The sequence below is a fragment of the Poeciliopsis prolifica genome, unplaced genomic scaffold (genome assembly GCF_027474105.1).
Source record: "Poeciliopsis prolifica strain line A6 unplaced genomic scaffold, Auburn_PproV2 SCAFFOLD024, whole genome shotgun sequence".
In the NCBI taxonomy this organism is placed as follows: Eukaryota; Metazoa; Chordata; class Actinopteri; order Cyprinodontiformes; family Poeciliidae; genus Poeciliopsis; species Poeciliopsis prolifica.
The window spans coordinates 1104998-1165945 of NW_026562399.1; the positions used below are offsets into that span (position 1 = coordinate 1104998).

Below are 60948 nucleotides of genomic sequence, written 5' to 3' on the forward strand. Positions count from 1 at the left end.
AAGACAAATCTAACCAAAAGAAGAACACAAAATAATGAAACTAGAATCCAATCAAACAACCAAAACAACTCAGCAACCTAGGACCCTAATGAAGTTACTCCTCAGTGGTATCTCTTAACCGGTGCTTTAAATAAAACAGGTGGATCACAGTGGTCTGACAAAAAAAGAAAACAATCCATCTCATAAAGAAATAAGACATATACAAACAACCTGACAGATTCCATCTTTACTTTTGTTTTTCTTCTTTCTGAAGTTATTTTAGTGGCTTTAGTCCCAGACGCATGCTAGGAAGTAAACGCAACAACTCAGCACTGGCAACCGGCACTTTTGCCTTTTGACAGGCATTGTGAGTGATTGGATTGTCTGTATAAGCATGTCGGCGCCTGAGAACAACGAAACAGAGACCCTGAAGCTAATTAAAGACGGGTGCCGTCCTCCTCGTCTTCAACAGCTTCTGACAGGCAGGAGGCCGGCAGGCTCCGCGGAGGCTCCTGCAGCAACAAGGCAGAGACTGGAAGTGCCATTGCTACTTAGACTGTGCGTGACAGAAGCAGCTTTGCAGAAGGATGGACAAAACCCCCTAGAAAATGATGGATGTTGCTGTCTGAAAGTGGCTTTGATTGCTGGTGGCTCGAATCAAGAGAATCAGACAAAGAACCATCTCCTCAGAACGTCTCTTTTCAACCGTAGAGGACTGTAAGTGTCTTTGAATGGGAGAGACACAAACAGTCACCTCTAATGGCTCCATGTAGCACTAAGCACAAAGCCAGGAGAGCATGTAATGACTTCCCTCTTTGAATAAAACAAGATAATAAGAGTTACACATATAGAGAGACTATGTGTGAAATGTGACTTAGCTTCTGCAAGTCAAGCTGAAGACATCACACATTAACAAGCTTTTACTTTTTGTGAGTAAAAGCTCGCAAGAAGTGAGCTTTTACTCACTTTTACTTTTGTAGTTTTTCCTACATGTCCAGGAAAAAAGCATGTAGTATTTAGACTTCTACAGTCATATCCATGAAAACATGCTAAATTGAATGTGCTGGTCAGTGTTTCTCAATTATTGTCTGTCTTAAAACAATGTACAAGTTCAGTTTATTGACTGAGTTGTGATTCTCAAAAGTGCAAATGATTCACTAGGGATGTGCATATTTAGTCTTAACTGTAGCTGCATTTTCATTACAAATGTACACAAAACTTTGACAACTGTTGATATTCTGATAATGTTGAAAAAACACAATTTTTCCATTTTTCTGTTACATAAGAAATACAGTTAAAATCACACTTTTGTTCACGTGATTAACCATTAAAAAATGGTCATCATCCCCTTACCACTTCCTGTCATCTTCTGAGCCAGTAGTGATTTTGCGAAACATACTAATTTTGTTACGGCTGAAAAACCATCACATCTAAGTATCACTTTTATGCAAAATTTGCAGCAATTTTGCTTGTATTTCAGCTTGGTAGAAGAGAGGGAAAGTGCATTGTACTTTGTGAATAATAATATTCACAGAAATCCCAAATGTCATGTAGGCTTTGACAACTGCATGGCCTTTTTCTGAGAAATACAGTTACTTGCTTATGACGAAGCTTTATGGCCAGGCTAAGTTTTTTGTTTTTAATACAAGATTAACAAAGTTGTAATAATACAAGGATGAAGTCATAATTTTGAAACAAACTGCACTAAAATGAGAAATGCGGCCATAGTTGAGGTTAGTTATACAAATAAGAAATTACTTAATTTTATCACATCAACATCATCAAACATCTCCATCTCTCCGCTATGGAGGTAGATATGTGTCAAAATGTCCATGTTTGTATCCTGCTCCGTCAGCTTTGTTTACATCAGGCTACTTCCACTGGCTTGAACTGGAAGCCTGTTGATTCTTTTGAATACTACTGCCACCTAGATATCAGAGGCTTGTTTGTCACTCAAGAATGATTAAAGAAAATAATGAAGTTCTCATTTGCTTTACTGTTTGAGAAGAACTGGATTGGGTTTAGGACCCCACCATGGTATTGATGTGATACTGTGGAAAGTGGGGAGGAAAAATGTCCCTTAAACTAGAAGAATCCTGCAGCAGAACCTGGCTCAGCAAAAGCAGCCATCTGTCATGGCCGCCTGGGTGTTTGAGAAGACAGAGCAGAATGCGCAAAAAGAAACAGATGAGCTGATGTAGGATTATTTTTGATGTTCATGAAAGTAAAATAACAGCAAATAACACAGCAGAAGAAGAAAGTGAGAAAAAGTGGCTAATTTGTCCTCCAGTAGCTTAAATTTATGGCAGTATATTTACAGAGATAGCTCAGGATAACTGAATAGATGTTTATCTAATTTCTTTTCTTTTTCTTTCTTTTTTTTTTTTTTTTTTTTACCAGAGGCTGACTCTGGCACTGTTGGAGATCTCTTGCCCAAATTGTAGACGTCTTTGAATTGCTGCGTCCAGTGAACGAGGAAAGAACTGCGTTTTTATGCAGCTTTGTGTGTTGCAAATAAATGTGATTGAACTTTTGCTGTAAAACTGACTTCACCTGCACAAGCACTTGGTTCACGAGAGCAAATTGCTTGCAGTTGGTCCACATGAGAACAGGGGAGTTAGTGGTGCAGCTCAGACCCAAAACAAATGACCATTTGCACACACACACACACAGACGGAAATCCGAGGTCAAGTGTTGGAGTGCAACAGATCCATTATCAAGATTTTGTGTCCAGGTGTCTGGACACAAAACGCATTATAAGATTAAGGTGCGTTAAGATGCTGTGCTGACTAAGTGTGTGGTGCAGATGAGGTGCAAAGGCCTCTGGAGCTGCACAGAGCTCTCTTTGAGCTCTCAGATGAATCAATCCCTTGCCATCCAATTTAGAGTGCTGGGAAAGGGCGCATCGATCCTTAGCTCTGAGTTTCAACAGACGATGACAGTTTAAAAAAAACAACAAAAAAAAACAGGGAGGGTGGCAAAGAAAAGTTACAATCACTGCAACTTATTTCACGTTTACTAACACAAACTTGTAATTTGCCATATCTTTCTTGATTCTTTACTCATGACAAGCTCAAATGGAAAAATAGATAAAATCATTGTTTTAGAGAGGAGGGAATGCAAGATACATCAGATAAAATAAGCAGAAAAGATGTCATCAGATCTAAACAAGGAAAAAGGGAAATACGTTTCAAACTGAAAGTGCTGTTAGTCTCAGATAGGAGCTGTTTTCATATGTTCAGCACATTCATTAAACCTGAAGGTAACATGCTTGATTGTGGTATAAAAAAGCACTGCAACTTCATAATAATCCCCGTTTTAACATTTAAAATGAAAAAAATAAAAAATACATATACTGATTATATAATATTTCTCCTGGAAGTATTGAATTACTCTTTTTGATTTTCATAAGACACAGAAAGCCTTACTCCACTAATACTTAGCAATATTTCATAGGAACATGTTTTAGAGCGGGAAAGGCTTTCAATAACTTCTGCTGAAGAAATGAAAAAAACTGTTTTTTGCTTCCCAGTTGAAAACATCATGGATTTATTTCTGAAATTTCTCCAACTGTCCAAGTACAAACTGTTGTTAAGAATTGTTTTCTGTTGCTCATCTCCAAATCAAAGGTTTTGTGAGATGGAAATGTGGAGTAGAAGCTGACGAAAAGACAGATGAAGGAGGAGGATGAGGATGGCTTGAACCTTCTATTTGGAATGCTGCAAATACAGAGCCGAGCAAAGTCGGAGCAAAACACTCTGTGGCTATATAAATTCTTATAAACTTTTATCACTCTCAAGATTTGACATTAAAAAACACCTGAGAGTAAACACTCCCATATAACCAATATTAGCAAAGCTCTGTGTTTATAGGCCTGTAATGCTTGAATATCTTACACCAAGTGTATAACAAATATCAACCCTGGTGTCTTTAAGTTACCCATAATTCCACGGTAGTCTGTGAATTTTAAACAGAAAAGCTCGGAAATGTGAGTTGCGGAGTCAGACTAAACTTTTCCTGTTTTAAGGATCATCAAATGTACCTACAAGTGCTAAACCTCAAAATAATGGATATTTTCTATAACTCAAATCAATTTTGTTTGTACATCACATTTGAGCAACAAAGTATTTTTTTACACTATAAAAGCAGTACGATAAACAAGCAACAAATATTACATTTTGACAACACAAGAATCAAGCAAATATATATAAAAACATCATTCAATGTTCCAGTTATTATGAATAAAAGACAACTTTTAACTGGTGAGTTTATAGCCTTGAGTTAAAGGAACTCTGTGTTTCAGCATTTTGTAATTTTCTGGAAGTTTGTTCCTTATTTGTGGTGCATTTTATCTCATTGCTGCTTCTCCATTATATTTTTAGTACTTTCTTCAAATTCAGAAACTTAAAAACACCAAAAGACCACTAATTTGTGTATTAAAGATGCAACCAATAACATCTTTGTAGAAGAATTTTCAAAAACTAAAGGTTAATAATTTTTTAAGCTTTTTCTTTTAGTTCAATTCAATTTTGGAAATTTCTCAGAGGAAAGAAATAGATTAAGCTGTTCTTCAAGTTTCCTGAGTATATGGCCAAGCTATGGGGTCTAAAGTGTATCACTTTATTTGGTTGGCAGTATGACGTCACTGGCAACGGCTCCATTCTGTCAGAATGGCATTTCTCTTTTCCATACCCCTTGTTAACTTTCTTCTTCCTGTTGTCCTCGGCAGTTCATTCAATCTGCTTCCCACTTGGCCATGAAGGAAACTGCTCTCCCCTCTGAATAAATTACCTGGCCCCTTGCGCTTCTGCTTTAGCTCAGATTTTGTCCTATCTGCTCTTTTATATTTCTTTTGGTTGCAACATTTTCTGGTTCATCAAGCGATAATGACATCACCTTCCACCTAAGGAGGGGCCTGCTTGAGATAATTTAGAATGACAGTGAAATGTTTGCTCTCAGCAGTGGTTGTGCCACTGCTCTAAGGCCAATAATGACACCTAATGTGTTAGGAAATAATTACACTCTGGACTCAGAGTTGTTTAGCACCCTCAAACTGCGGTCTGAGGCAAAAATAACATGACAAAACCAATAGCATCACAGTTTCTCAGACCCAACGGCAACAGTAAAGGTTCTACCAGTTCTTGAATACTTGAGAAACTGTCTAAAATCAAACCACTGATGGGTCTAATTTTGTGAAAATTCCACCAATCAATTAACTGCACTTACATTTCCTAAACACGCCCAACACCATAATGAATCCATTGTGGTGTTGTTTTACTGTTGAAAAACAAAACGATTTCCTTTGCTGTAGGGAGCAAAAGCCAGTCAAGACAGTGAATAAAGGTCACCAGACAAAGACAGTGCCTCTGGATCCTATTCGACAGCAGTACTTGAAGGACTTGGATAGTCCATGTTGGGTTTGTAGGAGACTGGACAATATGTTGCACCATTATCCATTATGTGAGGGTTATAGATATCAAATTAGCGTACCCATTTAGGGTAAATTATCCCACGCTGTGTTGTTTTATTTCCAATATCTGAAGCCAGGTGCCATTCACCTCATGTTCTGCACAATATGCCAATCCATACTTGATGTTGTTTGTCTTTACTAATTTAGCTGATTGATGGAACTCTGTCAAGTGATGCAGCAACTTTTGTTTTTCACTGTCCATTCTGAATCTATAGCAGCTTCATAGCTACAGTACAAAACGCTTCTAATTTTTAAAGAATAATAATAGAAACGTACACTTTATTGTAAATTACTTTAACAGCTGGTATACAGATGGAAACGAGTATATTATTACATTTGGAAGGTATAGTATACCTTCCAAATTTGTAAGTGTGTGCTTGTTATGTGCTTCGGGCACATTATAATTATTTCTATTTATTTTTCTAAATTGTTTTGTGTATTGACTTTAGTTGAATGACTTTTTGTTTAATATATTTTGGAGTATGGACAATTCCTTTTTGTAATTGATTTGATTTTGTTAATTTGTAGTGCTGTTGGCCCGCCGGGTTTTGTGTGGAGATCTGCTCTTCTGCTCGCTCCACCACCACCGAGGATGTGTCCTGATGCGGCGCGTGAACATCTCCAGTCACTGTAGGCCGCAGCTGACGTCTCCAGCCTGCCATGCGATATTTTTGTTAGCCTTTGTTTGCTGTTTTCATTGTGATTTTGGCTTGGTGGGACCAGTTGTCCTTTTTTCGATTCTTTCTTTGCAGTAGATTCTTTTTCTTGTATTAGTACGGTACTAGTTGGGGCTTCGACGGTAATGTATAGGGCTGGCCATCCTGTTGTACAGTTTTGTTCTTTTTGATCGGCTCACCAGGTCCAGCTTTCTGTTAATACTTTTTGGGTTTTATTTTTTCCTCTCTCTTTTTATTGGGACACAGGGAACTGAGGGTATTTAACTCTCTCTCTTTCTTTCAACTGCTTTGAATTTTTGTGGAGAAAAAAAAAGTTCAAGAGTTTAAAAATAAAATAATTTGTTTGAACCCTCATTTTTGCCTGTGTCCTCAAATTCAGGACACAGTGCCCTTTTTGGATGTAACAGTGCCAAATTCATTTTGTGTGAGTAATGTTTTGCGTTATAATTCTTGATGATTGACACCAATTCCCAAAATTTTGAGCAACTACTAAATTTTACATGGACCAAGTTTCACCAATTGTTGAAGGGGTTCCATGTTAAGATTCACTTAGACATCAACCTAACTAGTGACACTAACAAGCCCATTTTGGAGTAGATATGTTATCCCTCCAGTGAACAATGTGTGCTTTCCTGGTGGGATGCGCCTGGAAAACCTTAAGCAAGGGGTATCCAGGTCATATGCTGACTAAGACGCCAGAATCATCTTACTACCCAAGAGACATCTTGGGTAGCTCATCTGATCCAAGTGTGTCTATGATGGTAGAGTTCCCTATCCTGTCCATATGTCAGAATAAAGAGAATCATCAAAGGAAGCTCTTTTCAAGTGCTTGTTGTTTATGCCTGTCTGAAGCATGCGATTTACAAAACCAAAGACGAAACTCTGAGAATATCAAAACAAACATCTTTAAGCTCCTCATAACTTTGTTATCTTCAGATCCATAAACCTCACAGGGTTTGAAAACTGAATTAAAAGTATTGTTTATGGACACATTCTTGGCTAACAACAACATTTACTAAGCCTTAAAGACGGAGAACATTCTGGGTCCTCTAATTAGTTCTCTTCCCTTCATCTCAACCCTAAAGATTGTCAATAGGACTGTGATGGTAATGGAAAAAGGTTGATTTTGTGAATCATTTTTGTGCCTTTAGAAGATGTCCACAGTTTTGCAGGTCATCATATATGAGATATTAGTGGTGATTAACTAACTCTTCAGGTTTGTTTGTTATGCAAGGACATCACAAAGAACATGCTTGCCTCTCCTACTGATGGCACCTAATGGTTATGGTGTCTTGGAATCTTCAAGATGCCAGTATTTATAAGTTTTCCCATCAATGACTTTTTTTTAAATTTGTCCTCACCCTCATCACTTCCCAGTCTTTAAATGGTCCATCAAACACATCTCAGAGGAGATGTGGGTGTTTTTCATCCTTCCAACACTCCCTTGAGCTTGTTGTCCTTGAATTTCATTGTGTCTTCCTGTCTTTGCCACAAACTGTTAAAAAGGTAAGGATCATTTATCTTTTTCAAGCAGGTGAAATACATAAATAGCTCAGCGTGGTTTTGCAACCTTCCCTTCTTCCACCTCCTCAAAAAGAAAACAAAAACACAAAACTTGCATGAAAACATTTCCAACCCAATTAGGGGCATAATTAATGAAACCCAGCACCAGTAGCGCCACGGCAATCGCCAGAGAGGGGACGGTGAAAAATGTGGCAATCACATTAATCAAGCAAAAGGCACAGACCAATTACTCACAAAGCATCTAGAGTGTGGCGTCGAGTGAGCAGGACAGGTGATAGTTATCATTAAATTAGAGGTTGTTTTATCATTTGGGACGATGACGGACTCACGGTGGGAGACAAAGCAGACCTTATGCTTCCCGGTTAAGACAAGAGGCCCTGAGATTTTAATTAATGAAAATGTGAGTGACTGCACCAGCTGGGCTTGTGTCCCAACCTTGTGTAGATCCAATAGTTTGGCAGGAACCTGGATGGGCTTCCACACAAGTTTTGGGAAAGTAGATGGTATATAGAAGGATAATTAGTGCTTATTTCATTGATTCCTTCAGCACTGATTAAGGGGGTAAAGTACCAGAAAAACTAATCAGATTCTCCACCTCTAATGTCAGTGGGACATTGTTCTGCTGTGCTGTTGGAAAATGCAGTAGAGTTAAAACACAAGAAGGAAAGTTAGACATTAGAGAAAGATGCATGTTTCGTTTTTGTGGGAAGGAAACTTTCACTTTTCCTACAGTGTTTTTTTTTTTTTTTTTTAATTTCCTACTATTTGCCTGAGCTTTCAGAACAAAATAAAAAACAAACTCATAGTGATAACCAAATGGTGCTTTTCTTTTTAAAAGAGGAATTACTTTCTGTGGACTGGGCTTTGATTACAGCCTGAGTGCTGATGTAGCCCAGAGTGAAAACAAAGGAGCTGGCCTGAGATCAGGGGAGTGGCAACGCTGTTGTGCATTTCAATTGTGTGAGAAGTCGAGAGGGATGCTGCTCATGGTGCAGACTGGTCTTAATTCATGCTGCAGGTCGACTGAAGGAAAAAGGCTCTGGTGGACTGCATGTGATGAAGCATGATGTCCTCCTGCTAATTGATACTCTGCAGCTCTTTGAGGGATAAACCATCAGCATGCCTCCTTACCTGCTTTTGCCAAGAAAAGCAGGTATATTTCTTAACTCCGGGTACATGTTGGTCAAATATAACTGCTTTTCACTGTTATGGTTCAGTTATGTATATAAAAAAAGCTTCATTTTCTTTACTGTAGAGTCAGATTTGATTTTGGATCCCTTATAATTCTACGTGAATTAGGTTTCAATAAAAATTAGCTCATGTTTTTTTTTTTGTTTTTTTTTTTGATTGATTTGCACTTAACATGAGTGTCAAATGGTTTGAATAATGGATTTCAAATTATTTATTCCTGGATTGAACTATAGTAACAATTGCTACCCTAAGATTATTGCTGATGCCTTCCATCTTGGAATTGTCATAACACAACTGTAAATGTTCTACATGTTTTCCTTTCCTTCTAGAAGTCAGCCATGTAGATAAATAATAAATAATTTATTCTTTGCTTTGGTCAGTCTGGACATTTCTGTTTTGGTTAGTTTGTTATTCATGTTTGAACATAATACAATTGGCACAGTGAATATTTTTATCTTTTTATTCTGTGCCACAAAGGTTTTTTTGTTTCACAGTTTGGGTTTGAATTTTGGTATCTGCTCAACACAGATACCAAAATTCAGGCACCATGTGTATTGCGTTTGATCTGGATTACTCCGCTATCTGTACCGTACACATGTGTTCTTCCATGCTGTCGGATTCGAATTTTATTACCACTTTTTATTCAACTCTTTGGCCCAACTCATGCACAGAAGACCCAGAAAACAATTATGTTGACTATATTGAGTGTCAGCTATATTTGGAAACAGGACCAGTTACTCTGTATATTATGTAGTGTATTTCTAAAGTTTACAGATGATTCTTGAAAAAGTTCAATCATTATTTTTGATGATTATGGCTAACAGATAACAAAATCCCAAAATTCAGTGTCTCAAAAATTAGATTTTGAAAAAGTTGGTAACACTTCATTTGACGGGTTGTGAATGAGACTGTCATGACACCGTCATTAACATAACGTCTGTCATGAACATGAGTAAGTCTTCATGAATATTTATGACTGTCATAAAGTGTCATTTGGTAAATCATGACACTTTTAATACAAAGTTGACATTTTTGAAAATTTATTTGTTATGGCAACTTGTTACTAGCCTAGAATTCATGATCTGACATAAATTTGTTATAAAGGTATTACTGATTAATACCTTTGTTATAAAGGTATTACTGATTATAAGCTACATAAACTTGTAGCTTTATGTTATTGAAGCTAAAGTTCCAGGGTTTAAGCTGTTTTTGGAAATTTGTTCCAGATTTGAGGCGCGTGAAAGTTGAACGCTGCTTCTCAATGTTTGTTGGGAAAGCAGAGCAGACCAGAACCAGAACCAGAACCAGAACCAGAACCAGAAGATCTGAGTGGGTTGGAAGGTTGATACAACAATAACAGATCTTTAATGTACTGTTGGTGCTAAGCCATTTAGTAATTTAAAAACCAACACTTTAAAGGCTATTAGAGGACTGACTTTGTAACTGTCTTCATGTGACTGAATGTTCAGGTCTTAATTCATCATTACACCTAGTTTTCAGATGTGATAACTGAAGCTGTGTGTTGATTCTAGTTGGTTCATTTTTAGGTCCAAAGATAAGCATCTTTTCAGTGCTTGAATGAGTTGAGAATAATTTTTGTAAAAAAAAAAAACTAAAAAGAACTTCTTTAGTAATACATTTGGCTTATAAATACATTTGCTGTATCATGAACTCTAACACAACACATTATATCGAACCTTGCAAAACACGGAGAGAGGTTGTTATGTAGGACAGTTGTCCAATGGAGAATTGATGAGAAATAATCAAACAAGATGACAAATACAAAGAAAAGTACACAGAGAATATAGTGAAGAGTCAATTCCATCTGAACAACAGGTGGAAACAATTCACACATGTGTAACGCAGATAGTAAGAAAACAACTAAAACCAGAACCAGGATAATTATGAAGTGTAAAAAAAAAAAAAAAAAAAAAAAAGAGAAAAGTAAAAAACAAGGAATGGAACAAACCCAGCATATTTAAATGTAATTTTAGGTATTTCTGGTTTTAACCTGCATGTTTTTTTATTTCTGATTCATGTGTGGAGAATATATTGAGGTTATCTCCCAGTTTGAGTCTGGAATTTCACCAAAGTCTGCAACACAGATACCGACCCCTACTTTGTTATCTGGACTGTACACATGTATTCTACCATGTGGACACACCGTTTATCTGGGAGATGTTTGGTGTAGCATGCACACAAGAGATGCAACATAATCCCGCTATGCTGACAGGCATATTGGCGAATGGGACTAATTCCTTTTCATTTCATTTTACGTCTCTTTTACAGCTGGGGAAGGGAACAAACACGTCATTAAATCAGCAATGCCTCAGTGTTACCAATATAATGAAGTTGTGTCTGATATCAGCATCATTCATTTAAAAAAATACATACTGCCATTCAGGATCCCAAGCTCCTTCAGTATTGAAATATTCGTCTAATTTTCTAATCCTAGAGGAAAATGGCTCTCTTCGGGAGCATTTTCAGATAATACCATTAAAAATAATAATTGATGGAGATGGATCTGGGCAAGGATAATAAGAGCTTTAAAAGCTTTCTGTCTTTTTACAATACAATTTCCAAATCAATATTTCATTAACTGGAGAGAGGTACAATGTTCCCTGTTAATAAGGAGGATTTGACTCAGTACAGACTTAAAGATTTGGAACTGGGAAATTTCAGGTCTCAAGATGAGACTTATGTTCAGTTTGAGATCCGACACAAAAATTTCTGACTCTCCCTTATTTTGATGCATTCACATGCTGTTGCTATTGCCACTTATCAGTCTGGAAAGAGTAATACATTTATTTATTAATTATCTGGAATCACAAGTGAAAAACGCTCTTGCCAGTTACCTCTAGTAAATCTCTATACAGTCTGACTGCATAATGCTCAGAGAAACTACAAAAAATCCAAGAGCTCCAAAGTTAAAGTTCTGGACAGAACAATTTGAGAAATATGAAAGAAGTAAGGCTTGTATAGATGGTTTGAAAAAGAAAGTATGTTTTCTCCAAATAGAAGTTTAGTTTTGCAGAGCTGTCTTACTTTTGGAAAAAGATTCTTTGGAAAAACAAGTAGTAGAGATCTTTGGCTATTTTGAAAAACAATTTAATTAGAAAAAAGGCAAACAGCATAAAGTAGAAATACTGGATACCAACGAAAGGGTATAACAGTGAAAGGGTAATAATCTGGGCTTATTTGAGGCATTTTGTTGCCATTCAGTCAATTTTTAAACCTTCTGTGAAACAAACTGGACTAAAGTGAACTACAAGGGGATCTGGTCCACAGCTGAAGCTTGGCCCAAACTGAATCATCAACATAAAAATGATCCAAAATGATTAACAGCAACAAATCTACCGCAGAATGTAGGTATGATGGGCTCATAAATATCAGAACCGGAACTCAGTGTGATTGAAAGAGTTGGCCTGATCTGATGAATCCTATTTAGTCTCTTGGCAAAGGTTGAAAAAACAACCCAGTGGAGACAGTTTGGGCAAGAGCTTCTGTTGAGAAACCTTGGGTCCTGCCATCCATGTGGATGTTTCTTCGATACGTACCACCAAATGTCTGTTTTTTTTCATAACTTTTGTCTCATTCATTTCTTAATTAAAGTCCTCATCTGCCAGCTCTCTGCATTACATCCTCCATTCAACAACAAACATGACAATATCTTGTCTTCATGTATCACAAAAAGTACCTGTGCTTCTCCTGCAACTGAAAAGATCTGCTCCTCTCTTCAACGACCCTGGAGAGGCCAATGTCTGTTGAAATTTAAAAACATTTAATTAGTGTCAATTAGTTTCCCATATGTCTGCAGCACAAGAGAATTTGGTTATTATAACGTTAAAAACTTATTTAAAATATGAGCTAAGTTGAAGTAAACTGGTCTTTGATGTAATATGTGAGATGAATGTGATACAAGCCAGTGAAGGTTAATTTTGGATGCAATACTACCAGTCCTGTTTAGTCCGCTTTTAATTAATTGGATAGAAAGTCCGGTTCATTTGGGAAAGCATGATTGTACAATCAAACTTGGATATGAACCAAAAAACATGAACTCTGGTCAGCCTTAAAACCTCAGTCTCTGTTCGATTAAAGTGAATGCAGACGTGGTTCCAATGTGAATGCGAAACGGATTGGAGATGGCTCCAATCCGTCTATTGCTAGCGGGAGAAATTACTCAGTTTTTCAGCAAAGACAAAAGAGAAATTCTACAGCTGCTAAAATTTGATGCTGTTCCATTTTCATTTACATTTCATGAAGAAGATTCACTCAGTTTCTTCTTTGAAGATTTTCCTATCATTTCCTTCAATGGTTTTTGGTGCAGTGGCACCACAGATGAGGGGGGGAACAGTTTTTTGAGTTTGGATTCTTTGACATTGGTCTGCCATGGACAAGCGACCTGTCCAGGGTGGCCAGGCCTCTCGCCACAAATGTCTCACTGGAGATAGGCACCAGCACTCCTCTTGACCCCACAGTGGATGGATGGATGAATGTTTGACACGGTGCAGTATGAAAGCAAACCCTGCCAGCTGAAAATGCAACAAATATCTGAATTTTGGGCCCTAATCAAACCAGGTCTACCGGATCAACAGGTGTGAAAACAGCCTTAAACCTGTTTACCTGAGAACAATCAAAGGCAACTGAAGGGAAAAAAGAGTTTCAGAGTCACTTCTTTCTCAGAGAATAACTGATTCCTGTGTGGGAGCGGAGGTGAAGTGGAACAAGAGATGGAAAACTGTTTGCTTTGTAAAGCTCCTTTCTGACTCTGCACAATGCCCTTTACTCTGATTCGGCTTAAGGTGGATTTGTGTTGAGAGGAAACCACGTGGGGTTCAAGCATCAGTGCAGAGGCAGCCTTGCTTGTCATTCAGAGCTGCACTTCTGCACATTTGATTACCTATTGTAAAGCTGTAATGAAATTCAAACCTGCAGTATAAGAATTACTGAAAGTTAATTTAACTGTTACAGTCTTTGAAGACGCGTTTTCTCTCAGTCTGCTGCCTCCCAAAGTACGCGGCTGCGTGCTGGGAGAGCTGTGGCGTGCGTGACAAATTGAAATATTGAAATTTCATCTCGAGGAATTCAAAGCCACACTGCGCTCAGACCCAGCAGGATTGTGTTAGATTTGTCTCTGGTTTCGTGTAGGATGTGATCCTTCTGAGAGGTCTGCGGGAAGGTAGAGTGGACTGATTTCTACCCTCCATCTGAACGACGACTCCCTGCAGGACTCAGGAGTGATGCAACACTGACATCCAGAGGAAGAAAACATTTTTACTTCATTCTGGAAATTACATTTCTAAATTTTGCCCAGTTTAAATTCACCATTCTTTTCATGGACATAATCAGTCAATGAGAACTTTAAGAGCCAGATGGGGGGAAAAAGATTTTTCTCCCCATCCCCCCAAAAAGAAGTCATGCTTCACTGCTCTGCTCTCAAACATTGTTTTTACACCTAATCTTACATAAAAATTACTTTTATGCAGCGGCATGCTGAACACAGAGGAAATACATTTAAAAAAAAACAAAACTTTTAGACACTTAAGACACTGGCAAGACCAAAAAATCTATTTATTATCTAGTTTCTATCAAATATTCTCATTTCATTTAGAAATTTCATTCTGTGTATAATTCAATGGGGGAAATATTTATCTAGAACCATGACTAGCATTGTAAAACTTTGTTAGCTTTGTCAGGATTTTGCCATTTTCTTTCACTGATAGGACAACTCAATCTTTTTCAGTATTTCTCAAGGGAGAAGCGAAACTTTAACTGTTCCTCTTTGTACAATCTCTCTAGATCAGGAATTCCCAAAGCTGACGCCTCACTCGGGGTCGCTAAGCAACAATTCTTTACAGAAATGAAAATAAGAAACTCAATGGTAAAGCAATGTCATGATGTAAATGTTGAACAAGATTAGAAATACTTTTTATAAATAAATAGAATCTGTGCATTGCATGGTGTTAGTGTTGTCGTAATTCTGTTTAACTGGATTGTCAAAGTTACAATGGATGTTCAACCAGTAGATGAGCTTCTGAAGAAGACTGTGGAACCACTGGATGGATTCTTCATCAAATCAAGAGAATTATCCAATTCAATTCAAAAATACTTCAAATAAAAAAATATTGACTTGAACTGAATTGAGTTTCTTCTTCATGAGATTATTATACAGCAGAAAGTCTTCGGTCAGTTAGAGATGCTTCCTGCCCACATCCATCACCATCAACAATAGTTTGAAGAACCATAGATTATGTATGAACCACAACATTTACTTTCCCTTTGGGATTAAAAACATTTTTGAATTGAACTGAATTCCCACAGGACCACAAATCCTCTACTTGAACATAAGGCAAGAAAGGGAGAAATATTTCCCTTCAATGTATAAAGAGTGATTTCATACACAGAAATTAATTGAGTAAATGAAGGTAAAAAAATAAAATGTGACATAAACGGACCACATTCCAAAATCAGTAAAGAGAAAGCATTTAGGATGGTAAATCTGCTTCAACAAGCATTTTCTGTCTCTGCCTTCAACTGTCAAGGAGTTTTTATGAAATATTTCAGATTTATATTGCTTAAATATTATTTTAAAACAAATCTCAAAATAATAAAGCATTGAGGCTTTCTTTAGCAGAAGATCTGGGGAGTGTGTTCTCTTTGGAGGCCGTCCAAAGAACCAACAAAGTGTAGCGTGTCTGGATTTGTTTCTCAAGGGCAAAGCTCCCACCGTCGGGCAGCAGACAGCCAGCTCTGTGCTGTTTCTGCCAAAAGATTTCATTTGGGAGTTAAAACACTTATTCTGCTGCTGTCGTTCTCTGCACACCATCACCACCACAGAGATGGAGAGAGGAAGAAAAGGTAGGGAGGGGGGGACACATAAAATGGAAAAGTTAAAAAGAAATGAATAACACCCAGAGGCGCTGCTGGCACAACTGGCTTCTGATTTCTATTAGTTTCTCAGTCTGAACCTCCATCGGGCCGAACGCTGCGTTGACCAACAACCGACATTAAAGACAAATAAAAGGAAGAAACGTGGCATCTGGGTTTTCATCAAGGTTTGTGTGTGTAGGGGGTCGTTTGCGTACAAAGTATTTTCAATGCACAATTTCCCTTGTCATGAAAAATATAATTCTAAAGACTATTTTACTTGTTCTTCCAGTTAATTCCCAAAGCCAGCAGCACATTTTCTTGTCTTATTGCTGGATGAGCTCAAGCTTGGAAAGAGATGATACATAATTTAGTTCATATAACCACTGAACTCCACCATGGCCTCCCTGTGGAGGGATGTTGGGGCCACAGAGATGGTTGCGAGCACAGTTTCTCAATTTTTTATCATTTATTTGCATGAATTCTGCAATGTTAAATTTTTCAAAAAACCAACAATTTAACTTAAAACTTCTTTTTCCGGGAACTATGAGTATATTCTCTATTGTGCAGCTACTTTGGCTCATTTAAGGGAACTTGATGAAAATACATAAAATTCAGAGATTCACATTGAGAGCCAGGTCACACAACATGGCTTCTTCTAATTTTGTTTCTTGTTTCATTTTGTATTATGGAAGGTGTTCATGTTTTTAAGAGTTTTTTTTCTTGTCTAGTGTTTTATAAAACAACCATCCTCAGATTATGACATGGGTTTCAAAATGAAGCTTCATAGATACATTATAGAAAATTCCCACCTCTAATGTTCAACTTTGTCTGCTACTATCTACTTGTTTTACAGGCTGAAGAAAATCAAGCAATCTTTAGTGCATAATGAAAATGAGGAATCTTATTGTTTTTGAAGGGGTTAGGGTTGGAGTTAGTTAACTAACTAACTAGCTAACTAGTTTTTCTTCTTAGGAAAAACAACATAAGTGATGGTCGAGGATAATTATCTTGACATAAAGCCTGGTGAGAACATAAAACTATTTTGGAAAAAAAAATCAAAAACAAAAAAATCTTGAATGTCAAAGTAAAGAATGCAATGCAATGAATGTTTTTCAGGACACCTGAGAGGTTAAAAAACAGTTCAATACAGTTAGCATAAGGTGGAGGATTAATATTCTACTTTATACATTCAATGACAACAACGTCTCTCATATTTCAGGCCTATTCATTTATGCCAATACAAAAAATAACTTTTTCTGTCTGGCATTGAAAGTGGGCTAAGCAAAGACATCCCCAATGTGTAGATCAAATGTGCAAAGTCAGCATTTTTTAGAACAACAAATGAACAACTTTGATTTTAAGTTGGCTATTTATCCTTTATATTTTAAATATTTTATGCATATGATACAGATATCTTTAATCTTATCATTGCTATTGTTTAATGTGTGTTCCTTCAGTCGCTGTTCTAAAAATGAATTATTCTTTTCTATATTTCACTGTTATATTTTTGCATTTCCTTTCTAGTACATTAGTTAATAATACTTTAAATGTTAATACATTACAATAATTCATTTTTAATTAATAGTTTTTCTAGATTAAATAAAATTTTTGTCTTCTATCATTTTTGCATGAGAGTAAATGGATGTTAAATATATACATTAGGGTATGTTTCTGGATAATCTCAGAAAAATGAAGATGAAGCAGCCGGGTAGATAAAGTTGTGTTGATAAAAAGAGGATGAGGAAGAGGATGAGAGGAAGAAGATGAAGCTGCCTGCTCTTTTCAGAAGTCTGCAGTCTTTTGTGCGGAGGGACCGATGCAGCCTCCAACCTGAGATTGGGGGCACTTGTCTGGTGAAATTGGGGCCAGCAGATGGCATTTCATTTGAAAATGCACTCAAAGCTGCTCAGAGCTGACAAGAGCATTGGATGGACGCGGTGACGGGCGGACACACAAACCGGACTGATCACATCAGGAGCAGGAAACTAAAGGCCAATTAGGATCAGCAGAGAGTGGGCCTGGAAAACAATGAGACACCATGACCTTTTAGAAAACACACATTTCCAAAGACGGCATGCTTTCAGGTCCAGAGTTTGTTCTCTGAGGGCTGTTTCCTTTTCCTTTCAATTCAATTTGTTAGCAGCGTAACATCTAGTGAAGTTGAGAATGAAGCAGACAAATTCAAGGGAAAGCCTTTTAATAAACAGATGAAATCCCCAAAGGCCCCACATTTTACAGATAACTTTAGATACAAGGGCAGTGAAATCAGAAAATGTGAAGAAATATACAAACAAATGACATAAGCATTTATTTAATCTGAGAACTGACATGAATATTAATATTCTTTAAAATTGAAAACACAGAAAGTAAGCTATAAAAATATAAGATGCGTAAAGAAAAGCAAACTGAAAATATTTGTAGAAAATGAAATGAGACTAAAAGAAACAGAAATCACTCAATTTCCAAAACAGCCCAGATAAGCTTGTCCTAGTTTTTTCTACTTCTTTTAAGCTCCTCTCTTGGACTAAATTGTTGGAAAACTTGACTTTTGACATGTGGGATCTGAAATAAGGTTGGTTAGTTTTGTTTCTGCTAGCTTGTTTTCTTTTTACTTCAATTGAATTTCTTTTTTTTCTATGTTTTCTTTGTTAAAAACAAACCTGAAAATAGTGAACTGTATTGTATTATTTAATGCACCATTTTGTCAGTATTACATCATCAAATGTTCAATGAGATGTATTACAATCTGACTGATTGTCTCTAATGAAAATATTTTGAAAAAAAAAAAATAGAAAATGAAGATGATCAATGAAACTTTCTCTTCATGTTCGTTCTTTTTGTTTCGGTCATCCAATAACGAGCAGGCGATAAAAGATTTGTATTAGATATAATTCTTCCTTGATAAATGTTCATTTTAAATGAATATTTGAAATATTTTAACCACCTGGAAATTCAAACCTTGTCTAGAACATATTCTTACTGACCTGTTTTAATTGCACAGTGGAGCAATTAGTAGCAATGTTGCTATGCAACAAAATGATCCTTGGCCCCAGTCTTTTTCTGCATGTAGTTTGCATGTTGTCCCCATTCCTGAATGGGTTCTCATCAGGTACTCTGTTCTGAACTGTTTGTTTTCAGCATGAGATCCAGTGAAGTTGAGAATGAAGCAGACATTCTCAACTTCATGTACCTGATAAAAAAAAGTCCTGTCTATAAAAAGATAAATTTTCTTTCTTTTTAGACATCTACAGCAACATTTTCCCCAGCTGTCATAAAACCTCATTTTAAAATTGAAAAATGTCCATCAATCTAAAACAGATCATTTTTATTTTTATTTTTTTTTAAATCATTATCTGTATTTTGTTAAAAAAGTCCTGGAGCCTTCTTCTTGCAGAGCTTTGGTCGAAGTGACGAGCTGATGATCAGTGATGCTGACAGGTTTTGGACTCAGAGGAAAAGGAGGAGTGCTGACTGCTGTCACACTGACACAACCACCAAACCCATCAGGGTGAAGCAGTGACAGAGCAACTGGCACACACTTAAGGCTCTATTTACGCCTGTCGGATCAAAACAGGCTCCCAAACAGAGCTGCAATGGGATGTTTGTGCTCCGTCTGCTTTCTTTGATGACTGTAAATGAACCGCTGTTGGAGGAGAGGCATAATAAAGGGAGTGCTGTACACAATTATATTTTTAAAAAAGTTAAACTGCAAAATGACGTAACTATTGCTGTGCTTTTTCTTCATTTCCTTCCATGGAAAGTGTACCTGGTCCAGTTTTTCTGTTCTGCCAAAGTTTAATTCTGTTGAAAGAAGCTGTTTCTCTCAACTGTCTCCTTGTGCTTCTTCAGGATGATGGAGAACAATGAGGGGAGGATTCTGTCAGGTGGCTTCCTTGGACAACATATTACTACTACTACATGTTGTCCAATATTGTATTATTGTCTTACAACTCCAGAGTTTTTAGTCTTTTTCAAAGTATGAAGTATAGAAGTTTACTCAAATTTATGCAAGACATTTCTGCAATTATCACACCTGTAAAAATCATGATGGGTAGATGTATCAATGGGAAATTAGATAATAGGAATGGATCTCAGCAAAGAGACTGATAGATGAACATATATGCTATACATTAGGATGAGAAATAAAGTCTGCATAAATTATTTTTGGGATCTATTTACACTCCACCAAAAAAAAAAAAAAAAAAAAAAAATCTCTCCCAGAGATGAAAGAACAAAATTATTTTCTTCTGTTCATGCAGTCATGTAGTCATCTGAAAAAGGAAAAACTGCATCTGAAATCAAGGATGACATATCTTCTTGTTTGAATGCTGGAAGGCTAAAATGTTTTTTTTTTTTTTTTTTCAAACGGTTACATCAGATACAAGCAGTAGCTTGTTCTTAAATTATGTGCAGTAATGTTTTTTCTGCTTGTTTGAACTTCTCAGACATTCTCCACTGGTTCTTGTGAAGTATGAGATGTTCTGGTCACACATTCCTCTGTTCGTATGAATAATGTACAGGTATTTATACTCCTTTTCTTTACTTTTTTAGGACTTATTCAGACCTGGACACAAACTAAATTAAATCCCATACTTTCCTAGGCTGTGTAGAAACCCAGTGGTGTTGACTGAATGCATTGCTAATGAGTATTTACGAACAGGATCCAAGAACCATTATTGCTTCATTATGTCTAATGGCTGCACATTAAAACTGCTTCCAGTACAGCTTGAATGATCAGAACTAGTCAAGAAAGAATTCCTCTGATTATTTCGAGTCTGATTTTAGAAAAGAAACCGCAGTGAAAACATCAAAACTTAAAAAAAAAATTATCAAATAAAAAGCACAAATCACAATTTATTGTATTTTAATACATTTGTATTTATTTACAAATATAAAATGACACACAAATAACAGATGAAGGCTGGGTGATCTACAGGCTGTGGATGATGGTCCGGTTCTTGAGGCCTTGGACGTACTCTTTGGCTTGATCAAAGCCTGTCTTCTCTTCCGCTTTGGGTGGCACACCCTCCACCAGCTTGACGAAGTAGTGACAATGAACCTTGTCCATGATGCCGAACCTGCCTCTGCCATGGTAACGGAGCCTCTTCAGGTACTGCCCTTTGCCGGAGAATGACTCGGCTGAAGGGAAGTAGAAGAAACAACCGGAGAAAAGATATGGAATGACTTTCCATTTTCCAATGTAGCTCTGAATTGAAAACAGTCTAAAAATATTGCAGAGAAAAAATTTGGAAACTCAAACAGATTCCAAACTTCCAAAAACAGCATTGCCTTACAAAAAGTGAGAGGGAGTTCCAAGATGTATTTTTATCTGTAGTAGGGGCTTCCACTGTTAGAAATGTCATATTTCATTTTGCAGATTCTTAACTGATAGAAATTACTTTGACAGTGCCTCATCTGTCATCATGACAAGTAGAATGCTAATAAGAGAAATATCAATCCACATGATTGTTCTGTAAATTTACTTTCCAAAATGATAGCATTTTTAATGAATGTGGGGCAAAATATTGAGATAGGTAAATTTGCTGAAATTTGCTTTTTTGTGCAGTTGTTCATACTGTTTATTAAATGTGACTGGAACCGGCCTTCTATGTAAAGATTTATGATGAACGTAGACATCAAACAGAAAGAACTGTTCACAGAAGTTAGAATGGATGCCACCATCTGTGGATTGTTTTCAAAGTTATTCAAACTTTTATTGTCATAAAAGTCAGATTAAATACAACATGACCGTTTAGACTTCAGACAATTTGAAAACAATCTGATTCATATACAACCCGGTTCAACATATGGAAGAGGGAAAAATTAGATTTTTTTCTTGGGTGAAAACAAAAAAATTGGAATTGGGGTGTTAAGACTCCGTGAAAAAGTGGGGTCTGGGTTGCATATGGGCAGAAAAAGCAGATTTGGGTTGCATTTGCCTAAATCTTTTTAATTGGCCATAAATGTGTACTGAGAATGTACAGGATGAGGCTGAAAGTACCATGCAACACTGAGGGGGGGCAGTGCTGAGTCCTAAAGGCACAATAGCTAACAGCGGGATGTCTCTGCATTCTCTTCTTCTATGCATTGTAGACTGAAGACAAAAAAAGTAAAACAAAGAAAAATGTACATCTCACTCCAAAGCAGGCAATGGCCCACCAGTCTTGTATATTACTGCACTCCAGTAGTTAAACTTCTACATAATTACAAAGTTTAAAATTTGAATTAGTCAAACCTTTAATATAGCAACTGAACTGTTTTTGGATTTAAGACTTTATAACAACTACACTCTTCTGTTCTGATCTTTTAAAATTCTGTTTTGTGAAACATTTTAAATGAAATATTGGTTTTACATGTCGTTTACAAAAACAGTTGAGCACCAATTTGTTTCAGAAATGCAAATCTCCTGTTATTCCCTTCCCTGCTCTGCATGTGACCAAACTACATCTAAACTGGTCCTTTACTTCTATTGGTTTTTGGTTATATATTTAAAAATGTATTTTACTGTGGTTGCAGACACTCACCAACATAGAGGTTGGATTTATACTCCACATTGTGATTCTTGACAGCCATTTCTTGAGCTTCAAGAAGAACCTGAAACAAGCAACGAGAAACTCTCAAACTCATGCAGACATTTTTTTTTTTTTTTCCAAAATTAAATCAGACACAACCACAAACCTCTCTCATAATCTTCGCTCCTTTCTTGTCGTTGAATTCCAGCTGAGCGATAGCCTGGTCGATGGTCATCCCCCTGATCTGAAAGGAACACAACTCAGATTTAATTTGAGGTTGCAGAATCTAAACATTAAGGCTATAAATTAAGGCTAACTAATAAAAGATAAAGTGAAGATTGTTAAAATGTGGGCAGAGAGCAGTCTGGAAAAAAAAAAGTTTGAAAAAATAGACAGAAAACTCTTAAGTTTTTGTACTGCTAACATCAAACTCTTAATTTGTTTATATTTACAACACGAGGTGAAATTGATTACAGTTCATTTTCTTATGAACAAATTACATTTTGATGCATTTACAAAATAATGTTCCAAACTTTTTTTTATCCCATGTTTCTGCTGCGAGTCTCACCATCTTTGCCAAATACCACATCTTGTCTTTGCTGTACTTTATTTGCCTCCTGCTGTGATAAACTTCCTGCAGACAAGCATCATGTTGGAAAATGTTACGGTAAAACCAGGTGTTTTGCTCATTCACGGCTTCATTTTAACCACTGAAGAGACTCACTGCAGGTCTGCGAGGCTCCTCTGGCAGCTGAGGAGGATATACTTTCCGGTTGTTCTTCTCCCAGTGTTTGGTATCTAATGAAATGCTCGTGTGGAGACATGAGAGCTGCTGCGATGCGCCACCAAGAACCTGCAACCTGTAATCATGGCGATGAAAGAGGGAACCAAAAAATTTAGTGGAAGCAGAATTTACCTTGTAAATTACAAAAAGCATGATATGCTACAACTTTTGGAAATTGTTCAGACAGCTTTGAAAATATAAACAAATTATGAGAAAATGTTCAAACTTTTAACATTTACAATTAATTCTATACTTTAAGCAACAAAATAGCTGACAAACTATTAGTTTAATTGACAAGCTGTCAGTTCAAATTAATTAATAGTTGTATTAATAGCTTTTCAAAAATTTGTGAAGATTCCCAAAGAAAAGCTCATAGAATCTTTACTAAGCTGCATTTAAGAAACCCTAAATGATGCCCTGCTTAAAAAACACATTTCTTACACTCGTCAGAACTGGTTTAATCCATGTAATCAAAATAGTCTTAAAAGACAGATAGAAAAGAGAAAATTTAACCCAGAAAATTTCACATCTCAACATTTATTTGGAGTAGAATAATCCACCGATTAGGCTGCGATAGTACAGAGCCTATGCCTATAATTTCTAATCGGTGGATTATTCTACTCCAAATAAATGTTGAGATGTGAAATTTTCTGGGTTAATTTTCTCTTTTCTATCTGTCTTTTAAGACACAGCCTATGTACTATGGCTATCTACTATTGCATTGCCATAGTACAATGCAATAGTATGCGCAGTGCAATAGTGCATAGTAAATGGATTATTGCATTGCCATAGTACATAGAGTGTGAAATAGCCTTGTATTATATCATGTGCTTGGTTTTTTAAATACAATTTAAAGAAGTGATGAAAATACAAATGCTATAATAAAGGATTACCACAAAATGACAGACATGAATTAGTATTAAAACCATTCAGTTCGTCCTCTCAGAGAGCAGCTTCACAGCTAACAGATATTTAATGCCCTTACCTCAAGTGCAGCGACCCAACTATATTCCTAATGAAGGCGACGCCTGAAAAAAAACATCAAAATTTGAAAAAGAAAGTACACATCAAGCAAAAATTTGTCGTTTTTCAAATAAATAAGGTTTGCTTACCACGACCTGACATTGCCACCGCCATATTGGATTATTTCACGACGTCACACTTCAACTTTACGGTAGCAGCGTTTATCTATAATTGAGTTTGAATATTGTGAATATACTTACATGTATAAATGGACGTATAAATGTATAATTCAGTTTTTTGTAGCTTTTTCACCTGATATGGAGACACAAACTGTTTACAACTTGTAAATCCGGGTTTACATGACGGCAAACTCCGTGCGGTTTGACCCTATTAGGATTCCGTACTCGAGACAGGGTTTTTGCGACAACATGCTGCTCTTTAACGTTGCGACTGCAACCCTCCAGGCAGCATGTGAGGAGTTTTTATTTTGCTTTATTTAAACTTAAAATTATGAAATTAATTTAACGGTTATATAAAGTGTCTGAGGCGTCATGCGTGAGAGGTCTCTTCCCGCCTCTCCGAACTGGTACAGCTCGCGCTGCAGTGATGTCAGTAGCAGCGGTTTGCTTGGAGTCGGAGCCAAAAGCGTAATCTACCTGATTGAGGTTTCTGCTGCTTCATGCAGGGTTACAGGTGAGTCTGTTCTCACAACTCCACAAATCACGAGGCTTAGTGATGAGGTCTGTGGGAGAATTTGTTCAAAAATCTGCTTTGAACTTTTTCCACGGTATATTTTTCCTTGTGGCAACTTTAATGACTGTTTCTTAAGTTGCTTGGAATTCTGTTATCTGTTTGGGTGCTTTTACATTTAGGCATCTTTTTGCAACTGATATTTAGTCTAGATATTATAGCCTTAATTTATAACCTTAATGTTTAGATTCTGCAACCTCAATATTATTTTATTTATTAATCATGACGTGCTGAACAGCTGTGTTGGAGCAGAGACTCAGCTGAAACTGTCACCAGAGCTGGAGAACTGCAGAGGGACCCCCTGACCCACTGGAACATTTCACAAAAACCACATAATGTTTTAATGGGGCAATTATTCAGTCCCAATTTTTTTCTCTTCTGCGGGACATTTTTTCTAATAATTCAATCTTTTATACCCACTGTTTCCCTCTTTTTCCCTCTTTCCCTAATGTCCCAAAAACTAAATACTTTTGCTGTCTATGTAGTTTGTGGAGGATGTGTTGTGTATTTTGGACTCATATAATAAAACAAATAAAAACAGAGGTGAAGAGCTCCACCTCACTGTCCCTAGGATGGTCCTGCTGGGAACCTGAGTCAGCAGTGTTATAAAACTGGTTAGATGAGAAGTGAAGGGGTGGGTTTCTTCGCTGGCCAAGCTTCTTTGGCATATTTCTTTTTTCGTGGCTTGTTGATTTTGATTTTCAATCAGGTCAATCCAATTTTCATTTATTTATGTATTTTGGACAGAAACCATTCCCTTTCTCGTCTGCCCCCCAGCCTCTCTATGAGGGAGATATTTTTCATGAACCGGGTCAGTGTTCTGGAACTGTGTTTGACTGTAGGAAGCTTTTCCAGGACCAGTGTGTATTTCTTTTTTCAGTTCTTCTTTGAGTGGTAGTTGTCTCTACCACAGGAACTTTTCACCAGGACTTTTTTTACTTCTGTCATTTTGAGTTTGTGAACTTTTCTTGGTCCATTCTATTATTTTGACTGAAGCAACCTCATTTGGACTTTTAACAGAATTTCTTGAAACCAGTTTTCAGAAATCTGTTTCCAGGAGCAGTTTTAATTATTCTATTTCTCACATTTTCCTGTTTTGAAAATGTTTACAAAAAGGCTTGTTTTGACTCCAAAAAAAAAAACATTTTTAAAAATGAGGAATTTTTTTTTCTTTTTTTTTGACAGCAGCAGCCAGTTTCATATCAGTATTCAGGGGGAGGATTTCTACCCTAGAAAAGCCTGCATGGTCCTACAGAGTGGGGGAGTTCCAACATTTCTGAATAGTGGAAAACAAGAGACTAAAGGCTCATTAATGAATGAAATGCTTTTTGTGTGTTTTGCAGGTGAACTCGTGGGCCACAGGGACTTGGTGTCTGGCTTTTCGTTCTGCCAGCACCCTGAGCAGAGTCAGATTTGTGTCAGTTCCTCCACTGATGGCAGTGTACACTTCTGGGACTCTAATAACAAAACTTTGATCAGGAAAAATGCACCTCATCAGGTTAGCTTAGTATGATTCTAATGCCCTCTGCTGGCCGCTGCCTCACCTGCAACTTTTAGATATTCTTGGGCATAGTTTTCTGCTAAATACTGGATTGTGTGTTGCAGAGCCCCATCTCAGCGGTGCACTGGTCCCCTGCGGATAAAAACCTGGTGGTGTCGGGTGACGAGAAGGGAGTGGTGGTCTGCCACTGGTTCCACACCGGCGACACGTCCAGCTTCTTCCCCGAGCCGAGGACCATCTTCTGCCTCACCTGTTCTCCTCACAGCTGGAAGTCTGTGGCTATTGGGTTGGTAGATCATTATTACATCTCTTCTCAGTTTAAACTTCAGGATGGTGGCTTTGTAAGGTCTTACAGAGCTTAAAATTCAAACTAAAGTAGAAGTTTGGTTACAAAATGAGCCATTTCAAAAATCTCTTGAATATTGAGTCACAATCAAGAGACATGTCTACCTAGCAACCCCAGCAGAGCCCAGCCCCTCAACCAGTAACCTCAACCCCGTTACTTAGCATCCAGCAAACTTTATCAGGCCTGGCAAATAAAAAGACTAGGGCTTATTTAGATTTAAAGCGACAAGAGGCCCTAGAACAGCTCATTCTAAAAGGAGCATGAAATGGATCAAAATCTCATTATGTAAGAACAATTTTATGTGAAAAACATAATGAAAACGTTTTGTAAAACCTTGAACAGGTTATCCGAACAGGTTAGGATAAAAGATTATTCTGACCCGTTCAAGGAGGCATAAAGGGTCACTTTTAATAAAAATCAATGGTTCAGTGGAACTTATGTTACAATAACGACAACTAAACTGCTGCAGGTACAAAGACGGGATGATCGTGTTGATTGACATTAGTAAAAAAGGCGAGGTGATGCAACGCCTTCGAGGACATGACAACGAGATTCACTCGCTGGCGTGGTCTCCGCTGATCGGGGAGGACACACTCTATTCGAGAGCCGAGGACCGTGACGGTAACTTTATCCTGCCAAAAAACGTCAAAAGCCCTGCTGTTTTGTCTTTAATTTAAGTCTCACATTTATTATGTTTCAGCAACAAATAAAGTTTCAGCTGGGGAAGAATCAGGCTGCTTCCTGGCTTCTGGTAGCAAAGACCAGACGGTGAGGATCTGGAGCACTGCTAAGGGAAAAGGTGAGCAATGAGGTTTCTGAAAGATGAAAATGCTTCAAACTTTTCTTTAATTCAGTATTTAGTTTTGAATTTATTTCTAGTTTGCCTATAATATCAATGAGGAAGTTTAGACATTTCAGGATGAAATCACATTTTCTCTGCAGTGAATTTAAGCCCTAAATCCCTTCATGTTTTCTCCTCCTCTCCTAACAGGTGTGATGACATTGAAGCTGCCATTTCTAAAGAGAAGAGGCTCTGCGGTCGACCCCGGGGTGAAAGAGAGGATCTGGCTCAACGTCCACTGGCCAAAGGGACGAGCGACGCAGCTTGTTTCCAGCTGCTTCAGGTCCAGAGTTTTTTCATGGCGTCGTTGGGACATGCAGGAGGCGTAAATGTTTAGATCAAGTTGAGTGTTACTAATCCTCAGGAATAAGTAGCAGAAATAAAAATAAAATGTATATTTTAATTAAAACTATATTGAAGAATTATTTTCAAAACTAACTCTTTGACTTGGACCATGTGCTCTTATCAAGAAAACTAAGAGTTGAACTTGTTGGCGGCCTATTTCTGTTCCAAATACTCTGGAAACCCTATTAGTGGGTGGCATTAAGAAGCAGGACTTTAAATACAAATGTTGTGCCAAAAACTGAAACTGTACAAAGAAACAAAGTCATAAATTAAGTACATTTAATATTAAGGCTATTTTATTTATATTGCAGACAAACGTAAGACAGTGTTTATATTGTTGAATTATTTTCTGCTAAAATGCTCAGCCTGTTGTTCAACTGTTCCTACCACTCCAGCGGTGAGTTGGCAATGTGGGATTTGGCCAAGACTGGGAAGCAGAAGTGGAGTCTGTTTGGAACATCGTCTGAGAGTCAGAACCACAGCCGGATCGTCTTCAACATGAGTTCTGTTGAGCTGCAGGACGGCCGAGAGATTCTCATCAGCACATCCATGGATAGAGAAGTGTGTGCCTGGCTTCCACCCCAAAAATAACTAGTTTTACTTTTAAATTACCTTCTTTTATTTTGCTTGATCTTTGAAAGGTGAAGTCTTTGGGGAAAAAAGCGAGTTGTCTCTAAGAGTTTTTAAACTTTTACTAATTGTTCTAAAAATAAAAAATGGAGAAGACATTAAAAAGAAAAAAAAGAATGGGAAAAGTTCTTTCAGTTTTATTCACTTAAAAAAGGAATACAGATTTAGCTTTTATGCTTCTTAATGTGAATGAAACTTTAAAAGTTCCTTTTCTCCAGCTAAAGATAAATGTTTTATCAGAAACTTTTTGTTAAGACTTACGACAAAATTTATGTCAGATTAGAAATTTCAATGGAACTAATGCTCTTTTTTTAATCCAGCATAAAATCCATGTTTGTTTATGCTTCTGGGATTTTGTGCTTCTTTGCACTGCAGTAACCCCAGACAGATTAGGTGGGTTGAATAGTATTAAGTTGTTCTCTTTTTTTCCCACTGGTTCAGATTAAATGCTGGGACCTAGACTCTCTGAGCTGCTGTTGGACCCTGCCCACCTTGGGGGGACACGTCTACACTCTGACCTTCTCCCCGGTGGGCGTCGGCTGTCTGGCTCTTGGTGTCGGGGACAACCTGATCCGAGTGTGGAATACGCTAAGCACCCAGAACCAGTACGACGTCAGATCTTTCTGGCAGGGCATCAAGTCCAAGGTCACAGCGGTAAGAATTAGCCGTGGTTATCTCAAAATTTTCCAACACTCGGTGTGGTTCAAAAACACAAGATCACAGTAAAACTGTAATCTCAGTGACAGGTGAACTTTTTAAAACCACTTTCTCACAGTGAAGGTTCTAGAGATGAAAAACATTAATTACTTTTTGCTTTAATTGCAGCTGGCATGGCACCCGAAAAAAGAGGGATCCTTAGCTTTTGGAACCGATGATGGAAAAGTTGGGATCTATGACGTTTTCTCCAACAAGTAAGATCCTCGATGGCAGGATTTGTAATACTTCCTCCTTCTCCTGATTGCTTTTGACCGCTGGTTCAAAAAGTGAATTTCATGTGTTTTTATATCCACATAAAATTCCAGACAGACTGAAAGAGTGTCTTTCGCCTTCCAAACCCTTTGGCTCATTTTCCTGCAGCTTCACCATCCTCTCTCTCTCTCTGATTGGCTGCTTGTTCTCCTGAAGGCCTCCTCAGATATCGAGCTCCTATCACAGGAAGACTGTGTACACATTGTCCTGGGGGCCCCCAGTGGCCCCGCTGTTGTTTGGTGAGTCCCTGCTCACTCTAAAATCAAAATCAAGAAAAGTTTAACCTGAAAATTTTGCTTCTGATTCCCAAAGTGCAGCTGGTCTGTGATACGTGTTTGTGTGACGTTTAGGTGCAGAAGAAAAGCAGAGCTACAGTCTGTACAGCTGTGCCGGTGAGGGCGTCATCCTGCAGCACGACCCAGCGAGGCTAAACGGAGAGGCGTCAGACATTGACAGGCTCATCCGAGACACCAACAACATCCAGGTGGGGTAATCTGGATGGCAAAACTAAAATGTTAAGTCATTTCTGATGTAGCTTTTAGCTGAACATAATCAGCTAAAACGAGACAGAACAGGGTTTAAAAAACCTACCTTCTACTGAACCTCTCCTACTTTCAAACAGCACAAGTTGTCTCCACACACCGACCTCAGCTGGAAGCCGGATGGGAAGGTCGTCGCCATCGGCAATGAGGATGGGTGAGTGACTCAAATCTATTTACTCACAGAATGAGGAGATTAGTTCTGTTTGAGCTGTTGAGACTTCATATTTATTTCTGTGTTCATTTAAAGTTCAAAAACAGGACCAGTAAATTCAGAGTAGTTGGGGGGTAGTGGAGGGTCATTGAGATTCTTTTATTTTTAATATTTATGTATTTAATTTTTTTGTTGTTGTATGTTTGTGTTTATGACTTCACTGATTAAACTTTAGTTCAGGATATTTGTGCTGTCCTGAGCCAGAAAAGGTTTAAAAAAGAGGTGGTGGTGGTATAGTTTCGGTTTCCTCAGTAGAATTAGTTTTCAATAAATAATTGTTAGTTGTTTTCACTGGAGAAGGGAGACAACTCTGTCTGGAGTTACATTGCTGGATCACATAGCATTTCTTCTAACTGAATTTGTTATAAACTAGATGAATAGCAATGCAATGATTTATATCGGTATATGATTAATGATCCAATTACGTCAATGCAAAATATAAATATCAATCTCTATCATCAAGATATTTCCTTATTTTGAAATTTTTTACTTTTTACTACAATGCCTGTAAGAGAAAATAGTCGTCAGATTTTAGTTATTTTTTGTGAGTTGAAATAGATGTTAAGTGGGGATGTGATATGTTGATTGCAGTTTTGTGAATAAAATTTTATAGTGACAGACATATCAGCAAACACTGTATTGTTGTCTAATTAAATCAATATGATATTGTGATGAGTCGGGTGATTCATATCCACACATCTTCTGAACATCTGAGTGTTTTGTTTCCCCTGCAGGAGCATTGATGTGTATCAGACTCCCAGTCTGTTGCTGCTGTGCAGCATCCAGCAGCACCACAAGATCATCAACACGCTGCGATGGCACCATGACCACGGCACTGCACCGGAACTCCACTGTCTGCTGGCCTCAGGCTCCAGCAACGCCGTTGTCTACATCCACGACCTTCGCTCTGTCATTGGTTGGAAACATCTTCTTGTCGTTTTCAGAAATGCTTCTCACAACTTCTCCCTCTGACTTCATTTTAAACGTCTCACTGATACTGAGACCTTTCGTCTTTACACAATAACATTCACAATACAATATCCTGAACTAAAGTTTAATCAGTGAAGTCATAAACACAAACATACAACAACAAAAAAAGTAAATACATAATTAAGTACCTGGTTGTATTGTTTCCAATACAACCAGGTACCGCTGAGGTAGAGGGTATTTACAAAATGATTGCATGTATGCTGAAAATCAACTGATATTCTGAAGCATCTTCGTTTTTTTGATATTGGCTCTCCTCTCAGGGTGCCATCGTATCAGGGAAAAGTAGAGGGGAAACAAGTTTTGTTGCTTTTTTGAATGCTCAGTGAGTTGGAACTAAGCGTCTTGTGTTTTGCACATATTTAACTAAATCTGTTTTAATTTGTAGATTTAGTTTTCTTTCATATGGAGTCAAAGTTTAGTTTATTTCTTTCATCTAGCTTTGGGGAGCATATATTTGATCATCTCTCTTTCTGCAGAGAATCCTCCAGAGAGCCCGGCGGTGCTGACCGAGCCGTACCGCCGGCTCTGTGGTCACACTGCTAAAATCACCAGCGTGGCCTGGAGTCCGCACCACAGCGGCCGACTCGTCACCGCCTCGTATGACGGCACGGCTCAGGTCAGTCTGGACATGTATCTGGGTACTTTACTTCTATGCAGTCCTGAACTATATAGAATTAAATATTTTCCAGGTTTGAAGAAGAAAGTATAGGGAGATATTAGTATTTTATTTATTTATTTATTTATTTATTTTGTTGGACAGTGATATTTAATGGTGTCTCTCCATATAGGTGTGGGACGTCCTAGAGGAAGCAGCTGTCTCCAACTACCGCGGTCACACTGGGTATCTGATGTGTGTGGACTGGTCTCCAGCGGATCCAGATGTGATCTGGACTGGAGGGAAAGACTTCACAGTCCAGGAATGGAAAGTCTCCCAGCAGGAATTCATCAAACCTCCTAAAGGTAAACACGGACATGAAGAAGATCTGTGTGCCAAGACAAACGGCTTTCTGTTACACCGTGCCGCCATTTAATCTCAGGGAAGAAGATGGTCCTGATGCAGGAAAAGAAGCAGAAGAAGAAGAACAAGATGACGTCAGGATCTGTTGGACAGGCAGAGCCGAAGATCAACGGCGAGCCGGCGACTGAAGGAAAGCAGTCAGAGCAGGGTCTGTCTGAGGAAGACGAAGAGGAAGAAGTCAGATCAGCTAACAGTCTGGAATCTCCAGCTGGTATGTGAACAATGTACAGTAAATGGAGCTTATTAATTATTATTTTATATGAAACAATTTTGTTATTCTTAGCAGTTAATGAGGCACCAAGGAAATCCACTCCTGCTGCAAAACCTAAAGACAAACCAGGTGGGTGGATTCATCTTTTCTGAAACATGAAGAACTGAACAGCTTGGTTATGAATAATCCATTCCTCCATTGTAAATAACTGCTCAATATCTCATAATGATGCCTCTCCAGACCTGATGAAGAAGAAGAAGCCTCGCTCCATGTTGCCTCTCAGCACATCCATGGACCACCGGCCCAAAGAGGAGCTGCTGCAGGACTGCCTGACTCTGGCTTCAGTCAAACACTGCAGTGGTGAGAAGCTTAAAGTCAGAGGGTTCATGGCTTTAATCCATCTAGAGAAATATTTACAAGTTCTTAAACTAAACCAAAACGAACTATTCACCTGTTGATCTGTCTCCATACCTAAAGGCATCTGATTGGTTGGTTTCATTCATTTGGTTTTATGTTTTTAAAGAAAGAATACCAAGCAGCTGATTTGAATGACATTGAAAATACTTTTCAGTCGTGGTGCAGCAATTGATCAGACATGATTTCCTTAATTTTGAGAGAGCTGCAGTTTTCCAATACTTAAATGAGAAACTGAGCTTGTTTACCATCACAGAGGTCTGAAAATCAGCAGTTCACAGTCATCACCACACTGTTTTCACTTTTATAACAATAAAAGTTATTAGTGAGTTGGAACTAAGCGTCTTGTGTTTTGCACATATTTTTGCGACTTTTTGTATATCGGCCAAAATCAAAATCAGCATTGTCCAGAAAACTGTAAGCCGTTGCACCTCTACATTTCAGAAAACTTAACAAATAGAAATCTGGATTTCAATTACACACAGCTTGATTCTGTTTAATAATTTGGTGACGTCTGAAAGCAATTAGATGAACAGTTTGCACTACTTTGTATTTCTATGTCACATAAAGACACATTTTGTGGAAAGGTTCAAGGGATGTGAATATTTATTGCTAGGTACTGTACTTAAGGTTCTATATTTTGACTTGCGCATTAAACTTTGTCACTACATACAAAATGGTCAAAGACCTGTTCATGAAAGCGTTTTTGTGTTTTTAGCGCCACCTGCAGGCTGTGTCCCTGGCCAAGGAGATTATATCCACTTGGGTCTATTTCATGACAGAGAGGCTCTGTACCGCATGTTTGAGGCTGAAGGTTTGTGGGATTTCTCTTCTTCAGCTGCTGAATGTTAAGAAGTTCAGAGTCAAAGCCTGAACTATTTTTCTTCTCTTGTTTAGAGGAGAGCCACGTGGAGGCGGGCCACTACGACTCTGTGGTGTATCTGCGGCTGTGGAGTGGAGACCTGCAGGGGGCGCTGCAGCTTGCCACAGAGAGAGGAGAGCTCAATGACCACCTGCTCTCCATCGCTCCCATGGGTAACAGCTTCACCTCAGCAGACTGTTTTTATTGTTGTGAACAAGGGTTCCCTCTAGTGGTGAACAGGAGAATTTTACATTTATTCCAGTATAAAACAGTTTGGTTTTATTTTCTTCTTGTGCAGCTGGCTTCGAGGTGTGGAGCCGTACGGTGGAGGCCTTTGTCAAGCAGCTGTGTCTGCAGGAGCAGTTCCTGAAGGCGGCGTCACACCTGCTGTCCATCAACAAGCTGTACGAGGCTGTGGACCTGCTGAGGTCCAACAAGCTCTACAGGTTCATGTCTCCCACAATTCATACACACAAGGATGTCTGTGGAACTTACTGTCACTCTCTGTTTAATTTAAGTTTACATCAACTCATCATGGGCACTAGGTTCCATTTTTAGTAATTTTTGTAGAGTAGGGTAACTGCACAACATGTGGCTTCAAAGACTTTATAAAATAAGAAATGGGTGTACAAGATTGAGTTTATTGTGGAAATTCATGTTCCTTTATTTTACTGATCTCCTGAAGAAGCTCATCTCAAAGGTGTTGTGAATGGTGATGTTGTGGGCAGGAAGAATCTGCAGTAGCAGTCAGTCTCAGAATAAATCTGAAGTGACTTCTGACTGAAGACCGTTGCTGTAGGACAGTTTCATGATTGTCATGATATAGCTCGACATCTGGGCAGAACAGACTAATTCACAGTAACATGTCCTAGATGAGTCAGTTGTTAGCAAGCACTGCTAATCCACCTCAGTTTCTTTTGCTGAAGATGTTTCAACTGAAATAATGGAGGTGGTGGGACTATACTGTAATTTAGCAACTGGATCTAAGGAGTGGTTCCAAACACAAGAAGGTTCAAATAAATAAATAAAAGCTTAAAAATAAGTGACATAAATTCTCTTCTAAAAGCACAGAGAGAAGCAGAATATTTATGGCACAAACTTTAGTTTTAATGCTGTTGATTTTTGTACTGTTCCTGCATCTGGTCTGGTGTTCCTCAGGGAGGCCATTGCTCTGGTGAAAGCCCGGCTCCCTGCAGACCAGCCTCTGCTGAAAGATCTCTACACATTCTGGGCTGCTGTGCTGGAGAAAGACGGACATTTATCTGCTGCCGCTAAATGGTCAGAAGCAGGTCCACAGAACTAAACCCAGAATTCACAATCTGAATTCTGGGTTTATATTTTCTCTCCTCCTCCTGCTCAGTTACCTCGGTGCCGGCTGCAGTTTTGACGCAGCCAAAGTCATTGCCAGGAAGAACGACGCCCCGTCTCTGAGGACGGCGGCTGATTTGGCGAGAATCTCCGGAGAGGAAGTTCTGGGCCAGACACTGGCTCTAAGATGCTCTAAAGACCTGGCAGCTGCTCAGGACTGGGTCGGAGCGCAAGAGGTTCTAGGCTCGCAGAGCCCCCTGCTGGTCAGAGTCTGTGATATCCTGAAACCACTCATTTGTTTGCATTCAGAGGATTTAATGTGGCAGTTTGTGTCTTGCAGGCCCACCGGCTCCATCTGTGTGTGGCTGAGCTGCTGGCCGCGGCGCTGGCGGACTCCGGCGTCCTCGACCCAGCTTCCTCCGTCTCCACTCATGGGTGGGCGACCCTGAATGGTTCCAATACCTTGCAGGACAGAACGAGAGACATCTGGGAAAAAGAGTTTAATGTTTGCCTGAATTCAGCTGGAGATCGGAGCATCAGTACGCTTCTGGAAGAGCTGAAGTCTGTGGAGACTCCAGCACGGAGCGCCAGCATTCCTCTCAGACAGGTTCACTCCAAGACCACAGAGAGCATTCACAAAACAGAAAACTCTTGGGTTGCTAAATTAAAAAATGAAAATACAAATATTTGAAACAGATACATACAATACATACAGATCAGTGGTGGCTAAATGCTGAAACTTTTCTTTCTTGTTCTGGTTTGGCTCTGCCATTTTTTTTTCCTGCATCAACCACCTCTGCTTCTGGTTGGAGGCCAAACTACAACACTGGAATCATGTCTAAGAAGGCTTTAATTGATTGGAGCTCATTTTGACCTATGAAACCTTTAATCGTAAGTTAATTATTTTGTATCAGTTCATTATACAAACCCATTTCTGTCCATGTTCAGGTCCTGCTGTACTCCTCGGTTCATCTGACGCGCTCGCTGCTCAGCTGGCTGCTGAGCGACGACGAGCGGCTGATGTCGGAGCTGTGGCAGGCTGCAGCTTGGATCAGAGACTCTGGACACTTTGAGGTCTCTGCTGCGTTCTGCCGGCTGCTGTTCCCAGAGGGTATCAGTACTACTTCAAGCTTTTATTTAAGCTGGTTTGAAATAATTCTAGAGATTTCAGTTAATAATAGTTAAGAGTTGAGTGATATAGCTTTACAGTAAAATTAGATTCTTTTTTAGACCAGATCAGATTTGTACTTATTTATTTTTTGTTAAGATGACAGAAACTATTTTCAAAAGTGACTTATTTCAGTCATCCCTCCTTAGAGTTGTGCTACAAGAGTCTTTAATTATGAAAATATAGTCATTAGCAGAATAAATGCAACTTTACTAGAAGGACTTCTTAAATAGGAGAAGTCATTTTAATAAAAAAAAAGTTGAGTTTTTGTAAAATGACCTAATTCTTCTATTATTTCAACGTTAATGTCAGTCTACTGTATTCTTGTAATATGACCACATTCTTATAGTATACCTGAATTTATAGTGCAAATATAAGGCAGCTTCCCAAGCAAGATGGTGGCTTTGGTTGTGTTGACATCACTCTGAACTAATGAGAAAAATCCAGATGTTCTGAAAATTAGATTAATGGATAAGATTAATTTACCTTCCAGCCTTGACATAAACTAATTGATTGGTTTGTCATACAGGTGATGTCAGGATATTTTCTAGGAAACATTCCAAAACACTCCACCTCTCTGAAGCCGAAGCTGGCAGTCTGCAGGCAGTCGTTTGTTACCACCGTCTGTATGAGTGCTGGTGGAGGGACTCGGTGGTCCAAAACGGACCTGGCTTCTGCAGCAATAACGAGCCGAACAACGAGGCAGGAGCAGTGGAGTTGAAAGAACAGTGCTCTCAAGGACTGGACTTTGAGCCATCAGTGCTTCTGTCAGAGCCTCATGCCGCCTGTCAGGCCACTCAGAGGTCAGTGAGAGAGACCCAGGAGCGACTGTCCACCATGGTTCTGCAGCACAGCCGTGTCCGGGATGGACGGACGGACTCTGGGAATCAACAGGAAGGCAGTTTATTTCGGACAGCAACCTCAGACGTTGAGCAACGGTCAGGATTGTTCTCACTTATTTCCATTTGCTTTATCTGGAGAAGTGTCTCTTAAAATATAAAAAGGTCTCAATTAAACAAAATGTCCTCATCAGGTTTCACATTTTATTAAGCTTTGCCTCATATTTGTACAATTCAGCAGCTGTGTTAAGTCTGTCATTAAGGTTACTGTATCTTTAAAAGTCCCAACCCTAGATGTAATAACACTTGACTTGTATGGCGGAGCTGGTTTTAGTTTTACTTGATGTTTGTCTTGAAGTCAAATTCTTTGGAACATTTCAGACCAAAGTTGCTCTTCTTCCTGATGTTTTTGCAGATCTCAAGAGGAAGAGACTTTCCTGTCTTTATCCTCAAAGATGTTCAAACTCCAACAGACCCTGGAAAACATTCCCAACACAATCAAGGTAATTAAAGTTGGTTGGCAAGAATTGATACCAACTATTCCAAGAAAAGGACAACTCCTTTGGATGTTTTTGTCTTGCAGATGTTTCCTCGTCCAGATGTGGTGGAATGTTGCCTTCTTCTCTTGCATCTTGACAAGTCGTCTTCCGTCTCAGAGGTCCTTAGACAACAGGCCAAAGATCTGCTCCAAAAATACGGAACCAGTCTGCCTGTCCTGAAAGCCTCCCGAAGATTCCTGATGTGATCTGGTTTCCTTCAGACAGAAACACTTCACTTGCACAGCTTTTTTGGAAATGAAATAAATCTTTGAAACAGATCCTGAGTCGAGTCAAACTACATTCAACGCCCTTTACCTGGTCGGAAGATAAAATCTTATGTTTTCAACAAACCTGGAAGCAGAAAACGACTGAACTCACAGAGCATTTACCTCACTCAGAATGAGCTAAAACATTTTTAATTTTTGTTGAAATTATACATTTTAATTTATAGGCCCTTCCAGCATCAACTTAAAAAAATAAATCCCTGCAGGGGGGAAAAAAAAGGGGTTGAGGAAATTTGTCTGAGAAGTCTTTAAAATCCCAGGATGTCAGGCGCTGGTCCCACACTGTAAAAACAAACACATTAAAAAAAATTGATCCGACTTGTTTGGCCTGAGACTCGGCTAAAAAGTGACATGGAAAGAAACGAGTTGGCCGCTAAGGGATCTGTTCCCGCTCTGAGTCCACTGAAAAAGTCGCTCGGACATGTTCACACAAGTTCCTTGTTGGAGAGCAGAAATCTTTTTTTTTTTTTTTTTTTTTTTTTTTTTAAACGAACGAAGCTGAGCAGGCACTCAGTGTTTGTTGTTGGTCTCCTCCTGTCCCGACCCGGAGAGCCCGTTCTGTGGCTGGCTGGATCCAGATCCCAGGCCGTACAGCCGTCCGCAGTACTTGGCGTCGTCGATGTGGTCTTCAAAGAAAAGCTGCAAAGACAAGAACAGCTTAAATTAAAAACAGGGCTGTGCTAAAGTTTTCAACTAACCTGAATTCATTTTTATTTTCCCTTTCAAGAAGTTCTGATAAACAGATTCTGAAGGATCATGGACTTCAGCTGACAAAAACGAGTTAACAATCACTTCCTGAAGAGGAAATGACTGTTAGAGAACAGGAGTGCGTAAAGAAAACAAAGGTTATCAGTTTTACTCTTTAGAGCTTTAAACGTTTGTTCCAAAAAAAGACAGGAAATGTTGGTAGCTTTTAGGGAATCTGATAATTGAGGTAAAGGTACAATTACTCCAGGGAATTCACCCCAACACTCTTATTTACACAGTTGATGAGGAATGTTGAGCTAATTTCTAGCTTGTTGAAAATGGTAAAAATACTGTTTTACAGTAAGTTCAGAAAGTTCTCCTTGTATCTGCTCCAAATACAAACAAATCAAAGGCAAAACATATTTTACACAAAACTCTGATTGTGCCATTAAATCAAAACAACTCAGACTCTCAGGGCAAATCATTCTATTTTTGACCCTTTTCGTTTCTGCTTAGGATTTTAGCAAAAAAAAAAAAAAAGTCTGGTTTTGGTGAAACGTCAAATATCATTAAAAGAAAAAAAAATAACTTGTTAAATGAACTTTAAAGATAGAAAAAGGTCAACTCATACTTTTTACCTTATCTGTCTCATTAATACTCACTGTACAGAACAATTTCAAAAATGTATAAATACAGAGGGCTACTTTAGTTGCATATCTTCCAAGGTTGAGGCTCAATTTACCTCTTTCATCCTGAAGAAAGCCATCCCTGTGAGCAGCGAGTCGGATCCGGCCTGATGCTGCCGTCCGATCCTCTTCAGCTCCAGCTGATCAGCTACTTCCTGCAGGCCTCCCTGCAGCACAAACACAGCAGGCGGGTGAATCCTGGCTTCTCCAGTGACCAAACTGGACCAAATATAAGACATGGTTAGCCATTTCAGCAAACCTTGAGACTTTTGCAGCTCTTCATCAGGTACTTGACGTCGTAGATTGCAGGAAAAAACAAGTTGAGGATCTGAAAGAAGTCATGCTCCTCCTCAGGAAGCCGAGCATCAGTCAGAAGCTTCACCAGATAGCCAAAATCGTAACCACTAAAAAAATCGAAGATGAGAAAGTTCATCACAATACATTCGAATCACAGGGGCTACATCTGCTAGGTTTAAAAGAAAAAAAAAGTTTAAAACCAGCCAACCTGTGGAAGGAGAGCCACTTAACGTTTTCACAAAGTACCAGGCCGGACGTCATGAGGAGCTCTGCAAAGTACAGCGTGTCAATTCCTTCTTCTTCGTGTTTTTTGAACTGGAGGCCAGAGTTCTGCAGCAGGTCGATGGAGTCCTGCGAATACATGTCTTCTCTGAGGAGAAGATCAACATCACATTATACAAACAAAATTAAACCTTTGTCATCAAAAGATATTTTGTTCACACTGAATCACCAGGGAAATGGTTTTCCACCTACGTGAGGTTGAATTTGAAGTTGAACTGCCACGTCGTTGTGCCTGGAGGGTAAGTGCCATCCTCGTTCATGAACGTGAGTCCGAGCTGGATGATCTTCAGGAGGTCCACGTTGCACCTCAGTAGCTGGTACTGGTAGTCCACCGTGCTGCGAAACTCTCCGATTGGCCGCACAACAACCCCAGGGAACTCTGTGTCCTGTGTGAGACGTAAACATCACTGATCTATCAAAGTGACAAGAGTCAACCACTTCATCTAATTTCTCCAAGGAAAGTAAATAGGACTAGTTCAGGTATAGTTTAGGTTTGGATTTGTGAGCATAGAGTGGATCAGCTGATTATTAACAGCTTAGGATGCATGTACATAAAATGTATTTTGCTGAACCAACAGTCAAAACTCTCACCATGGCGACGTAGTTGTAGCTTTGGATAATCTGTCTGATCTTTCTCATCTCTTCTTCCACATTGCTCGCCCAGACTTCACAGATGATCTGACTGGAATCTGCAAGTGCAGCTGGCATGTTGGTGGGTGGGATGAGAAGCTAAAATCCCAGCAGTCCTGTGGCACTCAGTGGGAAGCAAAGAGTGAATCCGATACAGAAAAGAGGAACAATCCTGGAAGAAGAAGGAAAGGAAAATGTCAGCTAGTCTGCCCCTTTTTCTGCAGTGAACATGCAGAAAAACCTGCAATATAAACTCAAACCAATTACATTCCAGTCTGTAAAAACACCTGGAAAACTTATCTTCTCTGACGCACCTGTATCAAGATTATAAATATATCTTTCAATGCATAAACGTGGAGATATAAAATGACTCTGTTTTATAACTATAACTGTTTCTATATTTGAAACAAACATCATGGGCTGGCATACCTGATTCAAAAACTGGACAAAAATGGAGCAAAACATGACATCACAAAACCGCCAGAAAGCCTGTAGAACTGAGGTTAAGAAAAATCTAGCTCCATTATTATTAATGCACAACAACTTTTTCATTTAGAACCTTTTATACTTTTATCCTATTTGATATACGTCATCATTTTACTTTTCTCGTGTTTAATCATCATCAAGATGTAATGCCCAACATTTAGATTAAACAGATTAGATGAAATAGCATAAGAATTTGCTCATCCTGTTGCCATGACAGCAGAAAGAGCAACCGTTAGCTTAGTTAGTTCAAATTCAACTTGAAAGCACCAAATGCAAAGAAAACTGTTAACTCCAAGCCATTCGCAGGAGTATGCTTACACGAAATTCATTAAATTCACTGTAAGCGACCAGTTTGAAACAAAAACAAACGACGCAACGACGGAGACACTAGCATTTAGCTTAGCATCGAAGCTAACCTTCGACTGGAAGCGGCACAAAAACAAAAAGGAAATAAGAAGCGCTTCCCTGTTCCACTCCTCCGCGTCTTGTACTTGAGCTTTATTTACCGTAAGGATAATACATTGACGTTGAAAAAATGATTAAAATCTAATTGTACCTTGTGTTTTCTTCAATCGAAGCCTGTCAGCCTGGTTGGTGTTTTCTTATTCGTTTTTTTGCCTCTTCGTTTTCAAAACGCACAGCAGCACCACCTGCTGACAGGGAGTGTTTGCCTGATGACGTGAAATCTCATAGCCCCTCAATACGTACTCAACAGTTAAAATACGAGAACAAATTCAAGTCTTAGTTTACAGAAGCACACTGTTTTTTCTGATTTCTTGTGAGTGTTTCATATGGATTGATATACATATTTGTTACCGTTTCTAATTTTTTTCTCCGTGCCTACTGATATGTTTGTTCTTTTTAAATAAAATATTTTTAAAATTACAAACAAATCTATAACACACATACTGCTCCTGCATTGAACATTTTTAGTGATATAAACCCTGGCTGTTTGGATGAAGATGCTTTAATATTTTTAAACTTGTATGTTGCCTTAATATACTGGACTGTATTTTAAACTGATAATGACATTATGCTGTTTTATATTGTTTTCAGACATGACAGTCTAATTTCCTATCAGAAGCAAATATATTGGTTGATGGAAAATCATCCAAAATATAAATCTGTCGGGGGTTTGAATACTTTTGGGCTTTAATGTATGTTGTTGGGATTATCTCTCATTTTATTTATTCCATATTCACAATATATCTGATCAGTAAAAAAAAAAAAATCCCTTATTTCATTTACCTTTTTATTTAATTGAGACTGAAGCAGGATAACATTTCTGATTTACTTCCACATGATATTTTTGAAAATAAAGAGTTCTTTGAGACGGTGTTGATCTGTGTGGTGTTAAAGTAGAAAGCACAAGGATGTTGCCACTTCATGTTTATATTTTCTTTTAGTTTTCTCAGATCAGAGCTGGCAGATCCAAATATCCCGGGTTAGGGCCTCAGTAAGTGAATTCACTGTACAGAACATGTAAAACAACAACAAAAAAAAATAACACTGTGTGACAGAAAGATGTTTATAAAAGTGTTGAGGCTTTGTGTCAGTCTTCTGATGGTGTCAGTTCCCAAAGCAGCAGATATCAGAAATCACTGCTCCGCCCGTCCAGCTCTCCTCTGGATGTGGGAAATCTCCAGTATCGGCAAGAGGAGCTGGAAGGCATCCTGGATGTAAGATGCACTGTTGGAAGCCTGAGTAAGATAACAATTGATTTAATTTAGTAAATGTCATAAAATAAAAATTAAAAAAGGCAAACTTGAAATGTACTGCACAAAATTATAAATGGAGTGATGGACCAAGAACACATCCCTGCTGGACTACAAAACAAGGCAATTTGCAAAATGGCAACAGTTCCTTCCCAGACTTCCGCTCACCTTCCACCTCTTTTTTAAGGAACTCAAAAGTGTAGTCTGACTCACACCTTTCCAGGAAGAGACCACTGTCTCATGCTTTGTGGTGCCAATCCCTATCAAATCTTTCAAGTCAACCTCGTTGCCACACAAATGCAAATACTGCTCCCAAAAACATTTCCATGTGTAAAATGCCACTTTAGGACACTGGTCACATAATAAGGTGTGATTTGTATCACTAAACTGCACACAGTGACTGTTTATTCACATTTCAAAATGTATTGATATTCTTATTGAAAAAAAATCAATGGAGAAATAGAGTAAAAATAACAATGCTGACAATACAGCCAGTTTCAGGGTTTTTCTAAATACATCATTAATTGGAATTTATCTTTACAAGAAATTCAAATTTTATCACAATAAATGATACAATAAATGTCTAACCTTAGATGGAAGTTGCTTTAATTTGATCTATTTTCTTGATTCAATCAAACATTAATGGGTAAAGCTTATTGTAAAATAAGTGTTTGTTATAAAACAAAAAATAAGCACAAACCTCAAGAAAGATTCCTGTAATCAGCGGGTTCAGGATATCTCCCTTCTCTTTAAACTGTAAAAAACAGAGCTGTCAGAACTCTGACTATTACCTAAAGACTTTGTATTTATTCAGACTAAAAATATTAACTGCTATGGTTCTGAGTGCAAAATTAAAATGAAGCATGAATACTCGTCCTCCAGGCTAAATGTTGACAAAGCATCAGTTCACTTACCCCTGCTGTGGTCAGGCAGGAGGTGAACTTCTTGGAAAGCAGAGAGATTTCTTTACACAGGATGACAGTTAGTCTGAAACAAAAAGATTTAATGCAATTGGTTTCCCTCACCATGTCTGTGTGTGTGAAAACTAGAAAATATAAAATGGTATTACTGCGACAGGACGTTGGCGTCTGTGCTGCCATTGGAGAACAGGATCATCTGAGCCAGTTTGTGGAAAAGCTCAATGGAGCGAGCAGTCAGCTCTGCGAGACTCTGGATGGCTGCAGCATGTACATCCTAAAGAATTTCACAAAATATGTTTATACTTCAGACGAATTATAAATTTCAACTTCCAGAAGTGCACCAAACTCTAAAAATACTGTTATCCTTAGTTAACTTATCCTTAGTTTGTGACTTTGCAAACTGAAGATGGACTCACCTCTGCAGAGGGCGTCCTCTCAGTCTCTTCGCCGTCTTCCTGTGGTTTGCTCATGTCGCTGATGGTGCTGCAGGCGTTCTGACAGGCCTGATAGATTACAGAGATGATGCTGTTATTGCTAACATTTAAAACATTTAACATAAGAAATGGAGCAATTCCTCAAATCTGATAGCTGAGTTGAAAAGTTATTCCATTCCAAATGTAATGGTAGCATGATGTATTTAAATTTGATACAATTTGGACTACTTTTGTAAAATTAGACTGAACATTACCCTTTATGGCTGTTAGCAATTTGGACACTAATTGTTTGGAGGTTGACCACATGATAAATAGCTAGCTACTCCAGAACCCTCCATCTAACTTCATAAAATCCAGGCAGGAATCAGCCACCTTAACATCATACCTTAATGAGTTTGTCTGCTGTGGCAGAAACACTGAGACCATCAACGGCTGACGTTAAATCCTTCTCAAACTCTATACCATCTTCGTCTGGGATCAGATGAAGAAAGACAGTTTAATCCTGGTGACTTTCATGCTGGTGCAGACATGCTAACCCAAAAGAAACTAAGCCTTACCTTTCTTGTCGTCGACCTCTTCATCATCAAACTCCACCATGGAGAAAGATTCCTTGATTTGGTTCAGCTCCTCTCTGAGCTGGATCAGCTCGTCTCCAGACAGAGTCGTCAGCACAGACTTCACCTGCATGAAACACACAGAACTAAGAATAAAAACCGAGAGCAGCTTCTCCTATAACCCTTCGTAATTTGATGAGTAGAAACATTAGCTTCTCTAAGATTGTTGCCGGTGTTGGCTATGACCACACTGGTCATAGAAAATAAAATGTTTGGTGTAACACCTAAACATTTGTGCAAAGTTTGAAAACATCTAGCTTCCCTTAAGTTGAATTTCCAGAGAATTTCTAAATTGCTAAATTTATTTGGTTGTTTTGTAAACTTTCATTTGAGTAAAGTTCAACATCTGTGCTGAAGTTTTAGTAATCGACAAAAGAATTCTTAAAACTGAGATCCAGTAAGAGGAGTGCTTAATGAGCAACTATCACAGGATGATTGCCTTTTAAAACTTTTAGTAATGATAAAATGTCAGGACTTGATCAAATTAGACATAAAAGTGAAATATCTCTCATAATATCTTTAATTTCAATACAAACTTGTTTTTAAAGCAATTAGGGAAGCTGTACCTTAGATTCGCTCTCTCTGGACAGGATCTCCAGGGCTTCGAGGTGTGACAAACCCTGGAATTCATCAAACAGCATCCCGTAGTGTGCCACCACCTTCTTCTCTGTATCTGATGACTCTTTCTTCGCTGTCTGCAGCTCCTCTCGCTCTTTAGCCTCCCGCAAAACCTGACAAAGAAGCAGAAGAAGAAATAAATTGGGATTTTTACTTTACATTCCCCTATCAACTCATTGAGACTTTGCCCACCTGAGACAGAGAGGCGTTCCTGTTCATCAGTCCTTTGGTCTTCTTAAAGCCAGGATCTCCTTCAGCTATCACATCCATCGTCTTCTTCCCAATGAACTCCAGAGCGTCCAGACCTCCTGTGATCACAGTCTTCCCCTATGAAGAGGTTTACTTTATTTGAGATCATTCACTGCATGTGTGACCATCACCACATGCAGTAAAACATTTCCTCACTGTGGTCTGAACAACACTGGTCAGAGACGAGAACATTCCCATCGCGCTTCCTACTGGTGAGGATCCATCAGTTGCAGATTTTTCTTTCTCACTGCTGCCTTCGCCTGCAGGAGAACAATCCAAATTGTGATGAAAAAAGTAAAATGTTTTGATTTATTCTATCTTCTCTTCAATTGATTAGTATGTCTCACCCTGATGTTTTTCCTCTTCCTCCACCTTAGCTGACAGTTCAGTTGGACTGGGAATTCCTAGAGATGTTTCTGCCTTTTCTATGACTTGAGTGAGCCCCTGGCCTGGACAAGCAGAAAATAACAAGTGGTGAAGAATAAACACAAACAGCGTATGGCCATAGGAACGGACATGTCTCCATTCCTAATCACAGAAAAATAAACTATAATCTTTCGGTTTGCAAACATTTCATTCATATCTGGGTCTTACTTGGTCATGAAATTTGGCAACTATACCGCAGGTGAAAGACAATGTGTGTGTGTGTGTGTGTTTGTGTACATATATATTTTTATAAGACAAATTTAGTTGTTATCCTTTTTACTATTTGTGGCTTATTTTTTATATTTCTGCTATTTTTAGTCAGTATTATGTTTTTCTCTCATAAGTTTTCGACAAAATCATTGTCAAGTATTTTTTAGGCCTATACCTAGAATATATATTAATACCTTTAACATATTTTCTTCCCTTTCCTTTGATTGTTAATTAGCTTAGTGTTAGGATAATTGGGGACTCTTCCGGTTTCACAGATTGAAGACTAAACCAAACTAATACAACTAAATGAAGTTGGCAAGTTTTTCCAGACTTCTTTTCTTCTCCTCTTTGTAGTCTCACTTTCAATGTCCCATTTTAAGGAGGGTACAATGGTCTAGCCAAAATTGCAGGTCATCATGTTGACAATTATTTCTAGTAAACAGATATCACAGACATTTTCTTCAGCAACTGTTGCAATTTTCAAAACTGTTTGTAAATTTTGAAAGAGAAGACCCAAAGAAAAAAAAAAAAAAAAAAAATCCAGACTGGTCCTAAAAGAGACAGCGTGGTGTTCTGGAGACTCACCCACAGTGGTGACAGTAGCTGTTGCTGTGGACAGGATGGATTTACCCCAGCTGCCCCAGTATCCCCATCCACCTTGAGAGACAGTTGATTCACTTGGCATCTGTGAGCGAAAAGGGAGGAAAATAAAATATGGAACACAAAGAGTTTAAGTTGATACAACAATACATAATTCTTTGGCAACTCAAATAACCACAAAAATGTACAATTAGTTTAGTTCTGTTATGTGGTTAAAACTTGAACTTAGCTTCTGTGAAACATTTTGATTTTTATCAAACCTCTTAAAAGAAGCAATCAACTTCTTGGATGCTACTACGTGAAATGCCATTGCATTTATTGACTTCGTGTATTCAAACTGGCATCCCCAATTCACAGCTAGTATAATAGGCTATTTAATAATAAAGAAAACATCTGTACTATGTTTAATCACAATTAATAATAATTATATAAGGAAACAATTTGAGACTTCTTTCATTTGTGAATAAATAAAGGACAATTTAGTGGCTACCTTTGCTGGCTGCTGTTCCTCCTCTGGTTTTGGTGTTGGCTCAGTTTCCTCTGCAGGTTTGGTCTCAGGTCTCCTCCTGGCTTTCCTCGTTGGGGCAACATCAATAGAGTTGTCTGGTGTGGATGCTGAGGAGCTGCCTGGTGTTCCAGCTGGAGAGGGGCCTTTGATCCCAGGCGCTCCCTCTATTCCATCGCTTTCTGAATGAGGTGCGTCGCTGTCTGACATCTTTTCAGACATCTCAGCACAACATGTCTGCAGAAAATAACAGACAGCATTAAATTTGACAGATTTTTTTTTAATGTGCCATTTGGGGCTATGAACATTAACAGTCAGCCTAACAACAAAACTAAAGAAGCCTTTGACTGAAGGCTGTTGCTGTATGGCAGCCTCATTGACAGTTATGACATGCTAACAGCTCAATTTCTGAGCAGCAGATGACACAATGACTTATTGGGAATGGGAAGCATATTAATCCAAATAATTAGCTTTTGCGGCTCCTCTATAAATCTTTTTTTCTGGCCTTATGATTAGACAACCATAAGGCACAGACAGAGACGTTAGAGATATGAGGAGATTGTTCAGCTCTTATGTCCTGATCTGCAGGTATTATTTGAGTTTTCAAAATGCTAATTACATACTTCCACTAGTAAAAACCATACTATGTTGCCACAGTTACGCATCATACACATGCTTCTTTCATGTATGTGATCCAGCTGTGTTGAACACCGGCATTGTTTGATATTCATGCTTTAGGATATTATGGCCTTGAACCTCTAGTTTCCCCATAGACACTTACAATTAGCACACGGTGTTAATGTGTGTTTCAAATCTGTTATTCCTGTTGATGTTGTCAAAGATTTACCACGTCGAAAGTTTCTGCTAAAACAGTTTATTGAACTAAACATTAAAGCTATCCTCAACCAATTTAACAAGAGCCATGAAGACATATCAAGACATATCAAGTTTTTACAACAAATGAACCTCTTCTGATCTCAGTCTTGATGCTAGTAGCTAACGTTTACCTTCAATCTGCTTGTTGTTTCCTTCCCAAAAGTAATTAGAAGAATTTTCCGTTTTAGTTAGAGTTTTGGATTCCTAATCCAGGCCTTAAATTTATGTTAATTTTTCAAATTACAGAAATAATTCAGGTTTCTTCTTGTTGTCCAGAAAGATTAGCCACGTCACATTTTGTTTTCAAAGGTTAGGTCTGTCATCAGCTGGGGGACAAGAGACTTCCGTCTGATGCCTTCAAAATAAAAGCAGGCCTGAAAAACGAACAGCTTTCAAATATGTACAAATTGCAAAGTAATTTTTTTCCCCCCATGATTTTAGTTTATTATTTCTTCACATTGTTTCAGAAAAAATAAGTCCATATTATGAACAAAAGAAAAATAGATAATTGATGCTATCAGAAGCATGTATGTGCCCTTTGTGCCATCATGTGTTAAAAAAGCGAAGGCAGATGAGGTTTAGGTGTTAGTGGTGTTAGGTGTGGACAGGTGTGTCAAGTCAATACAGAACTGCCCTACACTTTGTGACAAGCCCATACTTGTGGAATAACATCATTAATCCTGTTATTATGCTCCTGCATGAACAGCACAGGGATCATTTCATCTTCACGGACAACGAAGCCCCAGCTCATTGAAGTTGGATCATTATATTGCAATATTGCTCTTCACTGTGTTTTATTTTACAAGATATTATGTTATGTTGTGTCCTGTTTGGAAAACCTGATGCATAAAAGGATACGGAATTAAATTGTTGAATATTTCAAAATAAAATCATTAAACGAGTTTACGGAGCGGAAAAAGACATTATTGTTTTTATTTTATTTTTTATTTTTTTTTTTACAATGAAAAACAAAAATCCAACAATGTGCTACTAATAAAATCCAATGACATATTTTCACTTAACCAAACAAAATACCACAATTGTCATATGTATTTTTAAGAAGAAAATATTTATTTATTTATTTATTTATTTATTTATTTATTTATTTATTTATTATTTATTTACTATCTTTTCTTTCGTTCTAAAGTGTTTCACAGATAAACGTTAGGCCACGCCCATTGAGCACCTGTTCCAGGAAGTTGTTGGAGTGTACAATATGTGCTCGATTTCAGCACTGGAGGGAATATATCTATGAATTAAGTTTCTATCTTTTGGTCTAAAATAAGCTTAAATCTGTTGAAGACTCAGGATGTTGTGATTCAGCAGTAGGTGAGTAGGTTACATGGCAGATGATTGTTTGAAATTCCTTCATAGTCTGAGTAGAATCAGTGCTCATCTAATCTGAGCGATAGTGACTTTTTTCTCCACAGGTCGTCTGTTTCGTGAACTGTAAAAACCAAGATTTAGTCAAATATAAAACAATGTTTTTTTATACGTTTTGAAAAAAAGATTTAACATAGTTTTGTGACTTTTACATAGTGCAATTTAGCTTTCATTGTACACATTTTTTTTTCATTAAGGGTCAGTTTAATATCCTTTAGTTTAAATTAATTAGTGTAAGTGTAATAGGGAGATGTTGGTTTTTAATAGAAAACCAACATCTCCCTAAAGACAATATAATTAATACCATTAAACTTGAATTAGATACAAAATGTAAATCGCTTTTTATAAAAATACATAGTATACCATTCAAATTAGATTAACTGAAATACGAATGGTAATAATCCCTGTATTCATTATAATTTTAACTACTGTAATCTAGTTCATGAAGAGGATAAGAAAAAGGAATCAGGTACATCTCAGTCATCCTGTAAAGACTTAAATGGTGCATATTTGATTTTAGTTTAAATTCAACATTAATGCTATGATACCAAGAACTTGTAATATTAAAATTTAATGTACAAAAAAAAAGATACTGACAAAATAGAAAAGAAAATGGGTCAGTAGCTGGGTGCTGTTGTGTCACAATCACTAACTCTACTTGTTTTGCAGGTTTTTCTGGTCTATGTGTGATGTCAGCCTGAAACTTCACTCATCATGTTATCTAAGAAGCACTGCCTGTCACACACGCTCCTCCTGCTGCTTGGTTGCTGGACAGCAGATGGAGCTCATAATGATTCAGAAGCAGGGTCCATCACAGAGTTGGCCCCAGTCACTTCTAGCAGGTACATCTTGGCAAAGGAAGGGTCCAGCACACTCATCGAGTGTAACGTGACTGAAGTTCAAGAGGACGTCCGGTGGTACAACTCTAAAGGACTTCTTCTTGGAAAAGAAGAAGGTAACAGGATTTTATTATTAGCCGTTTTTATTTGATAATTTACCTTTTAATTTGTCAAGAAATATCTAATCATCAGTGCATGACTTCTCATTTCCCTCTCATATTCTCATAGCACAATGCAAAGACTCACTGTTTTTAGCCACTCCAAAATGAGAAAGACAAAGGAACATCCCCTTCAAAAAGGGAAGATTTGTTCATTTGTTCATGTGGACCACAACATTGGTATTTACTTGTAGAATCGGTTTCCAAATCCCCCTACATCTTAATCTAAATTAAGATCTAGATTCAGATATACAAAAAAAGAATCACATCTATGGATGCAACTTGCAACTAACAGAACTTACAGGTTGCCGGTGCAAAGTACCAAAGCTCTCCAAATGAAGTTTGTATATTTATGTGGATACATAAATACAACTCTTAAATTCCATTAATAATGGTCTTAAAAAGTCTTAAATTTGAGACTGCCAAAGTATACAAAAACTCTGTACAGATTGCAGGTATTTAATTGTCTTTTATAATGTTAGGTGGGAAGTGGCAGATCCAGGAGAGGGGAGCCCTAAACATCAGTGCAGTGTCCTTTGAGGACCGTGGCAGCTACACCTGCGTAGCCTCAGCAGGCATCGGCCTCACCAGAAACTATACAGTCACTCTGCGTGTGGCGTACACCAACAGTGGCCTGGGGCTGTACTTTGTCATTGTGTGCTTGGTGGCTTTCGCCATCACAATGGTCCTCAATGTGGCACGCTTGTGCATGGTCAGTAGCCACCTCAAAGAGACAGAGAAGACCATCAATGAGTTCTTCTGCACTGAGGGCATCGAGAAGCTGCAGAAGGCATTTGACATTGCCAAAAACATTCCCATAGTCACGTCAGCGAAGACGGTGGAGTTCGCCAAGGTCACACAGTTTAAGACCATGGAGTTCGCCCGTCACATCGAGGAGTTGGCATGCAGCATTCCTCTTCCACCGCTCATTCTGAACTGCAGATCGTTTTCAGAGGAGAACATGAACCCAGAGAGTGATCATGGAAAGAGGAACAGGCAGGCCTTAGGACCACTGTGTCCTGACCAAATCGAAGAGGAAAATGTGTGTGAGGCAATGATGTTGAGTGAAAGACAAAGGAATGATGGAATCAGTGAAGACTTGAATGTGTCTCTGCATAAAGTAAAGGTTGACACTGAGGATGATGAGAGCAGTGCATGAACTCAGTGGGAATTCCAGCAAAGAACATTTTTACAGCCAGATAAGTTAGGTTTTTGTCTTTGAAGATTGCCTTTCATCTTGAATGTAGCAATTTATGTTTTATTTTTAATCACATTCTTATTTCTGCAGCTCAAGTTCTCAAACATAAGCTTAAATTAACTTTAGGCTTTTCCCCTTGCTTTCAGATATTATTTAACTTTCCACCAGATTTCCAATTTTTGTTTAATGTTTCAATCATTTCACTTATTCAAGGTTCCTTTATTCCTTTGACATGCTGGTCAGCCTTCACTGAGAAAATATTGCCTGGTAAAATCATTACCTCTCCACTTCCATTGTTGTCACATCACTCATAGGTAATTGGTTTTCTAGGACTTGACATGCAAGTCTTTGTGTACAAAGATTTGCATGTTTACACAAGTCTTTGTTTGCCTGAAAAACGTTTAATTGCAAAGCTTGAAATGAGGATTTTAAATAAAGCGTCAACAGTTTAAATGTAAACGTTAGACAGTAAGATGGAATATTTACCATGGAAAATGTCATATTTGGTCTGAAAATTTAATTAAATTATGTGATTATATGAGAAGAAGACTAATTTTCTAACGAAGTTGTTTTGTATGCACATGGGGATGTGTGAAAGGCAAATGTGTTACTCATTTGGATGCTAACCCTGGATGTTTGTCTCAACAGAAGTCGAAAGCAAAGATTTGTAAAATGTATAAATGTGATGATGTTGATAAAACTGTTCTGTTGCTTCTTTTTTATGTTGCTAAAGGATATCAAAATAAAACAAAGCAATGTGATCAATCTGTGAACTGGGATTGAACTAAAAAGGTTTTAGTAATGAATCTGGTTTGCTTTTTCCTCTTTCTACTTCACATTGATGGAGAACATCTGAATGGCATGAAAAACGCTGAAATCAGTCTAATTTGCAGACTGATTACTGTAAAAGTGAGGAAGATAAAATTAAAATTCTTATTTTGGTTTGCTGTGGTTACATGGAAGGAGAATCATGCAACTGTTATCAATTTGAATCATCGCCGTTTCAAAGCGTCTGGTAAGTAGACGAAAGAACAGTTTTATTCATAATTAAAAACTTCAAGCTTAGAAGTTTAGCTGCTGCAAACAAGGCCTTAGAATGTCCAATGCATATTGACACAAGCAGCTGAGCTTGCTCAATACTGACAGTGTTAATCTTGGTGACATAATGGGGGCAAAGTAACAAAAATGTCCTGCATAAGCAGATACTTTGAAAAATCTAGCAACAGCTTATTGATGATCTATCTGTAAGCTACTTGCATTTTAGAGGAGTGTGCCACAAGGCTGAAGTGATAAGAAAGTGAATCAAAGATTAAAACTTCACAAGACATTTGGTCAGACAACTCTTCTGATCTAAACCCCACTGATAGTCTGATCAGTTCTCCAAAGGTAGGTGCAAAAACAGAAGCCAAATAACTTGTAATTTACTCCATTAATGACATTAATTAGATCATAACGGCTGGAGATCAGTCAGGAATCAGGATTTGGTCCAGAAGTTGATATCCTAAGTGAGGGATAAGTGTCAACACTAAAGATGTTGATGCTTTGCATAAAATTCATGCAAAGCGTGTGTTATTCATGTGTTATTCACTTTTCTTTATAGCAATAATAATGCTAAATATTTTAAAACCATAGTAATTAATAGTAAGGAGGTCTGATCGGATGTGCAGTAGTATAAACAAACCACATGATGGCTCTGTTGGATAACACAATTTCATGTGAGCTGCGGCGCTCTAACAGCCTGACATGTTTTTGAGTCACATCTCAGTTTAGTAGTCAGTGAAAGTATCAACTACTGTTCAAATCCTGGGTGCACTTGAACATTGCAAAATGAGATATGAATTTACCAGTAAAACATTTCATGAAGCAATAAATTTCAAAATGTCCTGAAATGTCATGCAGGTTTTTAACTTTCAACTTTGTATGCGATAAAGTTGGAAGGTGCAAAAATTTGTGTGAAAAACACATTTTATGCCTGGGGCTTAAAAATATCCTAAACTATGCTAATGATTGCACGTTTGCAAGATCTAATTAGCACAATCATAGGGATTAAGTAAAAATTAATATTGGCCTCATACTATTTCCTTGTTTTGCGAAGAAAACGTGAAAGACAAAACCAAAGCAGAAGCAGAATATTTATGCAGTATGACTCCCTTCAGGTAAGGTAAGGTAAGTTTAGAGGAGCATTCCTTTGTATTTATTAGGAATATAATAATATTAGTCGTTTTCCTGAGTTGATGATTTTGTGTATTTATTCAGCTTCTTTTGTGCTTATTAGTCACCTTCCCTCAGTGTCCCTGGTCGGGTTCTATTTTTCTTCTTATTAGTCACACCTGGTTCTCATGTCACTCATCAATTCTCCAAGTAGTGATAAGCTTGTCAGTTTCCTCACCAGATTCTCCTGATTTTCACTGTCAAGTTTCCTCCATGCTAGCTTCTCTGTGCTCCAGTTGCTTTGCAGTTTCCAGTCAGTTGTTTTCTCAAGTCTCCTGTGCCAGAGCTTCAGTTGTTCTGGAAACTTGGGACACATGACACAACTTTCACTGTCATCACAGATGTAAGGACCAGGTCCTGGGTGTTTAGCTCCCATCCTCAAGGGCTGGTGTAGATATGTCTCGGCTCCAACACAGCTCACTGAAATGGTCCAAATATCCTCAGCACGTCTGCAGAGGTTCTGCTAATCAACCATCATCTGTTTGATCTGAAATGACTAAATCTTGCAGAATATCACCCCTTGAAAACTGACACTAACAGACTGGTAACGTAGGGCCCTCAGTATGCTGAATACAGGTTATATAATATTTGCTAAAATACTAGCTATGCTTCTGCATTAGCTCACTTCTGGTGTTTGCAGTAAGATGTCACTTTGTCTAAGTCTGTTGTGGAGAATTCCATCTCTACTATTTGTCACATTTAATCCACTTTTAAGAAAACATAATTTCTTATTATTTTGATTGACTAAGGAACAAAAACAGATGGACTATATTCCTAACAATCATCAAGAATGATCAAATGTTTATACTGGGCCAAAAACAAAGTGGTAATGCGAGGGGAAAAAAAAGTTTAATCTGCCTTTGTAATTAGATTTAGCAGAATTATAATTAGATTGACATAAACTGTATTTATTTGGTGCTGTATTGAACTCATCTTCCCTGTAAAATGCTCTGAGATTACTTCTGTTGTACAGGGAGACTAAATAAATAGAAGCGAATAAGGTTGCAGGCGCTTTATCGAGCTCTCCTTGCACTGGGCCTTTTCTGTTTCCAGTAGTATTTTTCCCAGAGGTTAATCTCCAGTAATACAGTTACTCAGTCTGCCCTACCTGTGAAAATATCAGGTTGGCCGGCATCCCAAATAACAATAACCTTGGGCCTGTGTGTTGAATAACTCTAAAAATCCATCCATCTTGTTTTTTTTTTTTTTTGTCCTCTCCAGAAGCGAGCATATCTAAACAGAATTGATTGGCGCGGGCGATCATTCATCATAGCGAGCCTGAGCAGGCGTTTAGAGGGAAGGGGAAGGAAGATTTTAGGGGAGGAATATTTCCGACGGGCTTCAGTGTCATTGAGGTAAACCAAATGAATCGATTGGGCTAAAAAGGATTGGTGCGGAGCGTGCAAGTCAGGGAAAGTTGTGGGAGAGAAAAATCTTCCCCTGCCTTGCTAAGGGCGTGTGACTGATTAAGGATGCTTGTAAAAACGAATGAAGTCTGCATGCTGCAAATTTGGGCCTCTTCAAATTAAATTGCTTATAAAATTAGGTTAGAATAAGACTGCTGCTAATTTGATTTCATTTGCAATCAACTGGAAGAAACAAGACAAGGGGAGAAGATGATGAGTCACATGAGACAATGAGAGAGGAGCACGTCGTTGAGGTCTGTAGGCCTCCATGCAGATGATTGAATCTGCTGTTCAGCCTGTTTGTATTAATGGCTCTTCTGTTCGTGGGCCTGATCTCAAACAAAGCTCACCTACCTGTCTCGTGAATGAAAAATAGATTTTTTTCTTTCTTTCTTATGATTAGTTGTTCATCATAGCAACTTCAAGAGGTTTTTCTTCCACAACCCACTAATGCATGTTGCAAACACTAATAAATCCTGTTCATGATATCTTGAACAGAATATCATGTTCAAGGCTGCAGCCAGGTTTCACAGCAGAAAGCTGCACTGCTTCCAAGAACAGCTTCATGGAACATTGGTTCGTACAGAGAACAATGACCTGTAATTAAATCTGAGGAAAGTGGTACTTCCAGCAGGAAGTTTTCAAATGACTTTCTTTTAATAAAATACAATGGAGATCCAACCAAGGAGTTTGGATATTTGTCCCAAACTGATATATTTTTTTCAGCTGTTGTTTTCAGAAAATCCTAAGGTTAAGCTGAAAGGTTAAGGTTGAACTAACATTGTCACTACATTGTTAGTGTGACCACTGTAAACTTCAGCCTCGGGTGATTGCTAATGCTTTCTTTTACTGTTGGAGAAAAAAAATTAGTTTCATATTAGAAATGGAATTAAGAATTTTACCCTTTTAAGTGACAAACAGGTTTCACAGTTTAATCCAATGTGATAATTAACCAGTTGCTGAATGGTTTAGGTCAAATCTTTGTTAAATGCTCTTATACAGCTCCTACAAAATAAAACCAGGTTAATGTTCTAGAGTTCTTCCTAAAACATGCGTTGGCTGCATTTTGAATTTTTGAAAAGAGCTATGCTTTTAAAAATGTGTGACTCTATTTCATCTTCAAGGAAACAGAAATATAACATAATAATTTCACTGATTGAAGTTTAAAACCATTAGCTCAAACAGCTATCTTAAACAGAAGTTTAAGATCAGAGAGTTCACTTCAAGAAGCACGTAAACTGGAACAGGAAATTGCCTCTATTAAGCTCTCCAGGTTTGTTCTTTATGCTCAGATCAGTTTGATGTCCTGGAACTGCAAACAGAGCGTGTTAGAGGCTGTAATTTCCTCCATTATGCAAGCCTTACCTGGACCATACTTAAGTGCCTTAAATTAGTGGCTCTAGGTTGGGAGAAATTGCCAAAGAGGCCCCTTACGTTCAACTCTGATTCTTCAAATAAGTCAAGTCAATTGTGAGGTTTTCTGTTTTGCCCTTTTATTCACTTTCTTCCACAGCTTCAGTGGAGGATGGCTGCAGTACTCGCCTAACTCGCCTGTTTTGCCATTCATTATTCATCCAATCTTAAAATCCACAGGCTTCACATCCGGCTTATTTCCAGGCAGCCAGCATCACAAGCTACTCGCTTGTCAGAATTATTCATATTTCAAGCTCATTTTACTTTCAGCTCTTTTTGAATATGAAGAGAAGTAGAAAGTCAAAAAACAGGGACTCCATGTGATGTTAAAAAAAAAAAAAAAACATCCCAAAGGAAGCGTTGTCAAAGTACATGGTGTGTCACCACCAGTGCTCTTCTTAAAGCATTGGAACGAACAGGTTGCCAAATGTTTTCACTCAGGAATGTCCAATTCTGCACATCAAGGCTGGTGTCCTTCATGTTTTTGATGTTTGCCTGGTTCAACAAACCTGAATCGAATGAGTCATAATCAAACTTCGGCAGAATCATATGGACTAGTGAGGGCTCCTCTCGCATTTGAATGGGCTGCGTTGGAGCAGGACACATCAAAAACGTGTAAGTTACCAGACACTTCAGGATTGTTAGTGGGAGGAGGTTCAACTTATCCAGGCTCACTAAAATATATCTAGCTAAACTAAACCTGACATCGCCATCATCAACATTTTTATGTCAACCCAAGTTTACTGATTCTGCATGTGGTCCTTGATGAAAAAACAGTGGGACATATAATGGAACAAGTTAAGTGAAGAATAAGAAAGCTGCTTATGAAGAAAGCAATTTCCAATTAGTTTTGACAGGGATGATGTGGCTCCATCCCCAGGGTGCCACAGACTAAACCCTTTTATTTTGCTTCTTATTAACCAGATCAGACAATTGGAGGCTCCGTATTGAGCAATGCAAACACTTCAAGGAAATATGCTATTTCATGTGAACTAACTCTATTTTAATATCACTGAATTCTAGTTAATTAGCAAAGAAAACCTGTTAGATGTTGCAAAAGGAATCCAAGAGGAATCCCCTGACTTTGGAAGGAGGCTGAATGGCAGTTTATGCCTCATATTTCTTTTTATTTTTTACATAAAATCTTAATGAAGTAACTTCAAAGGTTTGCTGTTGCAGTGCAACAAAATGGAAATAAATTTCAACTGGAGTATATACATTTTATTTTAAAAAGGTATGTTTTCTGCATATTTGTTAAAACTGTCTCCATCTCGTGACAGAATAACATAAGATAGACAATATGTGAAAAGATCAAGCTGCTTCGCTTTTTCCCAGTGCTCCCAGTGCTAACTGCAGAAATACACAGCTCTGTCAGAAACAACCAATAAGGAGAAGAGTCTTACTACTGTCAATTATGCTGCTGTACAGGCTGCTCACACTCTCTCTCTTGCTCTCTGCTTTGGTTCACCACAACAGATTACCTGCCTCATAACAAACTGTCACAATACAGGGACAGTTTCAACAGATATGTTAAAAACAGAATATTTAAAAAAATAAACTCATGCACTGTAGATTTAAAGTGAGATATGTCTTCGTTCTGAATTCTTCTGCTTAAAAATTGTTGAGGGCTGAATCCATGGAAACACAAATTGATTAATTTGTTTATACTAATTAACTGTGATAGAAGAGACATTCACCTTTCACAGAGTTTCACTTCTATTTCAACCTGGTTTCCTTGGAATAGCAAAGGAGGCCTTCAGTCGGCACTCTTCCCCTTCAAGGGCATGTTATTTTCAGATAACAGTCTGTAATTCATACACGTCTTCACCACATTGTTTGCTGTTAAACCGGTTTCACCTTTTTCACTTATTTCCTTCCCCTCATGCTGGATGAGCAGATGGAGCCACTCCAAATAAATAAAAAACACCGACTCTGTCAGGTATGAGCTTCCTCACTTTAAATTGTGTCCCGACACTTTCTAAGACAAACTTTGCAGCTAACTACATTCCACCGGTGCAGTCAGTCCTCGGAGAGTAACGACTGTGAGGACTTAAGTTGACAGGACAGTTAAATTAGATGACTCAGCCGTTCTCTCCGCTACACGGCGCAACTTTGTGGGCCAGAGACTCTTTCTCCAGCATAGAGTTGGGTAATTTACTGAATGGCAGACTCACTATAAATATGCAATAATGAAGCTTATGAAATATTTATTGACCATCTTCTCCTTTTATCTTTATTCAGGCAGGTGGGATGTGCTCCTCTGTGAGCGTCCCAGATGACATTACTTTAATGGTTACAAGTTCCCATTCAAGCCTCTTGTTCATTTTCGAGGTTTCGGCTCAGGTTGCATTTGCATAAGTCAGCCTAAGCAAGCCCTCAGTCCTGGAAGTCCCAGGCTGTGCAGCATTAATTTACTGGCTCGCCGTACGAGCTGCATAGCAATACCGTTCTGTCACATTCAGGTCATGGCAACCGGCAAGTCGGTTATCTGGTCTGCGCTCAGTCTTCTAAATGCGACACATGGCCAACATGTTTACTATTCATGAGTGTTTGCATTGACATGACAGAAAAAGACCAAATTCTACACATATGCTCCATAGATCCACAGTTTGGGTGAAAAGCCTCTAAATCTTTCCTAACATCCTGCTTCTCTACATGCTGTAATTAACTGTGAAATATATTAGTGTCATGGAGGTCTGGATGATGCAGCTGAAAAAATATCTTGATACAAAACCTTTACATGCTACCAAGTATTTTATGTCTAGCTTCCAGTGCAACTATCTTACTATACTTGAAATGAGATGAAACTAACTTACAAGGAAGTTTTCAGTAAGATATACCAGCTTGTTTTCAGTCAATAATTTCTTAAAATTGATGAAAAAAAAAAAAAGAGTTCCACTGGCAGATTATTTCACTTATGTAAAAAATGTTTTGCTGTTAGCAGCATTATCTGTTGTTTTTTAATGCACACATACAAATTAAAAAATAAAAATTAAAAAAATTAAATGGTTTGCACATTCCTTTGGATCAGAGTATGCTGTTTTGACAACCTGCACTATGTTTTCAGTTGAAATTTTGCCCAAATAATGGAACTGAACTAGACAACAGTGGACCTCTACCTATTCATGACTCAGTAAATTTCATTTTAAACAGAACACTAAATTATTTGTGGAAAATGTGCATATTCAAATAAAATATCTTAAATACTAAAAGGAAAACGCAGCTTGGGAAGTTGAGATAAATACACATAATGTTACTTGGCAAGCTTGTGGCCAACGTTTGCAAAGCAGCCAATCAAGGAGTCCCACTTATTTTCCTTTGTTCTCATTGGGTGTACTCCCCAAGGGAATCCATTAATATGTTGGCATATTTAGTAGTGCCAATGCAATTTCGACTCTGTATATTAATGAGTAATAGGACATATTTGGTGTTTTAACCATTAAAATGGGCAGTTTTAAGTGCAGTCCCTGTCCTCTAGGGGGTCCATTGTATGTCTTTCAGCAGGAACCAATGGTGCCTGGACTTAGAAACTTAGAATCTCAGGCAGAATATTTAAACATCTAGCAGCTTTATCTGGCCACATTAAGCTGCGTAAAAAGCTACATCTGTCCTGTTTTGTTTCCTAAGATGATTGTAAAAATCATTTCAAAGTAAGGCTAATGATGATTAGCACTTTGAACTGATTCCCATATAACGCAGGTAGAGTTCCCTAACAATCAAGAACTTGCTCCAAAGGAATTCTTTAAACTTTTAATGCAAGCTGGCTGATTTTTCCAACTTGGCAGGCCTGTTTGAGTGGACCCACGCGGGGAATATGGCAGCAGATGAGAAGGATATGGAGGGTGATTTTTAGGATTAAAGCAGAGTGTCCTTGTGCAACTCACAGAGCTGAAAGAGAATGCTCTTTCCCCCCCGTGCCCACGAGACGTCCTATCATTTTAATGCCTCATTTCTCCTCCATCTACAGCATTGGGTTCATTTCTCTGATCTTTTCATTAAGCTGTCCTGTGTGACTGCTCTTGTATGACATTGAAAATTTATGTAAATGTCTCATTTTACGTCATGTATTTCAAACTGCAGTCAGGACCTGGAAGGTCTCTTTTGGTCGGAGGCAGTTGATTTACATGCTGGGATCCGGACATTATTCACACAAATCATGATGAAAGAGCAAAAAAAAAAAAAGTCTTTTTTTTTCCGTCCTCTGCTGACTGCTGGGTTTTTGGCTGTTAAGATAGTATTGTCACTAAGAGCTCTGGCTTGACACTGAAAGAGAAAATGAGGGTCCTCAGAAGTGAATTGGGTCTTGGAGAGGAGTGATCCTCCTAAAGGCTTTGTTTTTATCAGTTTGATTCCCACGGCTGAGTGGT

General features: G+C 38.2%; 5 protein-coding genes across 6 annotated transcripts; 2 read left to right on the forward strand and 3 right to left on the reverse strand.

The window, feature by feature from the left end:
- Window positions 1–20570: 20570 nt before the first annotated feature.
- mrpl22 (mitochondrial ribosomal protein L22) lies at window positions 20571–24182 on the reverse strand. Its single transcript, XM_055046694.1, has 7 exons — window positions 24120–24182; window positions 23993–24035; window positions 22948–23083; window positions 22792–22857; window positions 22390–22467; window positions 22236–22305; window positions 20571–20850 (listed from the first exon to the last, which is right to left on the reverse strand). The coding sequence occupies exons 1-7, from the start codon at window positions 24142–24144 to the stop codon at window positions 20642–20644; spliced, it is 627 nt and encodes a 208-aa protein (XP_054902669.1). The 5' UTR covers window positions 24145–24182; the 3' UTR covers window positions 20571–20641.
- A 215-nt stretch (window positions 24183–24397) lies between these two features.
- Window positions 24398–37732, forward strand: gemin5 (gem (nuclear organelle) associated protein 5). Of its 2 annotated transcripts, none has more exons than XM_055046705.1 (28): window positions 24398–24663; window positions 26064–26218; window positions 26326–26507; window positions 27037–27188; window positions 27268–27366; window positions 27559–27691; window positions 28149–28314; window positions 28825–29037; window positions 29209–29294; window positions 29509–29591; window positions 29703–29836; window positions 29975–30048; window positions 30840–31021; window positions 31572–31711; window positions 31884–32055; window positions 32133–32324; window positions 32397–32453; window positions 32565–32684; window positions 33457–33552; window positions 33636–33773; window positions 33899–34046; window positions 34759–34878; window positions 34961–35171; window positions 35249–35515; window positions 35857–36019; window positions 36606–37014; window positions 37331–37418; window positions 37499–37732. In XM_055046705.1, exons 1-28 carry the CDS (start codon window positions 24522–24524, stop codon window positions 37658–37660), a joined length of 4284 nt encoding a protein of 1427 aa, XP_054902680.1. In that variant the 5' UTR covers window positions 24398–24521; the 3' UTR covers window positions 37661–37732. The 2 variants fall into 2 exon arrangements, with proteins under 2 accessions (XP_054902680.1, XP_054902681.1); XM_055046706.1 differs by having other exon boundaries at window positions 32400–32453.
- A 122-nt stretch (window positions 37733–37854) lies between these two features.
- On the reverse strand, window positions 37855–41470 carry cnot8 (CCR4-NOT transcription complex, subunit 8). The gene is made up of 7 exons (XM_055046707.1): window positions 41363–41470; window positions 40282–40492; window positions 39883–40076; window positions 39617–39778; window positions 39371–39515; window positions 39168–39278; window positions 37855–38377 (listed from the first exon to the last, which is right to left on the reverse strand). The coding sequence occupies exons 2-7, from the start codon at window positions 40396–40398 to the stop codon at window positions 38249–38251; spliced, it is 858 nt and encodes a 285-aa protein (XP_054902682.1). The 5' UTR covers window positions 40399–40492; window positions 41363–41470; the 3' UTR covers window positions 37855–38248.
- A 708-nt stretch (window positions 41471–42178) lies between these two features.
- fam114a2 (family with sequence similarity 114 member A2) lies at window positions 42179–48310 on the reverse strand. Its single transcript, XM_055046922.1, has 14 exons — window positions 48105–48310; window positions 47083–47334; window positions 46578–46677; window positions 45704–45805; window positions 45513–45616; window positions 45300–45434; window positions 45056–45220; window positions 44433–44556; window positions 44261–44346; window positions 43858–43944; window positions 43591–43715; window positions 43436–43508; window positions 43222–43275; window positions 42179–42506 (listed from the first exon to the last, which is right to left on the reverse strand). Exons 2-14 carry the CDS (start codon window positions 47317–47319, stop codon window positions 42405–42407), a joined length of 1494 nt encoding a protein of 497 aa, XP_054902897.1. The 5' UTR covers window positions 47320–47334; window positions 48105–48310; the 3' UTR covers window positions 42179–42404.
- Window positions 48311–49173: 863 nt separating this feature from the next.
- Window positions 49174–52357, forward strand: LOC129370471 (microfibrillar-associated protein 3-like). Its single transcript, XM_055046481.1, has 3 exons — window positions 49174–49302; window positions 50026–50311; window positions 50836–52357. The coding sequence occupies exons 2-3, from the start codon at window positions 50071–50073 to the stop codon at window positions 51510–51512; spliced, it is 918 nt and encodes a 305-aa protein (XP_054902456.1). The 5' UTR covers window positions 49174–49302; window positions 50026–50070; the 3' UTR covers window positions 51513–52357.
- Window positions 52358–60948: the final 8591 nt, after the last annotated feature.

Excerpts from the sequence above, each read along its gene's own strand:
- mrpl22 (XM_055046694.1), bottom strand. The coding sequence starts at position 24,144 with ATGGCGGTGGCAATGTCAGGTCGTG. Across the intron at positions 22,858-22,947 it reads AGGAGCCTCGCAGACCTGCA|GAAGTTTATCACAGCAGGAG; the intron begins GTGAGTCTCTTC and ends GCTTGTCTGCAG. Across the intron at positions 20,851-22,235 it reads TAAATCCAACCTCTATGTTG|CCGAGTCATTCTCCGGCAAA; the intron begins GTGAGTGTCTGC and ends ACTTCCCTTCAG.
- gemin5 (XM_055046705.1), top strand. The coding sequence starts at position 24,522 with ATGCGTGAGAGGTCTCTTCCCGCCTCTCCGAACTGGTACAGCTCGCGC. Across the intron at positions 29,837-29,974 it reads GAGACACCAACAACATCCAG|CACAAGTTGTCTCCACACAC; the intron begins GTGGGGTAATCT and ends ACTTTCAAACAG. Across the intron at positions 37,419-37,498 it reads ACATTCCCAACACAATCAAG|ATGTTTCCTCGTCCAGATGT; the intron begins GTAATTAAAGTT and ends TTTGTCTTGCAG.
- cnot8 (XM_055046707.1), bottom strand. The coding sequence starts at position 40,398 with ATGCCAGCTGCACTTGCAGATTCCAGTCAGATCATCTGTGAAGTCTGG. Across the intron at positions 40,077-40,281 it reads GCTACAACTACGTCGCCATG|GACACAGAGTTCCCTGGGGT; the intron begins GTGAGAGTTTTG and ends CGTCTCACACAG. Across the intron at positions 38,378-39,167 it reads CTTTCTTCAGGATGAAAGAG|CTTTTCTTTGAAGACCACAT; the intron begins GTAAATTGAGCC and ends TTGTCTTTGCAG.
- fam114a2 (XM_055046922.1), bottom strand. The coding sequence starts at position 47,319 with ATGTCTGAAAAGATGTCAGACAGCGACGCACCTCATTCAGAAAGCGAT. Across the intron at positions 43,716-43,857 it reads AGAGGACGCCCTCTGCAGAG|GATGTACATGCTGCAGCCAT; the intron begins GTGAGTCCATCT and ends GAAATTCTTTAG. Across the intron at positions 43,509-43,590 it reads GACGCCAACGTCCTGTCGCA|ACTAACTGTCATCCTGTGTA; the intron begins GTAATACCATTT and ends TTTTTGTTTCAG.
- LOC129370471 (XM_055046481.1), top strand. The coding sequence starts at position 50,071 with ATGTTATCTAAGAAGCACTGCCTGTCACACACGCTCCTCCTGCTGCTT. Across the intron at positions 50,312-50,835 it reads TCTTCTTGGAAAAGAAGAAG|GTGGGAAGTGGCAGATCCAG; the intron begins GTAACAGGATTT and ends TTATAATGTTAG.